This window comes from Nuphar pumila, chromosome 14 (genome assembly GCF_984573655.1).
Source record: "Nuphar pumila chromosome 14, dmNupPumi1.hap1.1, whole genome shotgun sequence".
In the NCBI taxonomy this organism is placed as follows: Eukaryota; Viridiplantae; Streptophyta; class Magnoliopsida; order Nymphaeales; family Nymphaeaceae; genus Nuphar; species Nuphar pumila.
In genome coordinates this window covers 9,821,515-9,893,603 of record NC_143262.1, presented here as the reverse complement: position 1 = coordinate 9,893,603, position 72,089 = coordinate 9,821,515, and the positions used below count along the sequence as shown (strand labels likewise).

At 38.1% G+C, this 72,089-nt stretch overlaps 3 protein-coding genes across 3 annotated transcripts; 1 reads left to right on the top strand and 2 right to left on the bottom strand.

The window, feature by feature from the left end:
- Positions 1-26,588: 26,588 nt before the first annotated feature.
- Positions 26,589-31,583, top strand: LOC149816312 (ATP-dependent Clp protease adapter protein CLPS1, chloroplastic-like). The gene is made up of 3 exons (XM_089987134.1): positions 26,589-26,655; positions 29,514-29,664; positions 31,213-31,583. Exons 1-3 carry the CDS (start codon positions 26,601-26,603, stop codon positions 31,472-31,474), a joined length of 468 nt encoding a protein of 155 aa, XP_089843260.1. The 5' UTR covers positions 26,589-26,600; the 3' UTR covers positions 31,475-31,583.
- A 2,031-nt stretch (positions 31,584-33,614) lies between these two features.
- On the bottom strand, positions 33,615-48,381 carry LOC149816311 (ras-related protein RABH1b-like). Its single transcript, XM_089987599.1, has 5 exons — positions 47,903-48,381; positions 36,006-36,076; positions 35,718-35,806; positions 34,212-34,302; positions 33,615-34,104 (listed from the first exon to the last, which is right to left on the bottom strand). Exons 1-4 carry the CDS (start codon positions 48,017-48,019, stop codon positions 34,244-34,246), a joined length of 336 nt encoding a protein of 111 aa, XP_089843725.1. The 5' UTR covers positions 48,020-48,381; the 3' UTR covers positions 33,615-34,104; positions 34,212-34,243.
- Positions 48,382-49,429: 1,048 nt separating this feature from the next.
- Positions 49,430-68,187, bottom strand: LOC149816310 (DIS3-like exonuclease 2). The gene is made up of 7 exons (XM_089987598.1): positions 67,868-68,187; positions 59,311-59,804; positions 59,161-59,214; positions 58,980-59,048; positions 51,216-53,522; positions 50,422-50,493; positions 49,430-50,338 (listed from the first exon to the last, which is right to left on the bottom strand). The coding sequence occupies exons 1-7, from the start codon at positions 68,016-68,018 to the stop codon at positions 49,913-49,915; spliced, it is 3,573 nt and encodes a 1,190-aa protein (XP_089843724.1). The 5' UTR covers positions 68,019-68,187; the 3' UTR covers positions 49,430-49,912.
- Positions 68,188-72,089: the final 3,902 nt, after the last annotated feature.

The following is a 72,089-nucleotide window of genomic DNA, read 5'->3' as shown; positions in this document are numbered from 1 at the left end:
TTGATAACTTAATATTTTTATGTGCAAAATCATTTATTTGAAGCATATTTGAAGTATTGATAACTTATCATTCATTTTCATGTGCAAACCCATTCATAACATGATACATTCATTTGAAGCATATTTTCATGATACAATTTCACATGGAAGGCATAATCAAATTGAAAATAACTGCATGCAAGCATGGATACAGTCACATCAAACATTATAATACATTCAAATCATTCATATCAAAACAATGTTAAACATGTACCTGCAGCAAACACACTTCAATATCCCGCTAACTACTACTATGACTAGCATAAAATCCGAACTCCAAAAATAAGAGCACTTCTATTTTTATACATTAAAATCATGCTCAGCATGATCTCCGAACTCCATCAAAGCAGTCCTAGATATCCACAACTAAGTGAGTATGTGAACAAAAAATTGTGGCATCTAAGAAATTAAATAACATGTGATGTGTTTGCATCACTTACTCACCACGAGTATTTACCCGATTTGCATGCTATTGCCTTTATATTTTTTAAATTTTTTTTTGCATTTCACTTTTATCCGCATGCGATGCTTAGCACTAAGCATCGCGCAATTAGCTCAGCTACGCACCTGCAAAGCACATTCATATACGACCAAGAAAAAAAAGGGGAGAGGGGGGTGCAAGGGCCAAAGGCCCCTACGGCTCTTGAAAAGGAAGACGTAGGGGCCGAAGGCACCTGTCAGACCAAGAAGAAAAAGGGGGGGGGGGGAAGCGGCCAAAGGCCCCTGTGGCTCTTGAAAAGGAGAAGACAGGGGCCGATGGCATCGACCCCTGCCGGTCCAAGAAGAAAACAAAAAACAGGGAGGGGCATAGGGGCATTCATGTGTCCTTGCGGCTTTTAAAAACAAGCGGGGGGGGGGGGGGGGTTCTGACCCCTTCCGTCGGCCCGCTGGGTGATAGAGGGCAGAACGAGAGAGAAAGATGAGGTGAAAAAGAAGGGAAGGGAGGAGACATACCTGGGGGAGGAGGTCATCGGCGTCGGCAGACGAGCAAGAGGTGCACGATATTGGAGCGCAGGGGCGTGCAAACAAGGGGTGGATTCGGGATGGGCTGCCGGCGGCAGGTAGCCGGATGCAGGGAGGGTCCGCGGAGGCAACAAGGTCATCGTCTGCTAAGGGGCCGGTCGGCGGAGGGTTAGGGTTCAAACCCGATTTGGGGGAAATCAGAGAGTGAAGAGAGAGAAAGAATGTCGCGCCTTAGAAGGGCTTATATAAAAAAATAGCGATGAATTAGCAATGGAAAAGTTCTGTGGCAAATTCGTCGCTAAGTAGCGACTTCCGTAGTGACGGAAAACTTCTGTCGCTAATCCATCGCTACGTTGTGACCGATCTTGACACAAAACTTTTTCGGCGCTAATCAGCGATGGAGTTTGAAACGAAATGTTTCTGTCGCTAAGTCCGCAGCAAATTTCTATTTTAGCAATGACTACTTTTCTCTCGCTAAGCCGTTGCAACTTTGCGACGAAAATAATCCATTGCCAATTTTCGTCGCTAATTAACATTTTTCTTATAGTGGTTGGTATAGTGGGGGTGGGGCCTTGGCTACTAAATAGGCAGTCAAGGTTCTATTCCTGTGGGTGTCACTCCTCTGCGCAAGCCAATGTGTAGCATAGGCCTCGGGGGTAAGGATCCTAGCCTTGGAGTTTTACTGGCGCACTGTCGATGACATCTTTACTGGCGAACCAATGCAAGATCCAAGGGTTGATCTCTAAAAAGTTGACAATGCTGAACACATCAACTCATTGATACCATATGCACATCTGCACCAAAGACTTGTAATTAAATGGGCCAATTATTGTAGGACATGAAGGTTGTAGAGATGCTCGATCGACCTACAAAAAGGCACAAATACTTTTTCTGATATAACAATGTTGGTGACACTAGTACTGTAAAGCAATCTCAGCCCATCTCAGCCATGCAAGTAGCTACCATACAAGTGCACAACTAAGCTTTTTATTAATGAGGCCCCTCCCAATAATTTTATGATCACCTACTGGCCGTTGGATCAACATAAATAAAAGATTACTAGTGGTGTAGGTACCCATATTAACTGGCATTTGTGATACTTTATGGCAAATCTGACCATGTAGATATGTTCTGCATAGTCTACTTTGTTAGAAATTGATATTTGAATCACGTTTTTTCAATGAAAATATGATTTTTTTAGCCTTGAAATTGTGAAAGTTGGTTCACAAGTACACTCTACTGTCACTGATATCTACTTTTACCATTGTGATAGATAATCTTTTCCCACTACATAACTATTTGGAGGACTTACCCATCTCTGATCCATATATGCTTTTTGGATATTCTAATTGAATACAACTTTCTTCTACATTTACAAATGTATCATCTAAAAAGTAAGCAACTATTACTTTCCAAAGGCAACTGTTAGGCAAGTCGATATGTTTGGAGGAGTCCATCTATCTTGGTTTTGTTTCTATTTTTATCCTTTCCATATATTTGGTTTCTTTCTTAGACTTAACTCTATCTTTAGAAAGTTACCTTTCCTCATTTATTGGGAAGTTGGGAAAGAACGATTTATATATGTGTTCATCTTGTAACTCTTTGTATGTTATGTCAGCAATGAAAGGATCCCCTCCTCTCTCGTGGACGTAGGCACATTGTCGAACCACGTAATCATCTGTGTGTGTGATATGAGTCATCTTGTTGTGAGTATTCGATTCTTTATGGTATCAAAGTCAGGTTATTTCAACCTGCATTTATTGTTCACTCATGGCAGACGGATCACAAGCACAGGGAAGCAGCTCAACTGATATCAACCAGCAACATGTCAATATGGTGAAGAGCGTGAATCCAGCCTTGAAGATCACCACAGAACCTTTGAACGGCTACAACTATCTCACATGGGCTAAGTCTGCAAAATTGTTCTTGAGTGGAAAGACTAAGCTCAGACATGTTACCGGCAGCAATGTCAGGCCACAAGATGAAAACTCGAAACTTGAAGAATGGGAGTCTAATGATCATATCGTGATGTCGTGGCTTCTGAACTCCATGGACAAGAAGATCGCCCGAACATTTTATTCTCTAGAAACTGCAAAGAAAGTTTGGGATGCATCAAAGGAGATATTCAGCCATCAATATAATGTGGCGAGATGTTATCAAGTTATGCAGGAGATTAACAAACTTAAACAAGGTGAGACACCTTTCACCAAATATATTGGGGAATTGCAGGCCTTATGGAACGATTGGGAGTCATATACTCTCACTGCCACGGATGTTGTGATTCATCAAAAGAACTATGAGCATGACAAAAAAATCAATTATTGGCTGGGCTGAGACCTGAGTATGAGAACCTTTGCAGCCAGATTATCATGTCTTCAGATCTACCCAAGTTAAATGAAATATGCGTTATTATTATGCGTGAAGAATGCAGAAGGCAAGTCATGAATCCTATATTAAAGATTGATGACTCTAATGAGTCCCAAGCTGCTCTCCTCTCCAAGCAAAAAGAGGTTGTAACTCCGACTGATCCACGCGAGAAAAGGAAGTTGTTTTGCACCTATTGCAAGAAGGAGAACCATACAAGAGATAGATGATGGAAACTAAACAAAAGGCCCAATAACGGTGGTGGTGACAGACTGAAGGTCGCTCAAGCATATCAAGAAGATAAAAAAGAAACTCTGATTACTATGGAAAAGCTGAGCCAGATGTTCGAAAGTTTCACCAAACAACAACATGCTACCGTGGCATCTCGAGATAAGGTCGATACCACAAGTAACTTTAGTTTCCTTTCACAATTTAATGATAAATGTTGGATAGTTGACTCGAGAGCGTCAGACAACATGACTAGTGATGAAATGCATTATATCCAACATCAAGGCTAGTTCTGAAATCAAACCGGTTACTATTGCTGGTGGTGGTAAGGTTCGAGTTGAAGGGAAAGAGAAAGCCTCTTTTCTTGAAAATTTAAAGCCTCTTGATGTTCAATACATGCCTGGACTAACGTCTAATCTCATGTTTATTAGCCATGTGACTAGAGATTATAATTGCAATGTTATGTTTTTGCCATTTAAAGTTATTTTTCAGGATCGGAGCACAAGGGCGATGATTGGTGAAAGCTCAGAGTTTAGAGGTCTCTATTACCTGAATAACAAGAATAATGCATTAGTCACCAACTTGAATAAGAATGAAGATGGCTTGTGGCATTCCAGACTCAGTCATCCATCGAGTTATGTTTTGAGAACTTTAAAACCTGGAATGAACTTCAAATATGGTATCTGTGAGATCTGTCGTTATGCAAAATGTACTAGACCTCCCTTTCCTTTATCTGAAAATACTTCTAAAAAACCTTTTAACCTGATTCATTCAGATGTATGGGGACCAACACCTATTGATGCTTATAATGGTTTTAAATACTATTTGACATTTATTGATGATTGTTCCAAAGTCAGATGGATATATTTTCTGCGTAGCAAGGATGAAGTATTTTCAAAGTTTAAAATTTTTCATAATATGATTGTTACTCAATTTGGAAAATATATAAAAGTGTTTCGCACTGAATATTTAAATCAACAGTTTGTCAATTTCACTAATAAGTTGGGAATTGACCACCAGACTACATGTAGAGAAACACCTCAGCAGAATGGTATCTCGAAATGAAGGAATCGATATTTGCTAGAAGTTGCTAGAGCCCTGCTCTTTCAGAATCAAGTTCCTAGCCGGTTTTGGAATGAGGCCATTTCTACTGCTAATTACATCACTAATCATCTTCCAGAAAGGGAGTTTGATGGGAGGTCTTCGATAGAAGTCCTTAAAGGCAAGAAACACTCAATTAATCACTTCAAAAAATTTGGGTGTGTTGCCTATATGTGAAAATCTCCTAGGCACCGAAATAAGCTTGAGATGTGTGCGGATAAAAGTATATTTTTGGGTTATTCTCCAACCAAGAAAGGCTATTGGTGTTATGATCCGGTTACTAGACAAATGTTTGTTTCTTGTGTTGTGAAATTTGATGAGTCACACGCATATTATAAGAACCAACTTTAGGGGGAGCATCCTAGAGAGGATATTGGTGTTTTGTCTTTTCCAAATATTTCTCCTAATGATGATGTAATGATTCAAAAGTAAACTGGGGAAATCAATGATGTCAATAGAGTCACTACCAGTAAACTTGAAAATATTGAAGTTGCTCCCTTGAGGCGATCAGAGAGACTTCATCAACAATCAGTAAGATACATGGACTATGTTATGATGAGCAATGTTAAATATCCTATTGAATCTTTTGTCAAATATGATCGTTTCTCTCATGATCATGCAACTTTTCTTATGAAACTTTCAGATTACTCAGAGTCGGAGACATTTGAAGAAGCCTACAAGGATCCCCATTGGGAAAAGGCTATTAATGAAGAGTTAAATGCTCTGGTGAAAAATGATACATGGGAACTTACTCAACTATCTGCTGATAAAAAACCAATCTCTTGCAAATGGGTGTTCAAGCTGAAATTCAAAAGTGATGGTACCTTAGACAGATATAAAGCGAGACTTGTAGCCCGTGGATTCTCTCAGACAGAAGGAGTTGATTACATAGAGACCTTCGCTTCTGTAGCCAAGATGACAACTCTCTGAATGTTATTATTCATAGCCTACAACTTTGACTGGGAATTGTGTCAACTAGATGTAAAAAATGTCTTTCTTCAAGGAGACCTACAAGAAGAAGTGTACATAAAAATTCCCCAAGGTCTCACACATACAAATCAGAAGAACATGGTTTGTCGGCTAAAGAAGTCTATATATGGCCTTAAGCAATCTCCACGAGCGTGGTACTCCAAACTGAGCAGCGCCCTAATGGAGTTCGGATATAAGAAATGCAATTCTGACAACTCCCTATTCTTTCACCGATCAAAAATGGGTAAGTGTCTAACTTTGGTTTATGTAGATGACATTGTTGTGACAGGTGATGATAAAGCAATGATTGGAAAAATGAAACAATACTTAAACAAGAAGTTTGACGTCAAGGATTTGGGCAAACTGAAATATTTTTTAGGAATCGAAATAAGTCATTCAAAGAAAGGTTTATATTTATCCCAAAGAAAGTATGTTCTTGACCTTCTGAAGAGTACAAGAAAACTTGGAGCAAAGCCAGAGGCTACTCCTATTGAAGTCAACCATAAACTGGATGCCATTAGAGGTGATAGAATACAAGATATACAACAGTATCAAAAACTCAGTGGGAAGCTGATTTATCTCACAGTCACTCGGCCAGATATCACATATGTTGTAAGTGAGGTTAGTAAGTATATGCATGCTCCTCGACAGGATCATCTCAATGCAGTTAATCGAATTTTGAGGTACTTAAAGGGAACACCAAAATGTGGATTATTAATAAAGAGGAATGGACACACAAGTATAGAAGGATTTGTTGATGCCGATTGGGTAGGCAGCACCTTTGACAAAAAGTCGACCACTGGATTTTATGTTACAGTTGGAGAAAATCTTGTTTCTTGGAAGAGTAAGAAACAAAAGGTTATATCGAGGTCTAGTGTTGAGGCCGAATATAGGGCAATGGCTAATGCAGCAACATAATTGACTTGGCTCAAGACATTATTGAAGGAGATTGGGTTTGATCAAACCGATCCTATGAAGCTTCACTGCGACAATTAAGCTGCTATTCATAAAGCAGCAAATTCAGTCTTTCATGAACGCACTAAACATATAGAAATCGACAACCATTTTGTTCGTGACAAGGTTCAGAACAAGGAAATTGAGACCTCTTATGTGAAGAGTGAAGATCAATGTGTTGATATATTCACCAAAGCAGTTACCAAAGAAAAGCTATCTAAATTCATGAACAAGTTGAGAGTAGTGAACCTTCACTCCTCTCAACTTGAGGGGGAGTGTTAGGCAAGTCGATATGCTTGGAGGAGTCCCATCTGTCTTGGTTTTGTTTCTTTCTTTATCCTTTCCATATATTTTGTTTCTTTCTTGGACTTAGCTCTATCTTTAGAAAGTTACATTTCCTCATTTGTTGGGAAGTTGGGAAAGAACGATTTATATGTGTTCATCCTGTAACTCTTTGTATGTTATGACAATAATGAAAAGATCCCCTCCTCTCTCGTGGACGTAGGCACATTGCCGAACCACATAATCGTCTATGTGTGTGATTTGAGTCATCTTGCTGTGAGTATTTGATTCTTTAGCAACAGTTTCCTATTACGATGAATCAATGTTTGCAACTTTGTATGTTCTTGGAAAATTGGATCCCTCGGTCCCTCAATAAATGCCATGTTGATCATGGCAAATGTATTGAATCTCCCTAAGCATGAAAGTGGTCCAACAATGCCTCGCATTCATAATGTGGTGTTCTTTTCTGCTTTTGTTTTTTTTTAAATGGGGAGCCTAGTCCTTGGGATGGAAGAGTGCAACAACATCCTATAGTTTAATTAAAGCGTAAATGTGCCCAACTGCAATTGTATATCATAGCCAGGGTGTGCAATTGCGTGGGCGTGCTGAAGTTTTTGGCCCCCACAGAGCATAGAGTTCTAAAGATCGATCACAACGATGAAGACCAAACACACGATTTCACACAAAACACGCACACACCAAGAAACCAGATTTTACATGGTTTGGCGCACTGCCTACGTCCACGAGTCTTGCCTCTCTCTCTCAACTACACAACGTGAGAGGGTGAGCTTCACTATATTATCCAAATCAGTGACATAGAATTTGGGATCCTTCTCCAAGATTAGATCCCTTAATTTTAGGTCAAAAATTTAAGAAACTAACTTTACAAGTTTGTATTGCCTCTTTCTATGACTTTTGGTTTTAACAACTTTATCAGAAATCAAGAGTTTTTCCTTTGTGGTTAACCTTTCCATTTGGATAGTCTTTGGATCACACAATATAGAGCTAAATTAGGATATGGATTGGTAACTCCTTCAACACGCCCCCTCAAGCTAATCTCCTTGAGATTTAGCTTGTCCCTTAGATACCTTAAATTGGATCCTCCAAATGTCTTAGTGAGAATATCAGCTGACTGCTCTTGTGAGTAAATGAATTTAACTTCAATTTCTTGATTTACAACTTTTTCTCTAACAAATGAAAATTTGCCTCTATGTGTTTGGTTCTGGCATGAAACACAGTATTGGTTGTCAAATAAGTGGCATCGAGATTATCGCACAATATAACTAAACTTTTAGACTTTTGAATTTTCAATTCACTCATCAATTGTTGTAGCCATAACAATTTTGAAACTCCTTCTACCAATGCTTCAATTCTTCTTTTGTGCTGGACTTAGCAACGACTTGTTGTTTGGATGACTTCCATGACAAAAGATTTAGGCCCAGATATGTCAAATAACCATTTTGTTGATCTTCGATCATCAGGGCATCGTGCCCATTCAACATCTGTAATTAGAGAGAGCTTGTTTTCTCTAGATTTGGATATTTCAAGACACAAATTAATTATACCCTTGAGATATTTTAGGATCCGTTTCACCAGAGACCAATGGACATCTGTTGGGTCATGCATGAATTGACATGCCTTATTTACCTCCTATGAAATATCAGGCCTTGTGAATATTGTATATTGAAGAGCACTCACAATGTCATGGTATTGAGTTGGATCCTTGAGTTTTTCGCCTTTATATCTAGAAATTTGAATGTTGGATGTTGTTGGAGTGAGAAGAGGCTTACAAGTTTCCATACTTGTTCTAACAAGAAGATCATATATGTATTTTCAAATTTGGGTGAGTAAGATTTCAAAGTCATTTTGAATAACTTCTATTCTCAGAATGAAAGATAGAGCACCCGAATCCTTGATAGAAAATTTTGAGTCAAACGATTTGATAAGTTGTTGAACCATGCCCGGTGAGCTTCCTATAATAATGATATCATCTACTTAGACCAAAACATATAGAGTTACTTCATGTGCAATCTTTATGAACAAAGATGTGTCAGCCTTAAAGCTTGTAAATCCAAGTTTTTCAAGATATTGACTTAGCCTCTCAAACCAGGCTCTTGGGGCTCATTTTAAGTCGTAGATAGCATGATTTAACTTGCAAATATAGTGAGGAGTTTGATTATTTTCAAATCAAGAAGGTTGAGCAATATATACTTCTTCTTTTAGAAAACCATATAGAAATGCATTGTTAACATTCAATTGATGAATTTGCCAGTTACAACTTGCTGCAATAGCGAGAACCATTCTTATAGTTGTAGGCTTTATTGCAAGACTGTATGTTTCAAAGTAATCTATTCCTTCCATCTGCATATTTTTTTATTTTGTAAATCCACTTACACCCTACTATATTGGACATTTTATTGGGTGGCACAAGAGTCCAGGTATCGTTCTTAATGAGAGCTTCATACTCTTTCCTCATGGCCCTGACGCCATTTTGGTTCTTTAAAAGCTTGGTGAAAGTGAACAGGCTCTTCCTCATAAACCAATTGATTAAGGAGCCCAAATTCAATGTAGTAAGAGTAAGTTGATGAGTCAGTGTTCCTTGGCCTTAACGATCCATCATGTGACCTAGTTATCATAGGATAAAATGGACTTTTGGACTTATTGTTCAAATAATTCATGAGAGTCATTTTTAGGCTGATTATCATCACCATCTGTGGTAGCACGATCAACACCATTGGCATTTTGATTATCTTCATCATGACCGTGATCACCATCAACATGATCGTGTGAGGACTCAACTAGTTGATCCTCATCATCATCAATTTCTTGTGAAGCAAGAAAATGATTAGGCGGTAAACAGTAGAGTTGTAATACTACCGGTTGACAACCACCATCGGATTTCTTATGATTATCAGTTGATGCTATATTAAAATCTGCTTGAGTTTAAGACTTTTCTCTTAGCCATTTAGATACCTCTTCACTCGTAACAGGCTCTTGGGTTCTAACATACAAAAAATTTGATTCATCAAACGTCAAATGACAAGAAATAAAGACCTTAGAAACAACATCAAAACACAAGAATCCTTTATGAGATGAACCAACACCAATAAAAACACACGATTTTATCTTTGGCCTTAGTTTGAAATTATTATATGAGACCAGATATAGATAGCATGCGCTTCCAAAAATTTATATATGGTCAAAGCTAGATTTGGTTCTAAACAACAACTCATGTGGAGTTCTTTGTCTAGTATTGGGACTTGGCAGCCGATTAATCAAGTGAACAACATATCTAAAAGCATCCACCCAAAAATCGAGTTTCAAAGAGGCATAAAACAACATGCACAATCCACATTCAGTCACACATATATGTTTTCTCTCCACCACCATTTTGTTGAGGTGTATGTGGGCATCTCATCCATCTCCATATTCCATGGTGATTTAAAAATTCATCAAAGTCCCTATTGAAAAACTCACCTTCTCCATCATTATGAAAAATCTTGATAGAGTGACCCACTTGCTTTTCAACTATATTTTTAAAAATCTAGACACAATTGAAAGTATAAGACTTTTTTTTATAAAAAAACTAACCATGACAATCTTGAAAAATCATCAACTATCAAGAAGTAGTATTTATAGCCTTCTCTTGATGTGATTGGGGCCGGTCTCAATAAATCAACATGAATAATCTCTAGAGGGGTTTTAGAAGAGTGATCAACTTTACCAAAAGGAATCTTATGCATTTTACTAATCATGCAAGCAGAGCATAAACTAGTATCATTATTGTCAATAAAATTCAAATAATTGTTTTGTCTTAAAGAGGATAAAGTCTAATAACCCGGATGACCAAGCCTCGCATGCCAAAGTGATGAAGCCGCCACCTTCTCTGTTGCATAAGCCTTATTCAACTGATATGTGTTGCTCTTGTGGGTTGGCTAGATGTACATTCCTCTTTTAATCGGCCCGCTTTGAACTACTTTCCCTTTCTAATAATCCTTTACACAAAAACCATGAGGATGAAACTTAAAGAAACAGTTGTGATCTCTAGCAAATTGAGAAACTGAGATTAGAATTTTTTCAACACTATGAACATGAAATACATTTTTTAAACAAAAACTATTATTTTGTGAATATAAGAACATATTACCGACAAGTTGTTACTGTTTGCCACCATTATTCCATATGTGCCATGATAGTCCTCTTTACCAGATAAATTTGTATTATCAGTTGTGATGTGGTGAGATGCCCCACTATCGGGATACCAATTTGAGTCAATCATATTATTTATAGTCATAGTTGCAAATGCCTTTGATATATCAGAACACTGTCGAGTTGTATGGTTCTTTCTCTTACAAAACTGGTAGATAACTTGGTTATCACCATGATTTCCACCATTGAATTTATCTTGATGGTTTACTTTATTCTAAAAGTAACTTTGATTTTTCAAAACCTTGATTTTCATAACCAAAGCTTCTATTTTAGCAATGATCACGGTAAAAAATTTCATGAACTCTTCCTCTTTGACCAAAGAAGGTCATATTTGAATTTTGATCATTTGTAGGAGGCTAATTAGGGGCTAAGATCTGCAACCTCTTTTCTTGATTCAACAACGTTTTATATATATAAAAAAAAATTTGGAAGAAGCGTCATGGTCGTGACATTCATTACAAAACTCTCATATTCAAAAGATAAACCATTGATAGTATAGCTAACAAGATCATTGTCAGAAACTTGTTCATCCATCACACTTAGGGAATCCATAAGAAACTTAATTTCATTTAAATAGTCAACCATCTATTTATCATTCTTTTTCATATTTTGTAAATCTCTTTTGAGTTGCAATATGCATAGGCTCGAATGTGATGCATATGAATGCTCTAAGGCTACCCGTGCCTTGCAAGCGGTGGGTATATCAATAATTTATGAAAGTACATGTTCAGAAATCGTTACTTTAATCCAACTTAGTGCCAACTGATCTGCCCTCTTCCAAATAACAAATTCAGGATTTTGAGTTTGGGTTAGATTATCACCTTGAATGAATTGGGTTGGGGCATGACACAATCCATCTACAGACTTTATCAGATCCTGGGAGTACATCATCGATTCGATTTGTGATTTTCTCAAGTAATTATTACGATCGAGCTTGATAGAGACAAGGCTCGAAAAAAATATTCTACTGAATAGCCGACCTTCAATGAGGGATCCAAACAACATAGAGGAGAGGGACGATGCCATAAGCTCTGATACCATGTAAATATTTATCGAGCTCTAAAGATTGATTACAACAGTGTAGACCAAACACACGATTCTGCATAAAAACACATATACAAAGAAACCAGATTTTACGTGGTTTAGCGAACTGCCTATGTCCACGAGTTTCACCTCTCTCTCTCAACTACATAATGTGAGAGTGTGAGTTTCACTATATTAGCCAAATCAATTACATAGAATTTGGGATCCTTCTCTAAGATTAGATCCCTTGATTTTAGGCCAAAAATTTAAGAAACTAACTTTAAAAGTTTGCATTGCCTCTTTTCTGGGACTTTTGGTTTTAACAACTTTATCAGAAATCAAGAGTCCTTCCTTTTTGGTTAACCTTTCCATATAGATAGTCTTTAGATCACACGATTTTAGAGCCATATTAGGATCTAGATTGATAACTCCTTCAACACGCCCCCTCAAGCTAATCTCCTAGAGATTTAGCTTGTCTCTTAGATACCTGAAACTAGATCCTCCTAATGGCTTAGTGAGAATATCAATTGGCTGCTCTTGTGAGGAAATGAATTTAACTTCAATTGCTTGATTTGCAACTTTTTCTCTAACAAAATGAAAATCTGCCTCTATGTGTTTTGTTATGGCATAAAACATAGTATTGGCTGTCAAATAAGTGGCCTCGAGATTGCTGCACAATGTAACCAGACTTTTAGATTTTTAAATTTCCAATTCACTCATCAATTGTTGTAGCCATAACAATTCTAAAACTTCTGCCAATGCTTTATAATCCGCTTCTGTGCTAGACTTAGCAATGGTTTGTTGTTTGAATGACTTCCATGACAAAAGATTTAGACCCAAATATGTCAAATAACCATTTGTTGATCTTTGATCACCAGAGCACCCTGCCCAATCAACATCTCTAAATATAGAGAGATTATTTTCTCTAGATTTGGATATTTCATGACCCAAATTAATCATACCATTGATATATCTTAGGATCTGTTTCACCAGAGACCAATGGACATCTGTTGGGTCATGTATAAATCGACATGCCTTATTTACCGCATATAAAATATCAAGCCTTGTGAATATTGTATACTGAAGAGCTCTCACAATGTTGCGTTATCGAGTTAGATCCTAGAGTTTTTCTCCTTCATATCTAAAAATATGAATGTTGGTTGCTGGTAGAGTGAGAAGCGGCTTACAACTTTCTATACTTGTTCTAACGAGAAGATCATATATGTATTTCAAAGTCATTTTGAATAACTTCTATTCCCAGAAAGAAAGATAGAGCACTCATGTCCTTGATAGAAAATTCTGAGTCAAACAATTTGATAAGTTGTTGAACTATGTCCGATGAGCTTCCTGTAATAATGATATCATCTACATAAACCAAAACATATAGAGTTAGTTCATGTGCAATCTTTATGAACAAAGATGTGTCGGCCTTAGAGCTTATAAATCTAAGTTTTTCAAGATATTGATTGAGCCTCTCAAACTAGGCTCTTGGGGCTCATTTTAAGTCGTAGATAGCATGGTTTAACTTGCAAATATAGTGAGGAGTTTGATTATTTTCAAATCCAGGAGGTTGAGCAATATATACTTTTAGAAAACCATATAGAAATGCATTGTTAACATTCAATTGATGAATTTTCTAGTTACAACTTGTTGCAATAGAGAGAACAATTCTTATAGTTGTGGGCTTTATCGCGAGACTGTATGTTTCAAAGTAATATATTACTTCTTGTTGGCTATAGCCCTTAGCCACTAATCAAGCCTTATGCCATGCTATGGTTCCATCTGCATATTTTTTTATTTTGTAAATCCACTTACACCCTACTATATTGGATATTTTATTGGTTGGCACAAGAGTCCAAGTATCATTCTTTATGAGAGCCTCATACTCTTTCTTCATGGCCCTGATGCCATTTTGGTTCTTTAAGAGCTTGGTGAAAGTGAACAAGCTCTTCCTCATAAACCAATTGACAAAGGAGCCCAAATCCAACGTAGTAAGGTGATGAGTCATTGTTCCTTAGCCTTAACGATCCATCATGTGACCTAGTTATCATAGGATAAACCTGACTTTGGACTTGTTTAAATAATTCATAATGAGAGTAATTTTTAGGCTGATTATCATCACCATCTGTGGTAGCACGATCAACACCATTGACACTTTGATTATCTTCATCATAATCGTGATCACCATCACCATCAATGTGATCATCTCAGGACTCAACCGGCTGATCCACATCGTTATTAGTTTGCTCTCCGATTTCTGGTGAAGCAAGAAGATGGTTAGCTGGTACACAACAGGGTTGTAATACTACCGGTTGACAACCACCATTAGCTTTCTTATTATTATCAGCTGAAGCCATATCAAAATCTGCTTGAGTTTGAGATTTTTCTATTAGCCATTTAGACACCTCTTCACTCGTAGCGGGCTCTAGGGTTCCAGCATACAAAAAATTGATTCATTAAAATTCATATGATGAGAAATAAAGACCTTAGAAACAAGATCAAAACACAAGAATCCATTATTAGATGAGCCAACACTAATAAAAACACAATTTTATCTTTGGCCTTAGTTTGAAATTATTATATGGGACCAGATACATATAGCATATGCTTGCAAAATTTTTTACATGGTCATAGCTAGATTTGGTTCTAAACAACAACTCATATGGAGTTCTTTGTCCAGTATTGAGACATGGTAGCCGGTTAATCAAGTGAACAACATATATAAAAGCATCCACCCAAAAACTGAGTTTTAAAGAATCATAAAACAACATGCACAATGCACTTTCAGTCACACGTTTATGTTTTCTCTCCACAACACCATCTTGTTGTGGTGTATGTGGGCATGTCAACCATCTCCTTATTCCATGGTGATTTAAAAATTCATCAAAGTTTCTATTGACAAACTCATCTCCTTGATCACTATGAAAAATCTTAATAGAGTGATCCACTTGCTTTTTAACTATATTTTTTAAAATCTTCTAACAATTGAAAGTATCTAACTTTTTTTCTAAAGGAAATAACCATGAGAATCTTGAAAAATCGTCAACTATCAAGAAGTAGTATTTATAGCCTTCTCTTGATGTGACTGGGGCCGGTCCTGATAAATCAACATAAATAATTTCTAGAGGGGTTTTAGAAGAGTGACCAGCCTTACCAAAATGATTCTTGTGCATTTTACCATTCATGCAAGCAGAGCATAAACTGGTATCATTATTGTCAATAAAATTCAAATAATTGTTTTGTCTTAAAGAGGATAAAGTTTTATAACCCGGATGACCAAGCCTCGCATGCCAAAGTGATGAAGCCGTCACCTTCTCTGCTGCATAAGCCTTATTCAACTGATATGTGATGCGCTTGTGGGTTGGCTAGATGTGCATTCCTCCTTTAATCGGCCCATTTTGAACTACTTTCCCTTTCTGATAATCCTTTACACAAAAACCATGAGGATAGAACTCAAATAAACAATTGTAATCTCTAGCAAATTGAGAAATTGAGATCAAACTTTTTTCAACACTAGAAGCATGCAACACATTTTTTAAACAAAAACTATTACTTTGTGAAGGCAAGAGCACATTACCGATTCTGGAGATGGATAAGTTGTTATTGTTTGCCACCATTATTCCATTTGTGCCATGATAGTCATCTTTACCGAATAAATTTGTATCATCAGTTGTGATGTGGTGAGACACCCCACTATCGGGATACCAATTTGATTCGATCATATTATTCATAGTCATAGCTGCAAAATGCCTTTGGTATATCATAACATTGCTGGGCTGTATGGTTCTTTCTCTCACAAAACTGACATATAACTTGACTATCACCACGATGTCCACCATAGAATTTATCTTGATGGTTTACTTCATTCTGAAAGTAACTTTGATTTTTAAAACCTTAATTTTTACAACCAAAGCTTTTATTTTGGCAACAACCATGACTACGATCATGGTAAAAAAAAATTATGAACTCTTCCTCTTTGACCAAAGAAGGTCATATTTGAATTTTGATCATTTGTAGGAGGCTAATTAGGGGCTAAGATCTGCAATCTCTTTTCTTGATTCAACAATGTTTTATATATATAAAAAAAATTGGAAGAAGCGTCATGGTAGTGACAGTCATTACAAAACTCTCATATTCAAAAGATAAACCATTGATAGTATAGCTAACAAGATCATTGTCAGAAACTTGTTCATCCATCACACTTAGGGAATCTGCAAGAAACTTAATTTCATTTAAATAGTCAACCATCGATTTATCATTCTTTTTTATATTTTGTAAATCTCTTTTGAGTTGCAATATGCATAGGCTCGAATGTGCTGCATATGAATGCTCTAAGGCTACCCGTGCCTTACAAGCAGTGGGTAGATAAATAATTTGCAAAAGTACATGCTCAGAAATCGTTGCTTTAATCCAACTTAGGGCCAACTGATATGCCCTCTTCCAAATAGCAAATTCAGGATTTTGAGTTTGGGTTAGATTATCACCTTGAATGAATTATGATCCATCTACAAACTTTATCGGATCTTGGGAGTAAATCACATTTGATTTATGGTTTCCACGGTAAATAATTATTATGATCGAGCTTGATAGAGACAAGGTTCAAAAAAGCATTCCATTGAATGGCCTGACCTTCAATGAAGGATCCAGACAACATAGAGGAAGAGGACCTTGTCATAAGCTCTGATACCATGTAAATATTTATCAAGCTATAAAGATCAATTACAACGGTGAAGATCAAATACACGATTTCACACAAAAACACACACACACACCAAGAAACTAGATTTTACATGGTTTGGCACACTGCCTACGTCCACGAGTTTCACCTCTCTCTCAACTACACAACATGAGAGGGTGAGTTCCACTATATTAACCAAATCAGTTACATAGAATGTGATATCCTTTTCTAAGATTAGATCCCTTGATTTTAGGCCAAAAATTTAAGAAACTAACTTTAAAAGTTTGCATTGCCTCTTTTGTAGGACTTTTGGTTTTAACAATTTTATCTGAAATCAAGAGTCCTTACTTTCTGGTTAACCTTTCCATTTAGATAGTGTTTAAATCACACAATTTTAGAGCCAAATTAGGATCTAGATTGGTAACTCCTTCAACACATACATCATTTTTATACAGAGGGGCCTAGGCCAGTAGCTGGGTTCAAATTCCATGGGTGTCATCCCTTGCGCAAGCCGAAATGTGGCAACTCTCTGGGGGCAAGGGGTGTAAGCCCACGTAGTTTTACGCTACTAGGACTGTGATTGCAAGTACGTCATGCAAAGCCAGCTGCTCGGCTTGGTCTCTGATCCTGGGGCAATTTCTCCGTGTAAATATAAAAAATTCATAGGGTCATTTATTACTTTTTCTATAAAACATGCACACACATGCACGCATGCACACAGTTCTCGCAAGAAGTGCATACAACTTCAATAGTTTATAGTACACAAGGTGGAGAGCAGATCAGGTCATATTATATATAACCCGATTCAGCAGTTATATCCAATCCTCGGCGCACATCTCACTTGATGGAGATGTGTAAGGGCCCCACTCTTACAGTTCCCAAGTGATGCACGGTAGAGATTGAATATTACTGATGATCTCTTATGGCCTGACTTTCCCTTCAATTTTTACTTCGTGAGTCTGTGTGTTGGGGAGAATCATGTGCAATGTGATTACACACTTTAAGTTTGTTGTTGCACCTGATCAACCACCATCTGTTGTTGGAGCCACAATTGATGGGTTGTACCCCAAAGATGGTGGGTGATCAGGTGCAGCATCACACTAAAAGTAGGGGGAGGGGTTTGGGTTTGTGCCTGTACGCTTTGCTAAATGAGCTGAGTGAGCTAAACTTGCGGTGTTCAAGCTTGGTTCTTTTTAACTCAGCCTAAATTAAGCTCACTATGAGCCGAGTTGAGGTCAAGCACCTCATGAACCTGAGCCAGACAAGAGGGTCTCAAGCTAGCTCATTCAAAAAGAGGTATTTTTAATGCTGAAAAAAAACTATATAATTTGCAATAAACGTGTGTAATGAGCCTACAATCCGAGCAGAGCCGAGCACCCCTCGTTTGCACTTGCTCAGTGAACATTGCAAGAAGCTAGTGGCTTGCCTCACTGAGACCATGGTAGTCCCTATTGCTAATGTCACCCACAGTTTTATATGATCCACATTTGTTTGGGAGCCTTGAATTGGAGGCTTGTTGCGGTTTCCACCATTGCTCTCATGCTCTCTCTTGTTTGCGAGCAAAGGTGTTGTTAAAAGAGGATGTTAATACCATATTTTGACAAAAGTAGAAGTGGTGTCTCCATTTCAATGCAAGGCTCCCAAACAGGGACTAAAGTAACTTGTGTAATTCTTTGAAAAGACCAACCTAGTTAACTTATTGAATAAGCTGGATGTTTATAGTCAAAATAGTCACGAGTCTTCATATATAACCTTGTTTAGAAAACCATTATCTATTAAATTCTTGAAATTCTTCTTTTTTTTTTGGATAATGGACAACCATCACTTTCAAAAGTAAAATAATATGCCAATGTTTAGTTTTTTATTTTTGATCACCAAGAACTGGGTCACTTAATGGGTCTGGTTGAGAGCACAACCACCCAACCCTATTTACCCCAACCATGATAAAGCAACAGTAGCTTTAATGTGTCAGTGGGATTGATCTTGGGCTTTCAGCTTGACACAGGACCCCACTGACCACCTGGGTAGGGATAGTAGTGGATTGGGGCGGGGAACAAGGTCTCCACCCTCACCCCGTCTCAAAATCCTACCCTTCATCCCCGCACGGGTTTTGATTTTAACCTCCATCTCGTTTCATGTCCTCCATCCCCGCGGTGAGGCAGGGCGGGGCCCCGTTTTCCCTCGATCCACTACCATCTCTAAAAAAGGATTGGGGACAGGGGCGAGGCAAGATGGGGATTGAGGACAAGGGCGGGGCCCCGTTTCCCCTCGATCCACTGCCATCTCTAAAGAAGGATCAGAGGCGAGGCAAGGCGGGGAAAAGCATAAGTTCTTTACCACCTATATCCCTGCATGGGTTTTGATTTTAACCTCCATCCCTGCCTCAGTTCCTGTTTCTTGTCCTCCATCTCCTGTCTTATAAACCGGGTGCAAATTTGGTAAAAATTGGATGAAACAAGGACTATATACGTAGAGAAAAGTGACTTCCAGTGGGAACACATCCGGACTCCGTGCAGATCTGACTCAAATACTTGACCTGAGTTCCATTTGAATCCACCCGACAGTCCCAAACTGAGAATGCTAATGGACCTATTATTTTGTTGATATCTGAAAAATATTGGTACTTGATTGTTATCAAACTAACAGTGCTTTGTTCGCGAGTATCCTACGCTGGAAAATGGCGCTGAACCATTGACTTGGGCTGATATCATGACTATAGCGATTACTAGCTTAAAGTTTATTACTTTTAGCGTTTCTTGTGATAGCGATTACTTACTATATCGATTACTCAGTATAACGATTATGAAGATACCATTATTTGTACTTACGTTTGCTAAATCGTATAGCGATTACTGGTTTAGGGTTTATTATTTATAGCATTTCGTGTGATAGCGATTACTTAGTTTAGCGATTAATAGGTATAGCGATTATGTAGTTACCACGATTTGTACTTCCTGTGATAGCGATTACTAATTTTGAGTTTATTATGTATAGTGATTACTAGTTTTGAGTTGCAAGAAACGCCGCATAACATTAGTATATGGTTTAGGATCTGACACGCTACTGATGCTATGCTACGTGCCATTTATTTATACGTACTAACATTGTGTCGATGATACTAGCAAATGAAATGATGTCTTTTAATTAATGCGCAATTTGTTGCGTGATTTTTGAAAATTGGTGGGTTGTGAAACGACGTGAACAATAAATGAATGAATCGTCGTGTTTCGCAAGGCACACAAGACGTTTCCTTTAATATCATGGAACATGCGACGATTCATTTAAAGAAGAAAAGGAGCCTTTCCTATAACCTGCTTCATGAGCAACAAGCAGAAAAATCGATGTTTCCTCTAACCTCCTTCTAAGCACAAGTTGTATCGATGTCGAAGAAGGACGCTATGATTCAGTCGAACGTTCACAAAAAAGGGTACCTTCAATTTCTATAACATGCTTCGGCCTTTTTACATCATTTACAGTTCGTTTACTAAATATAATGCTATAGTTATTTTACTGAATATTCAGCTAATTTTAGTACAGTATCTACAAAACAAGGTGCCAGAAAACTCAGCAAAGTGCTCGAAGAGAACATCGACCAGATGCGAGATGAATTTGCAGAAGGACACACTATCAATAATTTTGTACGTATGAAACCACTCTCAGTTATACATTAACGTATGCCATGGGTATGTATATTGACAAATGCACATTTGTTCTAAACAGACTATACACAATTTCGTCATGTATATTCAAAGCAAGGGAAGAACCATGTCGGTCTGCGTCATCACCCCTTATTTTATGGTATATTAGTTATCTGATATGTTTATTTTATTATTTTATTTACTAATGTACCTTTATGTTTTAAACTTACTATTATTATTATTCCGTTCAACAGAGTATTATCTGCCAAATGCCATATGCGGCTGGATTTCTAGACGGAATACAATACTGGGGTGATGCTGACCAAATGGCAGACTTTTTTTCAAGTGAAAAGGTTTGTGACCATATCGATTTATAAGATGTTAAATCTATTTAAGATCTTGTTTTGATTCTTAATATCGATTTTAAGATATCAATAAAAATTTGCATATCGATTTAAGATATTGTTTTGATTCTTAATATCGATTTCTATGCTGATTCTAAATATCGATTTTTAAGGTATTATTTAGATTCTTAATATCGATTTCTTTGTTGATTCTTAATATCGATTTAGGATATTATTTTGATTCTCAATATCGATTTAAAATATTGCTCTGAATCTTAATATTGATTTCTATGTTGATTCTTAATATCGATTTAAGATATTGTTTTGATTCTTAATATCTATTTCTCTGATGATTCTTAATATCTATTTTTAAGCTATCAATAAGAATTTCCATAGCGATTTAAGATGTTGTTTTGATTCAATGTTGATTCCTAATATCGATTTAAGATATTGGTTTGATTCTTAATATTGATTTATATGTTGATTCTTAACGTCGCTTTTTATGGTATTAGTATGCATTTTCATATCCATTTTTTAAGATATTTTATAATCGATTTGCAGATATTGATTTCTACATTGTGGCAATCGGAAAAGCATTGGGTCTTATACGTGTTGGATATGCGAGAACAAAAATTATGGTTATACAACTCCTTGGACTATGACATTGGTGTAGACTGTGACATTGTGCATTTGGTAAGTTTCTATCTTTAAGATTATCGTATCTTTTATCGTGACCCAGAATTTACTTGCTTTTGCATAAACCACAGGTTGGATTTTTCAAAGACATGTTGGGTGTCAACATTGGCCCATGGAGGCTTCACGTCGTAGAGGATGCTCCTTTACAAAACAATGGCGTCGATTGTGGCGTCTTTGTAATGAAATATATTGAAGCAATATACTATGGACGAGTTAAACGATAATTTTGTGTGTGATTTTCACCTACGTTGTTCGATCCCGTTTTCTTAGATTGGTCTTCACGAGCTGCAACGAACTCATGGTAAATTAACTGTACTTTTTCAAGTAATTCCCTTGACACGTTTCTCATACATACATAGGTTTTTTCGCTTTTTGATGCCAAATATGCAATATGCATAAGTGACCTACATATTTGTTGGTAACAGGAGGCTATCTGGCACTTCTCATCAACACTAGATGGATTGACATTGTTTGTCTCTAGCAGTTCAATCTCTGCTTGTCTCGTCCATCTTCGCATTATATATGACTCAGGTATTTCTTGTATCTTCTCTTGATTATGATGACATAAAATACATTTAAATTCAAACATTTTGCACATGCATTCAATTGTTCTGTTGTCAACATTGTACGTAACATGTGCTTCTTGCCTTTTTGGATACTCTTTGTCATCCCATACAATATGGTATTTGTGCGCATTCTCATATTGCATACGTCCTTCTATGATGCAATTCATGACTTGTATAACCTTCTTCTTAGTCCATTCAAATACAATTAGTATATACAGATCTGCAGGTCGCGTCAATATTTTTATGCCCAAAGTTACAGGGCGGGTGTTGAAGCATTTTACATCTTGTTCAAGCTCATTCTGTTTAAGACCGTCTACAAATAATTTATATTGTTCCATGAAACGAAACATTGTTAAACATGAATACAATATTTTTTTCGGTGTGGCATGCATAGATTCAACTCTTTGTGTACTTATCATATTTGCACAAAAGTATTGTCTTCCATATGCCAATGCTCATTTCTCTTTATCTGCATATAAATGTTGTAACCACACATAGTCTTCAAGGTCGTACATCTGAATCATTTGCTCCCAATCAGATATAAAGGTGACATCGTCTATGCTCTCAAGTACACATTGTCTAAACTTTTTATCAACCTTGTCTTCTGATTAAAAATGTGTCTTATGTTCTTTGCTGTATTTTGAAAGATATGCCATAAACATAGACGATGATGTGCATATGGTCATACATGAGACACTGCAGTTACAATTGCATGATCACCATCTGTAAGTACAACTCTAGGGTGCTTCACATTCATTGCCTGTGTAAATACTCTGAACAACCACTCAAAGGTTTCCTTGGTCTAGTCATATAAAAAAGTGTCGCCTAATATGCAACTCTGTGAGTGATGGTTCACTCTGACAAACTGCGCAAATTGCCATTGTTCCGTATTAATCTTCACAGTCGTATAAAAAACAAGCACATCATTGAAGCAATCATAATCCATTTCTGACTTTGAATCTGGACAAAACATATTCACAACATACCCATCTTCATTCAGTTGCATTGCACTAAAGAAACCAGGGTCAATGTTTGATTTTTTCTGTAGGTAATCAACCAAAGAACATATTCCTCCATTCTTCATGTTTTTTGAAATCTTCCTTCTCAAGTGGTTTCTTAGATCCATAGGTGTGAATGGTACATTCTGGCGACCACCATTTACGTGCACACAAAAATTGTATGTCTTTCTTGATGCAATGCCGGCGATATCAGCAATTGCAGCAAGCGCTGCAGTTACTTTATGATGTGACCTTAACATAGGAGTCATAAATGAAGTGGCTAATTCATGGTTATGATCATTGATTAAACTATGAACTACATATTTCTCATTCAGAAGTCTTCTTAACACCATTCTCGTTGGACAGCCGCATCTTGAATCTGGCTTGCTCCTTGTTGGATTTTCACTTGACTTCTTCCAACCTTGCTTTGAACAAACATATGCCTTTCTCACCATGACACCCTGTGCATTTTTTGCCCAAAAATACCTTCTAACACTGAAGCCAATTTTTAAGGCATAACCATTGTAAAATTTGTATGCAGCTTCCTCATTATTAAACTGCATTCCCTCTACGGGAACAGAGTTAAGTGTACTATCATGTAGACTTGAGGTGCATGCACCTTTGTCAAGTGCACTGTCATGATCATCTACCTCATTATCGAATTACAATTCGTCTGCTGGAATATTCAAGTCAAGATTGAATCCAATGCATGCACCCTTCTTATCATGTGCATCATTAGTGCACATATTCAATTTTTCAGGTGCGTCGATAGTACGGATGTCCGTTGCTCCATGACTTTCCAATGATTGAGATACGTCATCTTCACTGCAACTAGTTGATATGCTCAACACTGTCATGTGCAAAATATCAATTTGTGTTAGCTAGCGCATACTTTTACTATGATTTATTCAAGATGCATATAACAACGGCTACCGATTAGTTAAGCATAATAGCTTACAAATCAATATTAACAAAAAACACCATATCTAACAAATCGATACTCGAAAACACATAATATCTTACAAATTGATATATGACAATTCAACATAATATATTACAATCGATAGTAACAAACAAAACAATATCTCACAAATCCACAATAGAAAATACATAATATCTTATAAATCGATATACGTCAATTCAACATAATATATTATAAATCGATATTAAAAAAACAAAACAATACCTGCCAAATCGACAATAGAAAATACATAATATCTTACAAATTGATATACGACATTTCAGTATAATATATTACAAATCGATATTAACAAACAAAATAATATCTCACAAATCGTTACTAGAAGGCACATAATAGCTTATAAATCGATATATGACAATTCAGCATAATATTACAAATCGATATCAACAAACAAAATAATATTTCACAAATCGACACTCGAAAATACATAATATCTTACAAATCGATATACGACAATTCAGCATAATATATTACAAATAAAATAATATCTCACAAATTGATATACATGTTACTATAACCGTAATTTGTGTTACATTGCATATATTGAGTGAATGAACGATATCGGATACGTTCTTCAACAATAGCACGATGACATGGAAAGATACTCACGACGCTTTAATGGCACTTGTTGAAATGTTTGTGCTTCATTGCTTTTTTTCATACTGCCTAACGAAAACGTAGAAGAAGAGAAGACTGCAAAAAGAGATGGTCGACAAATCCCCCTTGATGCCCACCAATGATCAAACCAGTCGTTTGATTTATAGTTATCTCCACGAGGCAGGAACGAACCAGGAAAAGTTTTCTATCTAACAAGTGTCTTTCTTTGCTTCTCCCTCTCCTCCTCCTTCTTTTGCCTTTGTTTTTAGCTTGTGCTACAACAAAGGCGGAACGTGCAAATGTATATACCGAGGACATTTTCATCCAATGCATATCTATCTTACGGGAGAACATTTTCGTCAAAAGCATATCTACCTTTTTTATATGTTATTTTATTATAAAGTCATTGTGGGCAACATTGGCATATGAATTATCACGGGTCCCAAGATATTCCTCCATACACACAGGAACACGCGAATTTGTGTTTCAGGGAGAACACACAACACCCTCCCCCAAGAATAAACCCTCCATCACCGATAGCACATTGGTTGTTTGGTTGGTAAAACCCTTGAGGTCGGTCCTGCCCATCAAAGAGTAGGGATGGCAGTAGACTCGAGGGAAAAGTCTCTATCCTTGCCCCGTCTCAAAATTTTGTCATCCATCCCTGCTTCTATCCTCATACGGGTTTTGATTTTGACCTCCATCCTCAGTTCATTATTTGTTTCATGTCCTTCATCTCCAGTCCAAATGAGGTGAAGTGGAGCGGGGTTTTGTTTCTTTGATCCTTTCGCCGCTGCTGCTTTTCACCATTAAAAAAAAAAGAGAAGAGAAATGAAGGCTCACACTACTCGTTAAAAGGAGAGAAATGAGAGAGGAGAGATTAAAAAAAAAGGTTTTATGTTAGAATTAGAAATATATATAAGATTTTATAATATGTATAAAGGCATAATAGTAATTTTTTAACAAGGATCGAGACAGGGCAGGGCGAGAGCAAAAGCAAGTCCATCCCCACCTCCATCTCTGCACGAGTTTTGATTTTAACCTCTTCCTTCCATTCTTCATTTCATATCCTCCATCTCCAATCCAAACCAGGCGGGTCTCATTTCCCCCGGTCCACTACCATCCTTACCAAAAAGTATACCAACTTTTGACCTTGTAGCAAAGAACACCCTAGGGTTTTAGCAGTTGTGTCTTATAAAGAAACTTATGTCACTAACTAGGGCTATGCTTGTCTGGCAGGAGCACATGTCACCTTGTGTTGCAACAATGCAACTTCGAATCCCAATGGTATGTTTGTATAATTGGTAGGGTATGCCACAGTGACATACATTCCTTTTTTTTGGCAAAATCTTGTTTTTAAAAAACTTGCTAGAAATTAAAATTTTTTCATAAATCTCACTTTTTTTTGGCAAAATCTCAGTAATAAAAAAATTAATTAAAAATTATAAAATTTGTTTTTTATAAGAAAATATTAATAAAAATATTCTAAAATAAAAATACATGGTTTTTTTCACAATAAATAGCCGTTTAAAACATAAATATCGCATTTAAATCGTGGTATTTATGTTTTTTCTTAAATATCGCGAGATTTATGAAAATCTCTCAAGAAATTGTCGTTTTAAACTTTAACCCAATTTCTTGCCAGATTTTCATAAATCTCGCGATATTTGTCACTATAGGGGTATGTCTAACCCCAGCTTTCTCTGTCAAAAAAAAAAACTTACCTTATGTCATCTTATAATCTTTGTTAAACAACAAAAGACAAATCTGGATAAGCTTAGGATTAAGCAATGCGTTTGAAATATAAGGATAGCGTTGTAATAACTATAATCTTGTGCTTCTTTCTGTAAATATTTATAAGTTAGGCTGCTTACAGTAAAATAATGAAATCTCTCTCTCTCTCTCTCTCTCGTATACACAAAAGTTTGGCCCCTCTCATAAACCTTTGGTGGCCAAAACGAGTGGAGGGATGGAGAGTGCGATTTGCGGGAGAATCTCCCTCTCACCCTTCAACACGAAATCTGGTACCAAGCTCTCTCTCCCTCTCATATTTCGAAAGATGGTGTGTGTTTCAGATTGGTTTATTATTCTTTTTTTGTTTGCCACCAATATTTATGAAATTCCCGATTACTCTTTCTGGGGGTTGTTCTATTGTGACATCCATGGTGAATTTTTTGCACTTTTCTCGTTTAGATAGTTTTTTTTTTGTTCTTTTTGTTGATGGGTTTTGGGGTTATTTGGCGTAGAAATCTGTGGAAGGTGATTCGGGCATATTATGTGGAGAACTGAAGCGGCTCTAGTGTGAAGGAGTAGGTAAAAGGGATACCAATTAAGGCTTTCAATCACGAGGACAATATTTTGGGATAGGAGAGATTTGTGGTTAAACTCAGTGTTTGATGTTAGATAGGATTAGACGCGGGTGTAGGAATTGCAAGCACTATGTAATATGGGAGAAGACGTGGCTATTATGATGGTGGTGGTTTTGAATTACAATATGGTTTTCCGCCCTGATAACGATGTTGATGATGGTGGTGTTGATGATAGTTTCTTGTTGAGATTAGGTTTGGAATGTGTTTATAGAAGTTCATGGGAAGCATAGAGCTTCGTGCTAAGTTTACCGGTTTTAGATCTACTCTTTGAAATTGGGAGGTAGGTTTGAGGGTTGAGAACCATCGATACTTTCTTTTCCTCTTATGATTTTGGAGATGGGTTAGCCTTGTCTTAGGACCATCTTGAATCATCTCTCATTAGAGTTGCTTTTGGGGCGTCTAATTTTATGGCCTGTTAAGTTGGGGGTCTGAAAGTTGTTAGCATTAAGATGCCAATTATGAATCAGCATGAAAACTCATAGTCCTTTAGAGCGCGTTTGAAACAGCATCCCGCTGCTCACATGGGACGCTGCGGATGCGCGTCCTCAGGACACCATGGAGGGGATTTTTCTGTAAACCCCACCCCCCAATGTTGGGGACGGGACACTTTTTAAAAAGTTAAATAAAAAAGGTGTCAAGGACAGACTGGACAGTGTGTTCTACAACTGTTCTGTCTGTCCTTGGACAAGCACTCAAACACGCCCTTAGTTCACTTTATTGGTTTGGTTTTCCATCTTTCCAATTATTCTGTAGATGCTATATAATGCTGATGGTATGGAAGTTTAAAGCAATGTTGTCAGTATCAGTATTGGCCCTGAATTGATTTTCAAAACGATTTGGGGAATTGGCCAATTCCGACTCTGACCTGAATAGATGTGAATCGGCCAGTTTTCAACCACGGGATGACAAATATTTAATGACTTTTAATCCTTTTTGAAAAATAAGCCGAATTAGCCTTGTTTCCTATCGATTTTGGGCCAATAGGATACAAATCTGCCTATTCAGGCCTTTGTCACAGGGACTCGCCAAAGAACCCGCAACACCCGCGTTGACGTGACGCTACGCAGGTGCGGAAAAATTCATGTTTTGCCGCACCGGATGCAGTCAACCCGTACTCAGGGTTATATGTATCCAAAATGGACTTTTTTTCTTCTTCTTCCTTCTCTGCCTCCTCGTCGTCCTCTCTTTCTTCTTCTTCCTTCTCCTCCTGTCTTTTTTCTTCTTCCTTCTCTTCCTTCCTCTGCCGCCGCCTCCTCCTTCCCCCGTTGGGGCAAGGTCCGAACCCAGCAAACCTAGGTTCAGCAGAACCGAACCCAGGCCTGATGGGTTTGATTCTGGTGAACCCAAGCTTGTTGGGTTCGGCTCTAGTGAACCCAGGCCTACTGGGTTCTGTTCTAAGTTCGGCCAGTTTTTTATGAATTTTATTTTAATAGAAATTTTATTTTTTTTGTTTTAAGGACTAAAACGGTGAATTATGATGAATGGTAGATTGTTAACTTGATTTATTGCATGAATTTATGCGTGATGAATTGTTGATATGATAATTGTTTTTATTCCATTAGTGTTAACTTAAAACCATTAAAATATATATATCCTCCCCGCTCCCCCGCACCCAAGTTTTTAATGTACCGCATCGATGCACCTGGACCTCTGTGACATAGATTCAGGCCAATTGACAACGATATTGACAACATTGGTTTAAAAAATTCTTCACATCCAGTCTGCCGCTCTCAGTTTTCTTATCCCATAAACTGGTGATGACTTTTCATTGATGCGTCCTTGTACTGTTTGTATGGCAAATTGGCAACTTGTTCACCAAATTTGGGAAGCCTCTAGTAAAATACATTATTTTTATGTGCATCATGGTTCATCTTGCCTAGCAAAATGAATGAAAATGATGTCATAATTAGATAATTGAAGCACTAAACACAAATTGGTCAAGTGATTATACTTGGAATGGTGGTAACACTGATCATTGCACCTCAACTCATCTTTTATCTGAACATTTTGCATTTTCAGAAAACTTCCAGGTGTTTTCCATTGCTAAGAGTACTTTGGCATTGACCTCCAGTGGATAAAACTTTTCTTTCTTTACGATGTTTCCAGAAATTTATGTTTTCCTGTCTGCCTCAACTTAGTCAAGTGATTTACTGCTTTGATTGGGAGTTAATGGTGCACAGCCTTCTCTATTCATAAATCTATGCTATGTTTCCTTGCCAAACAAGCTCCTTTTCTAGCCTTGCTGTCATGGATGGTTTTTTACCTGTAAACACAATGTGAACTCCATTCTACTGTATTAAAAGCCAAGTCTTCTGTATCTCATAGAAGGGAAGCCCAAAAGCTGCTTTTGTTTTTTCAGCTACTTCAAATTTATCATTTGTCTGTAGTTTCGATTTGTCAAAAGCCACTAATGGAAACTCTGGTAATTGAAATTTTTGGGAGTATAATGTTTATGATCTTTCTTTTTAGACATTACTAATTGGGCTTTATTTGATTATATGCTCTTAATGTAGGGGATAAGCTGCCTTCTTTTAGAGGAACATCTCCAAGTCGGGGCACTTTTGTGATAGTATCAGCCACAGGACCAGGTAAAGGAGGTGGGCTGCTGGAAAGGCCAACGATAGAAAAGACCACCCCTGGGCGTGAATCCGAGTTTGACTTACGGTACAGATGCTATCTTGTGCTGATGTGCACTTTTCAGGAAACTGCCAAGTGCCTTGCCTTTTACACTGATGAAGTTGCTTTACTTGTTCCATTTGCAGAAAGCAATATTGTTACTTCACTGTTTGCTTTTTTGTTATCTTTGTTTTGTTTCCTTGTTTCCATTTATGAATCGAGTGCTGGCTCATTTCATAATTCCAGTTCTTGTTTTCTCCTCTCAAAAGTGGTTTATGATGCTGATCTCCTAGCAGTTGGGGAAATGATATCATAAATGATGGTTGGAATCTATTACCAAATACTTTGTTATATCATGATATTTTCATCAACACGATTATTTCCATATAATTCCAAGACTTGGGAAAATCTAAATTTTTTGTTTTCCTATAATTTTTCTTTTCCTTATATTTATGAGAAATGGTGGAGCTATTTAATGATACTAAGAAACATGAAGAAGGAAATAGCTTCTGCTGCTGCAAACTCAATCAGGGCAGAAGCACAATGTTTTAGTGATTTCAAATAGTTAAATCCTTAGCTCATGAAGGACCTAATTTCATCATAAAGAACATGAAAAAATCTTTACAACAATTTCTCCTTAGATTACTAGTTTAACTAATAGTGAGTAATTTCTCAATCCTGCTAGCTAGTTGTCTGTTGCAAAATTAGTTTTTCAATCAATAGCTTTTTGCTGTACTAGCCTGATACATGGATATGAATGGGGGAGCGGGATATGATGCGGATACGCTTGGTACTATATGATCATTTTCAAAAATTAGGACACAGGGACACAGCTGGAGACATATAGATGTGTGTGTGTGTGAAATAACACTTCTAAAACACTATAATTAGGAACAACAAATAATGAAACTAAATTGAAATGTAATGTAATTGATGACAAATTTTAAAAGAAAAAGAACTCGAGTGGATATGAAATAATCATAAAAAGAATAGATAAAGTTAATGACACAATGTTGGCTGTGCATGAAACTGGTTTGACTGTGTCTATGAAGTTTTGTATTATATCTATGAAGTGTTTGAGTGTCCTTTCATATCGACATGGGACATGCATGCTAAGTGAGGTACCCTTGTGACATAGGTCCTAGCTTGTTTCTGGAAGGGGAAAAAAAAAGAAAGAGAAAGGAAAGGAAAAGCTTTTTGTCCACATTTATGTGATTGCTAAATTACTACGAGCTGATGGGCTTTCTGCTTCGCATGGATGCTGTAAATCATTCCTCTTGCTTACATTCCCCATGTTACTTCTCTTTTTGCTTCCCTCCTAGCATCTATGGTTCAGAACCATTCATCATGGGGAAAGAGGAGTATTAAACTTTATATTTTTTCTATGTAAGGTGTTTTTGTCCTATTGAGTTCAAACTATAAAGGGTGTTTTGGTTCAGTTGTAAATTATTAAGTTCATGAGTGCGTGCATGTCTCTGTGACTTTGCATTCATGTGTGCATGCTGAATGCGTGTGCGTGTGTGATCCATGGTGGCTGTATTGGTTTTCCCTTCTTGTTTGCTTGGCTACTTACTCCTAGTGATTTCTCTATTTCAGGAAGTCGAGGAAAATTGCACCCCCATATCGTGTATTGTTACATAACGACAACTATAGTAAGAGGGAGTATGTAGTGCAAGTGCTTATGAAGGTTATTCCCGGGATGACGCTGGATAATGCTGTCAATATTATGCAAGAAGCTCACTATAATGGGCTTGCTGTCGTAATTATTTGTGCTCAAGTAGATGCTGAGGAGCACTGTATGCAGCTAAGGAGCAATAATCTTTTGAGTTCAATTGAACCAGCTAGTGGTGGATGCTGATGTATCTCTTGCGCTGTTGGGTTAGTGATTGTATCTGTTAGGAGTTGATTATTTGTATATAACTTTGAAATATCCACATAAATGATAAACCTGAGTACCTGTTACAAGTATTACCAAATTATCACATTGGGAACATTTGTTGCATTGGATAGTTTTTAAATTAAAATTTATGCTATCAAACAGAGAGAGAAAGAAGCTAAGAAAAGAGAGAGAGAGAGAGAGTGTGTGAAATTATGTGCCTTTTAAGAGGGTAGGCTACAAGTGTGGGAATACTGCACTCACTATAGGATGTCTATACCCGCTGCTTAGCTTTGTGCTTGGTCAAAGACCGGTGGGCTCTTGAATCAAATCTCCTTCAAGTAAGGTGTACGTTTTTAACTTGAGGAGTGTCTGGAACCTCTTGTGAATTCAAGGGGTGCTATTGGTAAGTGGTGTTCACAGAAAAAACTATCGAGCTTTTCTAATCTTCTTTAGAGAGCCTTCTTGCGATCTGCAAAACAATTTATAGGTAGTGTGGAGATTCTGTTTTTGTATACCTGCACTTGTAACTAAGGCAGCGTTTGGCGCCCCTTTTTAAGGCCTGGAAGGCCTTTCAAGTGTGGCTCCTAAGTATATTCCAAATGGGGGGAAGGTGTTTGAATGGCTAACTTTAAGGCTCCTTTCCATCTGGAGACTCATGATTAAATTATTAAAATAAGAAGGAAAAAAAAAAAGCACCTTCTCATGGAAAGGAGCCGTTCTTCATGGTTGGGATGGAGCGGGGAAGGAGCGAGCAGACTTGTACGTTGCAACGTGGACACCGACACCCTTGCAATACCGACTAAATTACAACCTGCCGTCTATATAAACAAAACGTTAGGGTTTTCTTCGTCTTCTCCGCTAGTGCAAGACGCTCTCCCTCTCTCTCGACTGCGATTCACCATCGCTGAAGCTCCATTCGTCTGACGTCGCTCAGGTATTCTCTCTGGTACCATTTGTTCATTCTCTCTCTGCTTTTCCCCCAAACCTCCATTTATTTATTTTTACAAATCGACCCACTCTCTCTCTGCTTTCCCCTAAACCTCCATCTGTTTTTTTTTTTTTTTTGCAAATCGACCCACTCTCTCTCGCTCTCCATGGTTATCCCCCAAAGCATAGTCTGTTTTTTTTTTGCAAATCGACCCACCCTCTCTCTCTATGGTTTTCCCCCAAGGCTGAGGGTAAATTGGTCTTTTTCTACAAAAACAGTGTTTAGAATCACTTCTTCGACTAATGCGCCAAACACACCATTTATGTTTAAAAGTCCTTTCAAGTTACAGTTTCCAAATAACTTCTTTATCCTGCAGATGAACTTCTAAACTATGTCATCTCCAGAACTGACTTCTACAGAAGTTCATCCACAATATGTGCCGTCAAATGTGACCTAAGAGCTTCATTTCAGATAGGGCGGTTAGCAAATCCAGATTATTGATTTCCAAGGTAAAAAGCATATCTGCAGCGTGGTTAGCAAATCCATGCATCTCTGGTGCTCATATCTCAAATCCAAGATTCAAATCTTTGCATTCGAATGCACATTCGTGTCTCCATTAAAATGCTTATGGTATGCTTTCTAATTAGGAGAGAGGAATACACAAATTCGTGAAGAATTTCGAATAGCGGTTATAACATATGTTCCTGTTTGAGTTGCTGTTGAATTATTTACATTCACAAGTTTTAGATGTGTTTCGTTTTATAGCACCATGTAATAATAATGATGCCATATTTGCGGTCTATCCAAAAATAAGAATGAACAGTGATCTGGTGGTCACGCGATATGGGAAAAGTATCATATAAAAACCATGAAACTAGAGAATGCTGGGGCAGATAAGTTGGGCTGCTTTTTGTTAAACTATTCGATACTAATATTACTGTTATAATTTTTGTTATTGCTATTAACATTTTGCATGAATCTTCAGGATTGACAGCTAAAATAAAAGTATTCAATTTTTCAACATCGTGGAGATTTTGGTGCACACTGAGAACTATAGATGATTTTTCAGTTGCACTCAGAAGTCATGTCAAATCCAGGGTCTCAGTCTGCTTCCTGTACATACCACAAAATGATCAAATATATCTTGGTGGTTATGTCCCAGCCACCCCTGGTGAATACCTTCATGAAAACTGAATGAAATATGCGAATTATGCATAGATATAGAACAATCTGATACAGCTGAAATCTTACAAAAATTTCAATAAGCCTCACTTTCCAATAGAAGTAACCCAAAACAGGAAAGGAATAAGCAAGGGATCTTGCAAATTCCAAAAAGAAAACTCAGAAAGAATAGTTAACATTGTCTTTAGTACAAATCAATGCTATGGAGCAGAGCCCTAGAGATCTTATTGTCAAGTGACGAAGCTACAATCCCATTTCCCATTTCCAGCCATCAGAATCCTCATGATCTCTGGGCACCTTCAATTAATTAGGATGTCTCCATGCAGACCTCAAAACTTATCTATTTGATGGCAAATCAGCAAGAACAGCCACCAGCTTGCTGCTCGGTTTGAGAAGCATTTACAGATGGCTTCAGATTCACATCAACCATGTCTTCTTGCTTCCTTGAAGACAGTGTCTCCATGCCCGGCAATGCAGCAGCAATCTTCTGAAATAGTGGCTAAAATTGTTTTTTTGACATTTATCGTTTAGACAATATTGTAAAAAGGAAAGCATCAAAATGTCTACCTATTAAAAGAACACAAAATGAAGACAAACAATGTGCACCTTGATATTGAAACCAGCTTTTGCACTGGTTTCTATGAACATGACTCCCAAATCACGAGATTTTTTATCTCCTTCCTCGATTGAAATTTGCCTGTTACATTCAGAAGAAAATTTCCTAAGGTTTTCACATTCAGATGAAAGATAATGACTACCATTAAACCAAATTCGACTCCTTGATGTTGAAACTATTTGCAACTTTGGTTTTCAAGGAAACATGTTTCAAAATAAGCATGCATTGCAAATGAAGAAATCTCAAGCATGGTACGGGGTACACATAAAACTTGTACAAATTTATTTGGTCTATGGCCAAGCAAACAAGAAATACATGAAGAAAGAATATTTAACAGTTAACTCATTGACTAGAAAATTGAACAACAAAATCATAGTTTTGTCTAACAAGAAAAGAAAAAGACAAGAAGTCCAAATGGCAAGAAGAAAACCAATAGTTAATATCAAGATTGATTCAGATGACTAGAATGTTGGGTAAAGTTTTTCATGAACAAAGATCTCATCAACCATTGATGATTTAAAATAGAGAGAGAGAGAGAGACCAAAATGAAGATGCTATAGAAGTTGATTTCTTCAATAGTCTTCACAAACATGACTTGACTGAAAAACTGCTTCAACAATCACTATTTTTTCACATTCCAATCCTGGTTCAATTCCATGTAGATATTTCCTTCTGGTGCTCAAAAATTTTAAATATGAAAATATAAACATCAGAAATAAAAGGTCCCTAAAGTTGAACCAAGCCTGTGGATGAAAGGTAGCAAGTGAAACAGACAGCTTGGAGGTAAACCCTTGTTGTACTAATCAATCAAGTAATCAACTCATCCAAATGATTCAAATTTCACAATGGGTCCAAATGGCCATGCCATAGTCATTTTAACTTCACCACTCAGAGGACATTTTGGTCATGGACAGTGGTGATGCCATACTGTGAATGGATAGCACATCACATGATCCAAGCTGAAAACTTTTAGGGTGTTCTACAAGAAAATCATTACCTCTTCTCGATTCGTCCTCGCGTCGTATGATGCCAAGGTTTACTGCTTTCTGCAATTTTTGACTAATGCACTTTCGATTATGCATTTACTTACGCCATCGCGTTGAATGACGCCAAGACTTCTGCTTTTTGCAAATATATATGTAGAATATTTCGTTCAGTTACACATTCTGGACACTAAATATATGTATTTTCTTTACGCAGCCATTGTATAAGGCACAGGCTTCTGCTTATATTAAATATATGACGCGTAAGTAAGCGTTCAAATGGAGATCAAACTTCAAATCGTCAATGCGATTCCCTTGTCACTTGACGATCTGTGATGGATAAAATAACAGGCGAAAAAGTCACTATGGTGCTTTAAACACAAAAAGCAAAGTATAATAAATGACAAATACCAAGCCTCCATAATTGGAGGCAAACAACATTTTAATGTGTAGGTGGCAATGCACGAAGGCAAGAAGACTAACAAATGTGTATCCACCACCAAAGATGCTTACTTGCCACATCATATGCTATAACTGCCACAGAAGAGTCCCGTATGTAACTGGGAATGAGACTTCTAAATCTTTCCTGGCCAGCAGTATCCCTGTCCAAATGAATGTATTAGCTAGGTAACAGTAAGTTCATTTCTGTGATCTCTTTAAATTGTTCCTCGCTGGTAATGTAGCAACTAATACCATAAGCAGACAGTAGCATATGTTTTAACAATAAATTGGCTCCACATAAGCAGGTAAATTACCAAGCCTAGGAATTAATGAACATCAGTATATATGCCAAATACCTACCAAAGCTGTAGACTAACTCTTCTGTCTTCTAGGTACATTGTCTTCGACAAAAAATCAATTCCAATGGTAGCCTGCCATCCAGTACAAAAAAGACGAGATTAGCAGCAGTAGGAGCATATGTAGGTGATCAACTTAAAAGAAAATAAAAGAAGCTGAGAACAGCTTCCAGTAAAAAAAATGGTAATCACCATGCACCAAATATATAAATAGAGAGAGAGAGAGAGATTGTGATGGCCAACCCACTCAAATTACTACAGGGGCATTGCCTAAACTACCTCCAACTTCCAATGACATAACAAGAGCGGGGACTTTGTTCCCGCGGTAAATGGGGGTTGAGCAAGGAAACAAATGGGGGGGAGGCCTTTCCAGGGTTCTTCAGATTAAGATGGCCACATACATGTAGGCCTCAAGGGGGTACCTTTTTCATGACACACAGACACCCCCTAAGAGGGAAAAGGGCATGTATTGGATTCAGGTATTGGATCCTAAGTATGGATCTGGGTATTGGACTAAGTATGTCCATATGGGTCTCACCAGAGAATCCACTGAACCACTTAGTTAGTGGACTCTTTATGTGCAGTTAAAGTAGGGATGGTTATTGGATAGTGGGGCATGGTGATAGAGTAAGTTATTTTGGGCTCTAGGCAACCCAGTGTTCTACCAAAGGTCCAATGTATATACCTTTAGCCCTCCTGAAGCAAGCTCCCTATTCATCACACTCTCTCTGTCTCGTTCTCTTTAGTTCTACAATCTTATTTTCATCTATCTTACTGGGCCATCAATGGTATCATAGCCACGTTTTGTTGAACACCCAAATCACAAAATACATGTATTTTTTTATCATTTGTGTTTGCAGCCTCTATGAGGCATTTAAGCAAACACTTGATGTGCAGAGACTTTTCTGCACACGTCTCTCACGTTTCACAGCATGATACATATGTATACTTCATGTATTGGATGCATGAAAACTTGAGCACATACATCATCAAGCATATGTTCAGGTTCAGATGCACATACATGATGCATGTGAAACAAGAATGACACATAAGGCATACATGGTTAAGGCGCACAAGCATGTCACACATAAATGACATGATATTATGACTATGAAAGATCAAATGCATGCATCATTGACATGTTTAGATTCATAAATGATATGCTATGTCACATGGGTGCGGGTGCGGCGCAATTTCAAAAATTTTGGACACGGAGACTTGGCTATATATATATATATAATAAGTCGGTTATAGCCCATTAGGGGAATGCTGGATACGTTAACTGTAGACTAACATAACCCATTAGGAGACTTCAAGTGTGCACATCTGTATAACAGTTGCACAAATTGTGCAATGCAATGACTGTGCAGTTGCACAGTCTGGTTATATATTTTTTAATATATATATATATATATATATATATATATAATTTTTTGTTTTTTGCCCTAAAAATGAATGTTTTTGGACTCGGTCAAAGTTGACCAAGTCCGACTCGGCGTTAACCGAGTCCGGGCCGTGTTCGAAGCCGCACCCGTGTCGGGGCGTGTCGACTCGGGTGCGGTGCCTCCCTAGCCGAGTCCGTGTGACATAGAAGATATGATATTATGACTGTATGAAAGATCAAATGCATGCATCATTGACATGTTTAGATGCATATATATAAATAGACACACATCTATACAGTGCACAGTTTCATAAAAAAAAATCAAGTTTTTGTTTTCATAGCATGCCTAAATCACATGTACGTGGATCATATGAATCTAACATGCAGTTTTGCCATAGACATACAGAATCACATGTAAATGAATATGATCAAACAATAACAATAAAATAAATAAATAAATAAAGGAAGGGATTTATAGTTTCTGAAACAGATCATGTTGTTATTTTGCACAGACACAACCTAATGAGAGGATTAAAAAAAAAAGGGGGGGGGGAGTTGGTTTTCTACAAACCTCGTGCAAATTTAATTTAAAAAAATATATAAAAAAGTGTTTTTGTTGTGGGTTTGTGCTTGTTTTGCGCAATGCGGTTTCCCGTTTTTCCTATTTTATGAATCCATGTAATTATAAAAATTCATAGTACTCTACTAGTGTGCATGAGAATTTGTGCAAGGTTATTAGGATATGATGATGTCCTATGACATGGTTATAGAAGAGTAATATGAACCCCGTGACTATCTAAGAAAATGACTTTCATGATGTCAAATGTGCAAAATATATTTACCATGGTTTGCTCATGAACCATAGACGGGATCCGGTAGAGGTGAAAATGAAAATAAATTTTGCACGTGGTATTGCACATTAAGAGTTATGATTTAAATTTTTGACATGATGTGAAGCTCATATAATTATGTGAAATGAGTGCATGAAATGATCATGATAGAAAATCAACCTATTATGTAGATAGCCTCATGAAAAAGATATATCATGAAGGAAAAGTCCAGCTAGTGTACGTAAAACCTCATGATGTCATGGTTAAACCCATGGTTGCCAGTTGAAGAAGCGGGAGCGGGAAGCGATACGGGAAGCGGGAAGCGAGGCACTTTCAAAATTTTAGGAAGCGGGAAGCGTGGAATCACTTAGGACCGATTCGGGAAGTGTCTCGGAAGCGACCTAGGAAGCGTCTCGGAAGAGACTTAGGAAGTGTCTCGGAAGCGAAAAAAATAAAAATAAAAAATAAAAAATTTTTTTGAAAAAAACAGAGGAAGCGAGGGGGAAGCGAGGAGGAAGCGAGGGGGAAGCGTGATGGGAAGCGCGCTTCCCATTAAAGGGAAGTGTGTCCCCCATTAAAGGGAAACACGTCCCCCATTAAAGGGAAATGCGCTTCCCAAAAAAGGGGGACGCTTCCCCCCACGCTTCGGAAGCGCGACGTTTCGCGCTTCCGAAGCGCGCTCTGGGGAAGCGCGCTTCCCCTTTTAGCTAGGCGCTTCCGGTAACCCTGGTTAAACCCATATTATATGTGAAAAAGAATCATGATTCATATGATGATAGAAAAAAACCATATGTCTATGTGAGAAATAACTCATAACATTGTAAAGAAAACATCATAATTAGATATTGATATACTCTTTGGAATTGTGCAAGGTCACTTGATGCATGTTTTGCCATAAATTATATTGTACCAATTGTGATATAATATGTTTGTTTGTCCCTATGCCAAGTAGGAGATGTTGGATCCGAATATAACTATTGAGTCTCACTGTGGAATCCAATAACCACCAAAGTAGCGGACCCTTGGAGTGCAGTGATAGTGGGGTGGTTATTAGAGAGTGGGGTAAGTTATCCACAATTTGTAGTAACTCCCCTACATTTTTTGGTCAGATGGCAACACAAAGGGTGGTAATTTATAAGGTAATTTATAAGGGCTCAGGGGTCTCTTCTAGAGACACTATTGTAACAACAAAGTAGAACCCCCACTTGAAGCAAACCATCGATCCCCTCATCCTCTCTCTATCTATCTTTCTCTCTGCCTGTGAATCCACTGCAGGTATTCAATATGGGCCAACAGTAGTATAGCATCTAACTCTACAACACATATGTGCATGTCTGAACATGATCACGTTACACCATTTATGATGCACCAAAACATGAGATGAGTTTCATACAAGAATAGCATCTAACTCTCATTCTACACCCCTGGGTCACCCTGTTAATAAGAAAAAAAACTGTCTGAATCTTCTACTGGCAGTATATCCTGTTTATGCATATATAATTTCATAATCTACCCCTCTGCTGTTCTTAAGCTTGTAGATCGATCAATTCAACAACCTATGCTGAATTAGTTTCACCATGTCATTCACTTAAACTCAACAAAAAGGAGACCAATGTACTTCATTTCAATTTTCAAGAAACAATTAAGCCTAAATGATACAGCAATGATGATTTCACAAAATCAAGGGCAGTAAAACTCCGTTTCAAACAACACCCTGTGAAATCACATCAGTAAAAATACTAAAAAATCATCCAAAGAAGAAAATTCATTCCATACCAACATCTCGGATCAAGAACCAACTCAATTAACAGATACTTAAACGTTAATCTGTAGATCCCACTATTGGGCGATACCCTGTGAAAACAAGATGACAGGGAGCGTACCTGGATTCGCCATTGATCGTGTAGGAGGTTCGGCGTTCTCCTCAGCCGGTCGACCCCCACAATGAGCCCAGGCCTTATGTCGACGGTGAGTAGGACCCTATTCTGCTTAAGCAGAATTGAATTTGGGCAGGGATGTGTTACGAATACTCATCAACTTCGTAACCCCTAAGCCCTTTATATAATGGAGGAATTGGGCAGTTACGTGAATGTGGTCTCTCCACATTCACGTAACTCCCACCCACTATCTCCATTATTCAGCCACTTACGTGACCCACTAAGAGGGTGTTAAACCGGGTCAGACTGTGGGTTGGACCCGTAACCCAAAATGTCCAACATTCTCCCACTTGACCCATTGACACCAAAAGTGTACTAAATCGAGGTGTATACCGTTATCTCGATTTAATTCTTTATGTGGGTTCACATGCCACCCTTTATCACAAGGATGAATCGTATGAGTCAAGGATATGAACACCCCTTTATGAAATGTCATATTTCCTTATACTACACTACAATTCACCTTCAGTGCTTAGGCATGTAAAGAAATTACCTTTATGAATAGGTTGGTCTCTCATCTATTCTATTGATCCTTTAATATTGTTATTCTGTTATTCTCTCTAACCCATATGAGAGATTCTTTATGCAAAATCAGCAATAACTCAAAACCTTAGAGAATCAAAACATAAACACAAATGTGATTACATAATGTATTGTCATACATCAGAAGGAATCAAAAAGACCCATCCCCTTTACATGTTGAGAATACAATCCCGGTGCTAGCTCTTTAGTAAGGGGATCCGCAGTCATTTCCTTCGTCCCAATTGTATCAATACATACCAGATGATTCTCAGTCTTTTCTTTAACAACAAAATATTTTAACTCCATGTGTCGACACGATGTTGAGCTCTTGTTGTTATTTGAAAATGACACAGCTGCTTCATTATCACAAAAGATCTTTAGTGGTCTCTCAATAGAGTCCACTATACCAAGACCCATAATGAAGTTCCTTATCCAAATGGCCTGTGACGTAGTCTCGTATAGAGCAATAAATTCTGCCTCCATGGTATGAGCAGCAGTGGTAGACTGATTTCCGCTTCTCCATGAGACAGCACCACCCGCTAGAAGGAAAATGTATCTAGTAGTGGATTTTCTACTGTCAATACACCCTCCTAAGTCCGCATCAGAGTATCCAACGACCTCTAGGTGATTCGCTTTCCTGTAGGTCAACATATAGTCTTTCGTTCCTTGTAAATAGCGCATGACCTTCTTTGTTGTCTTCCAGTGCGCAATGCCTGGATTTGACTGATATCTACCAAGCATTCTCACAGCAAATGTTATATCAGGTCGAGTGCAAGTCTGCGTGTACTGTAAAATCTCAACTGCTGAAGCATATGGGACAACATCCATCTGAGCCTTCGCAATATCATCCTGAGGACAGTCCTTCAAGCTCAATTTATCCCCTTTCACTATAGGTGCCGAACTGGGAGAACAATTCTCCATCCCATATCTTTTAAGAACCTTAAGGATATAGGATTTCTGAGATAGGCCAAGGACACCCTTAGTTCTGTTACGACGGATCTCGATTCCAAGGACATAAGTGGCTTCACTCATGTCTTTCATATTGAAATGAGAGGAAAGAAAGTATTTTGTTTCATGTAAAAGACTCAAATCATTAGTTGCAAGAAGAATATCGTCAACATATAAAACCAAAATTATGAACTTACTCCCACTAGTCTTAATGTAAATACACTGATCAACAATGTTTTCAGTGAATCCAAAGTTCATTATTACCTGATTGAACTTCTTATACCACTGGCGGGAGGCCTGTTTAAGTCCATAAATTGACTTATTCAATTTGCAAACTAAGTTATTCGAGTCATCTATACTGAAACCAGGAGGTTGTTGCATGTATACCTCCTCATCCAGATCCCCATTCAAGAAGGCGGTTTTCACATCCATCTGATGCAGCTCTAAATCAAAATGAGCTACGAGGGTCATGATTATTCTCAATGATTCTTTAGTTGAGACAGGAGAAAAAGTCTCATTATAATCAATGCCCTCTATTTGTGTGAAACTTTTTGCGACAAGCCTAGCCTTGTACCTCTCCACATGACCTTTAGAGTCTGTTTTGGTTTTATAAACCCATTTACAACCAACAGGTCTAATTCCATCAGGTCGAGGTACAAGATCACATATTTGGTTCTTTGCCATAGAGTCAAGCTCTTCTTTCATGGCATTGATCCAATGTGTTGATCTTTCACTTTCAATGGCTTCTGCAAATGTGAAGGGATCTTCATCAATGTCTATGAAATCATTTGACTCTTATAAATACACCACATAGTCCGGATGGATAGCAGATTTCCTAATTCTGGTGGACCTCCATACAGGTGGTTCAAAATGAGCCTCTGTATCCTGTTGTTGTTGTATATCCTCATCAACAACCGGATCTAGTTGGGATTGATGTCCATTGACAGGACTTTCTCTTACATTACTCGAAGGAACAATGATAGAGAAAATTTGGTCATTATCCTCAACATGTGTAAAACCTGAATCCTGCATTTCCTCAAAATCAATATTTTGAGATGCATCTATCCCAACAGAACCATTTTCAAGAAATCTTGCTTTATCTGTTTCCACTATCTGTGGTATATGAGATGGACAATAAAACCTAAAGCCTTTCGATCTTTCTGGATAACCAATGAAGAAACCACTAGTTGTCCTAAGATCAAAAGTTTTTATATGTGGGTTATACAATTTAGCTTCTGCTGGACATCCCCATATGTGCATATATGACAAAGAAGGTTTTCTACCTGTCCATAACTCGTAAGGAGTCTTTTGAACAGCCTTCGTAGGAACCTTATTCAGAATATACACTGCAGTCCTAAGAGCTTCACCCCACAAGGTCAAAGGAAGGTTTGAGTGATTCAACATCGCTCGAACTATTTCTTTAAGCGTACGGTTTCTTCTTTCAGCTACACCATTCTGGTAAGCACTACCAGGCATGGTATACTGAGGTACAATGCCTTCCTCTTTTAGAAACCGCGCTAATGGACCTTCCTTTTGTCCCATCTCAGTAAAACGACCATAATATTCGCCACCTCTATCTGACCTAACAACCTTAATAACTTCACCGGTTTGTTTTTCTACTTCTTTCTTGAAGTCCTTAAAAACTTGAAAGACTTCAGATTTTTCAGATAATAAGTAGAGATACATATACCGTGAGTAATCGTCTATAAAGGTGACAAAATACTTTTCACCCGTATAACACGGTGAAAAAGGGTCGCAGACATCCGTATGCACTATTTCTAACTTTCCATTGCTGCGTTTGACATCTTTCTTATATGTGTTAGACTGCTTAGCCTTTATGCAGTCAACACATGGCTCTATATTCGTAAAATCAAGAGATCCAAGGATTCCCTCTTTCACGAGTCTTTGGACTCTCTCTTTCGAGATATGTCCTAATCTTCGATGTCAAAGCAAATAGGATTGATCATCCTTTAGACCATGTTTATTGTCAATCATTGTATTCTCAATAGAGTGAGATTCCAGAATTTGGAGTTTGGTTCTTAATCGATACAAACCATCACACATATATGCAGAACCTATATTCATTGAATTTTTCATAATAATAAGTTCAGATTTTTCAAATTTAAAAGCAAAACCAAACTTGTCAAGTCTTGAAATTGAAATTAGGTTCCGACTATCAGATGGAACATAAAATGTATCGACCAAATCCAACATGAATCCCGACTCCAACACAATTCTGCAGGTCCCAACGCTCTTGACATGCGAACGCATCTTATTTCCTGAGAAGATGCTTCTTTCATGCTCTGTTGGTTCCCTTTTGTTCAGAAATGCCTGTAAAGAGTTGGCAATGTGCACCGTGGCACCAGAATCAATCCACCAACTATGCAATGGAACATGAATTAGATTGCACTCATGAGAAACGAACGACTTATTACCTTTATTTTCGAGTCATTTCTTGAACTTCAAACAGTCCACCTTCTTATGCCCCTTCTTTTTGCAGAAGAAACACTTTATAGAAGGGCCACCAAACTGGGATTTGGCTTTCGCCTGAGAGTTTGAACTCTCCCCAGTGGCTCTCTTCTGATTCTTCTTTTTGAAGGAGCTTTTCTTTGGCCTCAACCTCTGTTTATCCTTATGAGAGGCCATATGTGCACTTGGCACCCTCTCACCCTTCAATCTCTCATCTTCCTCAACACACTTACTCAAGAGGTCATTAAAAGACCACTCATCATTATGTGTGTTGTAGGAGATTTTAAAGGGTCCATACTCAGTAGGTAACGAGGTTAAGATCAGATGGACTAAAAAGGAGTCAGAGATGGCGAACTTCATGTCATTCAGTTGAGTCGCAATATTCCTCATTTCCAAAATGTGCTGTCGAATGTGACTGTCACCAGCATATTTCATAGACACTAATTTGGACATGAGAGTACTGGCCCTTGCCTTATTAGAAGTAACGAATTGAGCCTCAATGGCTCCCAGAAATTCCTTCACAGTCCTACAATGAGGAATTGCGCCTCGAATGTTCTTAGCCACCCGAGATTGCAAAAGCAACAAGCTAAGTTTGTTCGAGCGCTCCCACTTCTCAGAGGCAGCCTTCTGATCGGCTGTACTCTGCTCTGTAAGAGCGGGAGGTTCGTCAATTCTAAGGGCCAGATCTAAATCCATATAGCCCAAAGTGAATAACAAGATTTCTTTCCAATCAGAAAAATTTGATCCGTCTAAGATAGGGATACTACTTGAACCGTCGATATGGAAGGAACATGATAAATCAAGGAACAAAAAATGGAAAGACATTACTATTATTGCTCAAACGAGACTCGTGTTGAAAAGGTAAAAGTGAGACCCTTTATTTTCACCTTTTCTGAGACAAGCATAGTTGAGCCATTATCGTTTCACTTTGGTGAAAACGACAATACTCATAATTGCTCTGTCTCTTCAATTTTCAAGGAATTGACTTCAGTTGGTGAAACTAGTAGATCATGAATCCAGAGGCAATTCAGCACTGTACCTTTGGGTACGAACATGCTTCATGGGCTGGAATTCACATCTACTATCACACCCTGTGTAAATTTGGAACACAACGACCTACCTTTGGGTAGAATCGATGTTTCATAAATTCACACACAATCATAATTACGAATCTTAATACGGTCCAAAGAATCCTTAATTAACACGACTCAGACCACTTTGGTGATTACATGAATCAGTTAATCAAAATCTTTTACCGAAAAAACTTATTCGTATTATGGAGCACGCCCATGCACACATTTTAATGCACGTATATTTATTATTTAATATCAGTTCATACTTCAACAAATATGCATAAACTAATTTTCATAAATTTAGTTACAATTCATGCTTAAAATTATCATGCATAACTTAACCAACGCTAAATACATAAATTAAGCATAAGTCATGCATTATTCAAAATAAATACTTTATAAAGCATGAAAAATAACAAAAGCATGCTCATGTGGGTAAAACTCAGGGTCCTCATGTAGGAACCGGTCTAAAAACACTTTGAATCGGTCTGAAACTGCCCCGAACCGGTCATATAAGGGTCTGAACCGGTTCTGAACCTTATAAATCGATACTTAATATGAACAAAAGTTCATAAAACCCTATAACCGTATGCCAAAATCCCTGTATTTCTTTATATTTATGAAAACAGGGTCTCAACATCTCGGAACTGGTGAAAAACTGGAAAGAACCGGTCAAAAACGGCTCCGAACCGGTTTCAGAAGGGGTCAGATCAGGTTCCTGATCCGATTTAGTCTCAATAGTGTTTGGATCCTGTTTTTATGGATCCAACCCAGTTTTAAATGGGATCCGGGTCTGACCCGACCCATACTTAATACGGGTCAGACTCGGCCCGAACTAAAACCCGGGTTAGACCCGGTCCAAAACTGACCTGGGTCGGACCCGATCCATAACAGAACTGGGTAAGACCCGGTTCTTAATGGATCTGGGTTCGACCCGGTCCAAACTGGATCCCGGGTTCGACCCGGTCCAAACCGGACCCGGGTATGACCCGATCCTTAATGGTCCCGGATCAGACCCGATCCAAAATCAGACCCGATCCAAAATGGACCCGGGTCAAACCCGATCCAATAGAAAGACCCGATCCTTTCCGGATCAGACCCAGACCCGGTACCTTTATGGGTCCGGGTCAGATCCAAAAAGTAAAAGAGCAGACCCGATCCACCCAAAAGGGTTTGGATCGGGTCTCCTCGTCGGACCCAATACGGTCCTCTTTTAAAACCTAAACAGAAACCCGATGGTTTCTGTTTCAGTTTTAGGAAAACCGAAAAAGGGGGTTTTCACCCTTTTCGGTTCCACGACGACTCACGTCGCCGTAACAGCGACCGGCGCAGCTGCCGGCGACCTGCGTCACCCCACGGTGACGCCAGTCCGGCGACCACCACCCGTCAGAAGACGTCACCCCACGGCGACGATGGTGGCTGCCATTTCCGGATGCCCTAAAATCCGCCGGCAACATCCTAGCGGCGCCAGCAAAACCATCGGCGACTGAAGGCAACCGACGGTGGCAAGCTATTGCCGGCACCGGCTACTTGCTGGAAACGACTGCATACGCCCCGGCGACGGCAACTCCATGGCGGCCTGAAGGAACTCCGGGCAGTGAAAAGGGGGGTTTTGAGGCCCCAGACGCCGGGCATCCGGCGTTCAACCCCGGCAACACCTCCGGCATATGCCGACCACCCTGCAACCCGACGGTGCAGGGGATTACAGGTGACGGCTCCGACGATGATCCCGACGACAGCAAATCCTCCCTGCAGCCCAACGGCCACAGGTATAAAACGCTCATTTTTTTTTATTTTTAGGTTTGCCTGAACCGGGAATATAATGTCGCCCTTTACGGTGACATTTGCCGGTGAAGACTGTCGCCCCATGGCGACAGTCTGCTGCTAATCGGTGGTTGTCGCCCCACGGCGACTCCACCGACGCCAAATCGCCGAAATGGCCTACACAGCCACACGCAGCGGGAATGCGTGGTAGCAGTGGGCCCATAACCCAATGTTGAGCGATACACTGTGAAAACAAGATGACAGGGAGCGTATCTGGATTCGCCATTGATCGTGTAGGAGGTTCGGCGTTCTCCTCAGCCGGTCGACGCCCACAATGAGCCCAGGCCTTATGTCGACGGTGAGCAGGACCCTATTCTGCTTAAGCCTGAATGCAAAATTGAATTTGGGCAGGGATGTGTTACGAATACTCATCAACTTCGTAACCCCTAAGCCCTTTATATAATGGAGGAATTGGGCAGTTACTTGAATGTGGTCTCTTCACATTCACGTAACTCCCACCCACTATCTTCATTATTCAGCCACAAAGAGGGTGTCAAACCGGGTCATACTGTGGGTTGGACCCATAACCCAAAATGTCCAACACCCACCACTTTGCAATAAATTATACCCACAAGTAGAATTAACCATTTAATTAAGAGAAAAAGAAAAAAAAGATCCTCATAATTCACTCTTTCCCGCAGAATAAAAGGAGAAATTCTACGCAATCTGAATCAGAATTGTAACCCATTCCGTTGAATCTCCGAGCTACACCTCTACATATCGTATCAATTCAGGATACTCGATTCCCGTTTCACTAAATCATACAAAGACCCTCAAATTCTCAATGAATTCCGGCGATTCCGATCCGGAAACAATCTCAAGAGGCCCCCAAATCAATCCAGAGAAACCAAGATTACAATCTGATCTCCCCAACCACCCAAAATCAAACAGAAAAAGAAGCTTGCAGGGATTACCTGGTAGGTGTTGTCGAACTTATCGTACATGAATCTGGTGATGATACTCGTCTTCCCCACCGACTGATCCCCAAGAAACACCAGCTTGTACTTCGCCAGTGCGGACACCGTCGCCATTATTCACACACACCTCCACTTCTCTCTCTCTCTAAAAGAAGAATCAAGGAAAATGGGATCTCGGAAATCTGGAGAATACGGAGGAAAACGAGATCATCCTGCTGCTTCATTTCTTCACGTATTTGTAGGAGAGAGAAGGGCGACGCGGAGGCGGAGCAGATAGAGGGAGCGCGCGCCGAGCACGACGGGCGAACACGCTGTCAATTCCTTCAGACTTCGGTGTTTTCCTCTTCTCCGCCTCCCCACTCGGCCTTAAACGAAAGGACAGCGGACCCCTACCAGAACAACAGCCGCCCCATCAGAGGGAATCGATTCTGGGCCTTCAGCTTGACACAGGACCCAGCTTACCACATGGGTAGCCATCTATTACAAATTTGGCATAAAAAGAGAGTAGGGATCCTATCATTTGATATAGGATGAGTTTTATCTTACATTTAATCCTAACGGACAAATCAACAGCTAAGATTGATCTACATTTTCACCTGGATGTAGATTGATCTTAGCTATTCAGATGCTTCAGCTTGACGGATACTTAGCTGGATAGCTGGATAGGTTTCATAGCAAGGCATAGGTCAGCTGAAGATGAGCAGGGTTCCAAAGAGCGGCTAAGTGCCATGGCTATTTGACACAGCCAATCACATGACAGCATTTCACGTGGGGCCTGCGTTATTTAGCTGTGAGTAGCTAGTGTCAGATAGCTACGGATCTCAACTCGCTCAAAAGTGTTCTTCTGTTAGACTATGCCTTCTTGTTGAGTCTTGACTTTGGCCGAACCAGTTTCTGGATGACCGCTCCAACAATGGTCCACAGCCCGACCATCCCAAGTATTATTTTTTTTTAAGGTGTCCAGTATGTCATGTCCTCTCCTGTTTTAGGAGGAAGAACAGAACTCCCCCAGACACCAAGCGAGTCCCAAAGGGATATGCAGGACGTAGTACCCTAGGTGTCCGCACATCCAGCGTTTGTGTGGGCACATGGCCCCACGTGATAGGTATCCCACAGACACCACATCCTAGCGCATTCGGCTGGCCCCCAAAAGAAATCAACCAAGCTATGAACATGAAGGCCCGTGAAGATGTCAAATGTCATACAAGCTGTCAATTGAAGCAGGATAAATTCAAAGCAGCATCAGTTACTGCAGATTGCAGGATGGGTGGAACGGTCACTATAATTGAAACAAACATAAAAAAGTCCACACAAATATGCTATGAAGGGTAAAATAGTTTTAAAAAGTTGAGATACAATGATTTTGGACATGCAAAGATTTTGACATATTTGTTGTTTTTTATTTTTAAAAGACAGTACAGTAATTTTCCTTCAGTTACATGCCAAGCAGGCATAGGAGCAAGCATTCACAGTGCACATGACAAATTGATCAGGCACCTCATTAGATCCTTCAACACAAACTGCAAATCACCAAGTTTCATCCAGGAATAATAACCAGAGAAAGCTGTCATATTTTACTTTACATAATTGAACCGTACAAGAACTCAGGCCCATTCTACCCGAAAAAAATAAGTGGGTGTTTGTCTTATCTTTAAACATAAAATGGAAGAGACCTATCAAAAACCTCAGGTCAATTCCATGAAAAGGAAAACAGCTACATGAAAGGATAAAACCTTAAAAACTACTCTTCTGCTAAAAGTTGGACATGGCGACTGAATGCATGTCTTCAGGCCGCCAGACCAAGATTGACCACCTAATTTAGACCAGGAGAGAAACCAATTTGACAAATCTAACTATACAAAAGCTAAATATGTACACCATAAATCTTTCAGCCCCTTTAAATAAAACTTTCGAACCTAGCCCTGAACTCCGAAAACCCCAATTCCCTTAGGTACGGATCTTCAGCCCAAAGCTACTGTATGTGTTTTCAAGCTTATATATTCAAGCCTACTTAAAATATGAGCTTAAATATAATTTCACTGCTATCTCAGGGGGGGCGTTATCTCCACCAATTGCATGAATTGATACAGGAACCCATGACAGAAGACACAATCTGAGAGGCAATACAGCAGGCTCTGGCTTACTCGAATTGGATCTTAAATTTTCAGAGACAGGTGTGTTTCCTTCTACCGTATCACTACTAACAACTTCCTTAACATTAACCTCATCAATCATTTCAGCCAGCACGTCTTCGTAGTCTAGCTCACAGGGGTTGACTAACGAAGCAACATCTTCGAGTACCCGAGACTTTCCAGGGCAACCTTTTCTCTGGCTGTGTTTAGGTTTACGTATGTCCAGAACCAGTGTAGATGTTGTCTCAAGCCAATCAACGATCAAGCCTTCAACGTCATCGTAATATATCCGACGCTCCATCTACAATCACATTGACATACCCATAAGATGGAGATTAAAAAAAACATGTTGAACTTGCAACATAAAGGAAGAGCTCCACTTACAGCAAGCTTGTTGATGTAAACAGACATAAATTTTGGCCCCAGACCCAAAACTCGAGCATCTGAAATTAGTGCCTGCAAAGATAAAGATAGCACAAGATGTTTGAAAATTTCAAGCACTGGATGCAACTTAAGACAATTTTCCTAGCCTAAAATTATAAATATGATCTATATCCCTTAAATTTTCAAAGAATATCTGCCAGAGTTCACTAACGAGCAACATCAGAAATCCATGTTTCCAAGTAAACATTATAAAACTAAAGTACACTACTATGAAAGCAATAAATGGGAAGAACATTCAACAAACTGAAAAGTTGATGGAGAAAATACTACTTTTTTTCATTCCTTTCAGCTTTCCCCTAACCCAGAGACTAAAAGTCTTTTTTTCTCCCCCCATTTTCTTGCCTGTTTTGCCTGTTCTGAAAGCATCCTTTCTTAAGCTATTAAAAGAAAAAAAATTCTAGATAACATCATCTGGTGTGTCTGCTATTAACACGCCATTTTCAGTTTACTTTTTAGCCTTACATCTTTCCTTTTCTTTTTAATACTAAAATGCTTTAAAATTCGTACTAGGGTTTCTTACCTTTTATTTGCTTTTTTTTTTACTTTCCTTTTTCTAACCCATTAAAAGCAATTTTAAATCTCAGTTTTTTCCTAGTAACATACTGCAATTTTTAACATTGGTTATCAAATACTTGCTCCGTACATAGAAAAAATGAGTTGCGTTTATGGAAACCCAAAAAGACAAGATGAAAAATGTATCGTTAATGAAACACATGATACAGTAAATTTCTTACCTCTTTTCTCTTAAGAAGAGCCCAGAGGTAAACTTTCTGGCTCGCCTCCTGAGCTTGTCTGCTTGCTAGTTTTCTCTCATTACAATGAGCAGCAAGTTCCGCAAGTTCTGCTGTACAAGGAAATCTGTGTCTCAAAGCAGCTGCTGTTAATGCCTGCTTGCCTGCTTTTGAATCTGCAGCTTCTTGATCAAAATGAAGTCCACTGAAACATTTTGATACCATTTCACTGGTAAAAGGCGCTGACTGTCCTTGCTTGTCTGATTTCATAAGTTTCTTTTGTAGATCAGCATACATCTCCTCAGCTTCAAGAACTGCAGTCAATGTCCGGTGAACTATAATGTCTGGGTACCTTCGTAAAGGCGATGTAAAATGCGTATAAAAAGGAACAGATAATGAATAATGTGTCCACTCATTCTCCCTGTCCCTTGACTGCCCTGTGCAAAAATATGCAGCTAACTGCATCGGTTTGGAGGCATGGTTGACAAGGATATCAAACAACACAGGGTCATTCTCAAGTTCTTTTCGTATCTTCTGCAATGATATGTGCAGCCGACCAGACGATGAAGCATCTAATTCAAAGCCATGCCGTCTGCAAAATGCTTCGAACTCTTTTAGTTTCCGTGAGTTAGGTTTTGGATGCCTCCGCAATAAGGCATAATCAGGAAAAGCCTTATATATGACTTTCGCAGTTGTCATATTAGCCAGAAGCATCAATTCTTCAACAAGAAAATTGGAATCAGTACTCTCACAAAGCTTACTATCATATGGAAATCCGCATTCATCAAACAAGAGAACAAGCTTGGGGTTATCCAACCACAAGGCCCCATCTTTGAATCTACTTTCCTTTAGGCTCTTAGAAATTTCATTCAGCATCCTTATGGAATCAATGACATCCTCCCATTCAAACTTTCCATGCAATTCAGGCAAGCCACTGATACAGTTCCCAAGATTCTTGGTGTCCAATTTCCCATCAATAATATCCTGTGCATGTTGATATGACAACTTGCAACAAGAGCGGATTACCGTGCGGCCAATCCATTGATCAAGTATGTCACCTGCAGAGTTAATGTCCCAGGTGATAGAAAAAGCAAGTTTATCAACCCCAGGGTTAAGAGAACCCAAGTCTTCAGATAGCCCTGGAGGCAGCATTGGTACTTTATGATGCAATAAGTAGACACTTGTAGAACGAATTTGAGCTTCTTTATCTAAAGCCGTATCAGGCATCACAAAATAAGATACATCTGCAATGTGGACTCCAACTCTGACAATATCACTAGACAGCTTTTCAACAGATAAAGCATCATCAAGATCAGTTGCAGTTAAAGGATCGATAGTAAAAATACAAAGGTCACGAAGATCTTTTCTTTTCTCCAATTCCACTAATGGAATCCTCCAAGGCACTGTTGGAAGACAGGCAAGTGACTGTGGAGAAAAATTCACATGATGAATTGCATGCTCGAATAAAATGGCAGCAATTTGTGCTTCAATATCTCCACCTTGTCCCAAACTACTCATGACATAGGCTTGTGGAAAGAAGCTTTCTTCCTTCCAGTCTTCAATTTGTGCAGCTACCAATTCCATGTCAACAGTTACATCTGCTTTCTGCAACCTTTCCTTAATGCCGTATGGCAAACTCTTCACAGGGACCATCATTTTTGGGAGTTTCCCGTCCATGGGTGTCAACTGGATGTATTCTCTTGGCATAAAAGACATTTTAGTGTTCTTGGATGATGCCCCAACTGCCTCCTTTTTATTTCCTTCCTTGTATGAAATCCATTGCCTAACACCGAGAAAACCAATGATGGCATCACGCCGAGGAGACCTATCAATAATAGCAACCACCCTACCAGTAGGTCTTTTGAATGGAAATGCCCTTACTGTGGCTGCAAGCTTCTGCAGTGCAGCTGCAGCCTTATCCAGCTGATCCATATGATTTAAATCAATCGAAATGGTAGAAGAGCTCTGTGCAAGATGCCCAAGGGTGGAACCCATAAACGTGTTATCAGTTTCAGACTGCCTGGAGCTTGGGAAAGATGTGACGCAGAGCCCCATTTGACCAGCAAAACCATTTCCTAAATAATTAGAACTCATATCTTTAAGAAGGGGGCTACTTTGATCAGTGGAAAATTGGTCAGCTCCATTAACATCATCTTTCCCCTGTAAACCCTCATCAACTGATTCCATGGCTTCACTTACAGTATTAGGATCATCTTTAATGGAAGAATTACCTAAACAACCAGGTGATCCTTTCAATCTGGGCCAGGAGGTTATCGGATCTATAACAATCGCTACAACGTCTCCTTCTATCTGTAACATGATGATATTAGACATGTCAGATATTTGTGGAAGTAATCAAGACGAGAATTCATATGACTAGACCATGTGTTCTGAATGTAGAGAAGAAACACCAATTATATGAATTCAACAAGGCTGACATTTCCTTGATTTAAAAGTTCATGCAAGGTAGACGGTTTCAAAGTACAGGATATAAGCAACATGTGTAACTCCTGACTATGATTGAACAGTTAGTGTTAATATCAAAAACTAGTTTATAATCCCATTCCATAAGAAATGAGACATTAATTAAAAGAAAAAATAACATAATTGTTTATCTATATTCTACACACTTTCACTACAAAAAGAACAAGCATGATTTCAAACTGATGTTCAATAAATGAAAATGGTATAAATTAAGGTGATCAGATAGTGGGAGAAGAAAGCATGTTTATGTTTGTGACATTCAATCCTAGTCCCAGGGTCACAGAATGCATAGACAGATAAGTAGCTTCCAGGTGACTATGACCCACAGGGGCAGAAACCATCTGGCCATAAATCCTGAAGACTGGTTTTCAAGTCATGAGCTGTAGTCCAAATAAAGAAACCTAATAACTACAACTCAATCAGAAAAGAGCTGTCATTGTAAAACTAAAACACGCAAGAAATGACCTTAGGAAATAATTCTCTTTTTTTTTTTAATGTTTCCATCTTGGACTCCTTTCTGAATATGATGTGGAAAATTTGACACATGCTCCTGCTCTATGTGATGTGCACCAGGTTAGTTTACATGTTAAATGCCTGCATGATGGGATCACTAGCAACTCTCGTCGGTTCCAGATAAGTAGGATAGTTAATTTAGAACCATGTTACAACTAATATCCGCAAAGTCCCCAGTGCCTTATTCAGTTACAGATACAAAACCTGTAGCAGGTAAAAGGAAAAAGGACACTCACCACCCAAATTCTATATACGAAAAAAAAGACTCAGCTCTCTGATGAATGCCTGGTTCAATGACAAGTTGATGACACTAGCAACTCACAGATGAACGCTATTGCATTTTGTAAATGTCTATCAATTTATTCTAATACTTCAGGTTTTGAAACTTCTATCTGTAAAAGATGCCAATTGACACATTATTTGGCAGGAAAAAGGAAAAAACATGTACATGCTAAAACATATCCAGAAGTATGGAACTCCAGTGTCTGTGTGAGACTCGATTTTCACAAATGTGGATGTGGATTACATGTGAATCCATTTTAAGCTTCTTTTTTTTATGTTTCCTTTTCTTTACATTATTTGATACTTGTAGTCCATCAAGATTATCCTGAGAAAAAATTTATTAAGATATATAAATATATTGCCTTCTCAAGAATATTTAGGAAACAGTACTTGTGAAATCGATAGGAACACGTGGAAGAAAACCATGATACCGTGACTCCTGAATCTTCCCCTTGATAGAAACTTAAGTTTTAAAAGTAGCATTACCAAAGAAGTTATACCCAAATACACACACACATTGATTCATGCTTACAGTGTTGTTAGAAGAATATTGCACAGTAACAAAAGGTATAGCTTTATGCCTTGACTTTCTCAAGGATAACCCACTTATATTCCATACATGTGAGCATAACAAATGTAACCAATGTTGTAAAAAGCATATCAAAACCTGTATCGGAGGGTCCAGGGATACAGGTGTATATGTATCTTATTGCATCATATTGGAAGATGAAGGGGGAAAATAACTCGTGTACAATTTGCAAAAAAAAAAATCCAAAAATTAGGAAAAATCATAAAATGCAATAAAATATCAAATATAAGCATTATGATCAATTAAACATAGATATGCACTACTAAAACATGTGAAACGAAGATACAGCGTGATAGACAACCATATCACACGATACAGGCTGATACGGCCCAATAACCATAATCTACCGATATTGTATGCAGTATCCTATTGGTCTAAAGGTGGATACTGTGATACAGCATATTGTATCATATGATAAAATATGAAAGTGATAACATTGGTACAAACACACTCTAGCAGGTGCTAGAAAAGTAGGTGCTAAAGCAATAAGTTGTTGAAAGTGGTTTCCTGTTAAGAGTGATTAAAAGCAGTCACCAATATCTTTCTTGCCAATTTTTTGGCAAGGTTTTTCTAGCAGGTTTTTTTTCACTCGGAAAACTCTCAGGAGAATATAGGAAGTTTTAAATTTGGAAACATATAAAGAATAATAAAAAAGACAAGACATAATAGGTTTTATAGTATTTTTCTTGCAAAAATATAAAGAAACAATTGGAAAAGTTTTTAAAATATAAACAAACAATTGGAAAAGTTTTCAAAATATAAAAGAAACAGAAAAATATACTTAAAATATATATACACATGTTTTTGAAAATGTCGGGAAAATATCATGATATTTTATGTTCTAGAAGCACTTTGAAAGTCTCAGGAAAATATCAGTTGACCTTGAAATACCAATAATATCGTGATATTTTCAAAATATCGGCAATATCAGTGACTATGATTAAAAGTATGCCCAAGAATAGGACCCTAAATTTGGCTGGTTCGGATTGCCTACAATAGGGCTGTTCTACTCTACTCTTGCCCTGCTTTAATGTGCTAGAGTGATCTCTCAACACCCTTCTTTTTCGCCTCTTAATGGCTTTATCTCTTCTCAAAATAGGATGCCCTTAAACTGTGTTAAGCGATGGTAAGGCTTGATCCTTACCAGAACAATTTTGGAAGCATTCATGCTGAAAAAGAAAAGCATGAATAAACACAAAAACATCTAAGATCTTTCACCAGCGAGGGCTCCGCTTGTCTGGTAGGAGAAGCTAGTGCACGTCACCTTGTGTTGGGATGTTGCAGGTTCAAAACCCAATGGTATAGTTGTATAACAGGTAGGGGTCTGCCTAACCCCAGCTTGCCTTCCAAAAAAAACATGTAAGATCTTTCCTTTGGCAATCCCATTTTGTGGTTGGAAACAAGACCATGTACTCTAGAATACAATGCTATGAAAAGACTTTCACTTTAATAAAGACAATTTTTTGCTTCCATTATCAAACAGTATTATTCTTACAGTAGAACTAAATTAGGCCTTCCCAATATGAAACTGTGATTCATTTTGAATTTTCATCTAAGAAACTCTAGTTATACAGGAATGATCCATAAAACCACAAATTCTTGGGCCAAAAATGGAATTTATTAAAGCCAAACCTCATACATCATAAACTACTTCAAATGACAAATATGATAATAAGCAACAGAGTTGCTTCAATACGCATCATATTTTGGATAAGATTTCAAGGTTGTGATATAGAACCCCAAAAAGGGAAAGGCAGAAAGAGATTACCACATTTAGGATTCCTCAAGGAATTGACAAATAACGATTTTTTACAGCAAAATTGGAATTCATAACATGGAATAAAGAAGAAAGAAAAATATATCAAGCGCTGTTACCAGCAACTGGAATGGATGAGTAGCCATCAACAATGTGAACCATCATTTTCTTGGAAAGACATGGATGCAGAAAACAAGTTTCTGTACCAGAAATGCTATCCATGCTACCAATTGCCTCTGTGATAAAAGATGGGCATGGCAAAAGAATGGCAGAATATCTGATGCAGTAGCACCCACTTATCTTAAACACCTGTTATCTCTTTACAAAGACATAACGTTCCATGCTAAGTTTTTAACCTCAACATGCATAAACATATCTAACTGCTGCATTGACTTAGGTTGCAAGATATATCAGTGCTAGCTGGTTCCATGCATGCATTTTACATATCCCCAGCTTCACCAGTTATGAAGGTGCAAGAATCCCCAAATAATGCCTCATGACCAAGCTCTACATAGGTGTTACTGAAACAGCCTGATATTCTGCCAAAACTTTCAGTGGAAATAATTCTGACATGCATAATATAGTTCATGACAGTATGTTGAAACAAAAATAGGAAGGCATTTGTAGACACCCAATTTTTTCCAAGGCCCACATGGTGCTTTCAGGTTTTAGAGTGAAAACCTGGAAGAAAAGGAATTCACTTGGGACGGCAAACCAGTCTGCCTTCCTGCTTTGGGATGGCAAACCAGTCTGCAACAAGTTTGCCGTCCAGACAGGGGACAGCATTCACCTTTGTCGTCCCGCTTTTGGATGGCATTCCATCGTGTCGTCCGACCCGTGATAAGCCTCCGAAGAGGCGTATCTCAATCCAATCAGAGCTCTCCCTGTGCATTTTCGTGTGGGACTCTTCAGGGATGAGCCTTATCCCCCATGGGAATAAGAACGGAGACATTTGGGTTGAATTTGGATCCTAAAAACCTTTGATTTGTATCTCATCCAAGATTCAAATAAATAGGAGGCTATGTCACACGGACTCGGCAAGGGAGGCGCCGCACCCGAGTCGACACGCCCCGACACGGGTGCGGCTTCGGACACGGCCCGGACTCGGTCAACGCCGAGTCGAACTCGGTCAACGAGTCGAGGCCGAGTCCGTCCTTGTTTTGGACTCGATCAACATTGACCGAGTCCAAAAATGTTCATTTATAGGGTAAAAAAACTAAAAAAAAATGATTTTTTTACATTTTTTATTTAAAAAAATATAAAAAAAAAGGTTGTGTCACAGTGCACAGTCTGTGACTGTGATGTGTCTTTGCACTTTTTTTTTAAATATATATATATATATATATATATATATATAGCCGAGTCCCCGTGTTCAAAAATTTTAAAATCGCGTCGCACCCGTGTCGCACCCATGTGACATAGATAGGAGGTGATTCCTGGATTATGGAAGATCTAGAAATCCCATGTCTGAGTGTTGGCCCTAGAGAGAACACCTACCCTAACCCTGCCTTCACTCTGACCCTCTCTTGGCTCGATCCCTAAAGTGTCATACCTACAAGAAGATGTTGCCGAAGTCATTGCAACAAATCATGCTTACGAAGAGATGCTGCTAGACCGAAGAAGAGCCTAAAAGATAAACGGACCCCAGAGTCCAAAAAAGGTGATATCGTTAGATTGATTTGATAGTTTGTTCTTCTGTTTTAGTGTTTTTTACGTTCTTTTCTATTATTCCCTGCAATAAGTGCTTATACACATTTGGTTTCAATTGCATATCTCGTTTTGTGGGGAGTCGGAATCCAGAATCCAAGTTTTTTCGATGATAAACTTTGAGCTACGGAGGTCGAAACTTGCTTAGGCTTTACCTTCTCATGGCCGAGGCTTGAAACGAGCGTCCCACATCTTTTAAACGAATTTTGAAAAAGGGTTTTGCAAAATCCAGGTGAGTCAAAAAAAATGTTAACATTAAACATGAAGTATCCAACAAAAACCATGCAGTAAGCAATCAACGCTGGCAGTCAACACCAGATTGCCATCTTTGACATAAACAGTACATTCCTACATATGTAATAAATACATGCATATATGTGTTGTATGTATGTATATAAAAGTGATAGTGTACAATGAGAAGATATTTTAAGCATACCGCTCTATTTTGAGCAGCACCCCCACTGATAAGAACATCGACAGGCACCCCATCTATTTTACAGTAAGCCTGAAAGTCCAACACAGAAAAATTGGGATAATTTACTGTCACAATATGTAGAAAGGTGAACAACTTGGCATACAAAGGAGTGGAAGAGAGAGCATGCTATGTTAGTCCATACCTCGAGCCGACAATAAGCATTTACTCTAAATGGTGCCCTGAATGCATCACCTTTCTGCAAATGAAATTAAATAAGTGAAAAATCCCTTCACAAACTTCATAATGCAAAATAAAAGGAGAAACTGATTTCAAGCCCAAATGGAAAAACAACCTCCAATGCTTTATTAACAGCCGGCATTGACCAGTGAGGCACGAAACACTTTCTTCCAGCTTCAGTTTTCTGATACAGCAGGAATCCATTATCTGGAGATGCTGGATTACTTTTTTCCAACAATATTGGTGATGGACATGATCTAGAATTTTCTCTATTAAAGTTTCCTGCTATACCAGATGGAGAAATGTTTTGGTGCAGTGCACTTCCATAATTTGCATCAGTTTCTCTCTTTTCATTTATATGCATAGAGGGCAAAGATGTAAAAGCAACATCAGATGCTTTGGCTTTTTCATGATGCAACTTCTTGAGATTTAAGAACTGATCAGAGAGCTCTAAGGATGAATAAAAACCACCCTGAACATTTAATGGCTGGATATCCTCCAATGTGATTTTACAGGGAAAAGATGAATCCAATGTTACTGTTGCCACGCTGGAAGGTTCAACACATTCTGACTCTCCTAATGCCTGGCCACAGGTTACTCCATTGCCATCTAAAACAAGAACACCATGGACACACCAAAACTAAATCAGAACTTTCCTGATCTTGTTGAAAACGGCAACCACATATAAGATAACAATCAAAGGTTAAGAAGAAAAAAAAGGTAATATTTTATGTTTCAAGCCCCTATAGGCATAAATTGCTACATGTTAAAACATCACATTCGCAAAACAAAAAGAAAAAGAAATATATTTAAAGCAGTGTCTCAGACTACTAATCTACATAAAAGGGAAGTTCAAATGACGGACTTGTTTACACTAAAGAAAAAGATAAAGATGATTCATTTCCCGTTAGTCTTGCCTAATGCCAACTAGGTTGGCAATCATAGCTCAAGGAGGTCAACCATGGAATACTGCAGATTCACATGCAACAAATTCTTTCATGAAACAATAGAACGCAATGAACCATAACAAAATAAAGTTCATCAACTAGGCATGAAGCAATGGCAGCTACCACGATGTACATGCTATCATGCTGCACAATTAGATGAATTAAAAGAACTTCTATGACAAGGAGAGCTATGATGCGAAAAGCCGACGCCTCGGGAAAGAGAAAGGAATTGATTATGTTGCCTCCCCATAAGTGGGCCTCGGTGAATAAATCAATATGCATGGTAAATTGGTATTCAGCATATAAGTTAAATCAATTGGCATGGTACATACGAACTATTTGAAGAGTTTTGCAACCATTGCATAAGTATTTGTCATTACATTAATTTGCTGTATGAGGGGTCCCTTCATAGATATCTACATGAAAAAAGGGAAATTTTAAAAAACACTTAAAATTTTAGCAATGATAAAAAGCACAACTAAGATTTTGGTATTGTTAAAAATACACCTAAATTTATGCTCCATTAATTAAAAACATTTCCGTCAACTTAACTTGTGTTATCATTAATCCAAGTTGAGTTAATAGGATTAAGTTACTGATTTACCCTCAAAACAACAATTTTTTTGGGAAACATTATTAAAAACATACCTAATATTTTGGTGATAATAAAAAAACAAGCCTAAGTTTTGGTAATTACAGTATACATATAATGGCAACTTTGACGGAAGTAAACCCTAGGTTTTTCAGTTAACCATGAAAAATTTTAAGTGTGTTTTTAACCATATTGAAAACTTAGTTGTGTTTTTTGTTATCACCCAAAGTTTAGGTGTGTGTTTTGTTATCACCCAAAGTTTAGGTGTGTTTTTTGAAAATTTCCATAAAAAATACATAAAATAAAATCCATATATTACAGGAATCAAAGGTTACTATGGCTCTTAGAAAGAAAAATCAACATGCTAGTTTTTATTGCAATAAGGGATATGCATATGACAAGAAATCAATTCCCAGAATAGGAACAAACACATCCACACTGCTTCAGAATTTATTCATAAAATTTTGTAGCATTAAATAAAAAAAATTGAGTTGATATAATTCTCACCAAACCCCCCTAAAAAATTAGTATGTATGGTTAACAAGCAAGATGCCCATGATGTACATCAATGCACCATTTGAAGGGTAGAACAAAGAAGATGCCCATGATGTACATCAATGAACCATTTGAAGGGGATAACAAAAAAGACAGACTTGACAATATTCATAATTCATTTCAGCATACTAATGTCACCTCTAAACCAGATTCAATCCGGCTGGGTTTAGATCTCTTCCACACTAGTTTAACTATTGGGGTAACTTTAAAACACCTATCAAACTTTATACCAAAATTAATGCCTACCATAATTTTCACACTTTCAAACACCTATCATTACCTACGTGAAGGCCAATGTTGGTTCAGACCTATTGAGCATCCGATCGGTCTCCAAAATCGATTTCCAATTTCATGGATCGATCCAAGTATGGATTGGATCGGTCATAAGCATGGTTCAGTGAGAAACTGAGCATCTACGCTATACATGCATGTGTGTATATATATATATATAGTTGTTGAGTTGTTCAAAAATAAAATATGCTTTGATGGTGTGCTATGAAGCTTAGTCAGGCATTTCAAGCATGGCCGTTTTGTTAAAATCGGTCGTGAGAGGGATCAAGAACGGATAAACTTGTGGATCAGTTCTAACCGAACTTAGGAACAAACCTTACCAGACCTTAGTGGGTTGGGTCGGTTCGGTTCCTAGCAAAAATAAAATAAAATAATAACAATATAAGGCATATTTATATATATAATATTAGTTTTTGAAAAACAAAATAAACGCATAAAGTTTGGGTTTAGGGTGACGGTTTGGTCTCGATTAAAGGAACTGAACCACTTATGGATCAGTTCTGAATTGCTCCTTGAAACCAGCCAGACCAGTCATTCAGTGGACTGGGTCTGCTCAGTTTCACCCAACCCAGTGAGAGAAAAAAATACCGTGCGGTTTAGGCATACGGGTATGCCTATGTATGGGTATGAGTGTGTGCATGCATACATAAGTGGTGTTGTAAATAAAAATCGGAATGCATGCTATTTCTTTATTTATGTGTGAATGAATCTTATGGGATGCTTGTTATGTTTTTGTTAGATATTTTCTGTTTACGCGAGAGTATGCGGTGATGTATCTATGTTTCGCCTTAAATAGTTCTTGATGAAATAAATCGGTGCATGTGACTTATTAATAGTTTTGGATTTGTTAGATCCTTTAAAACTTGTCACATGGGTGCGGGTGCGGGTGCGGGTGCAACACGGGTGCGGCGCAATTTTAAAAATTTTGGACACAGAGACTCGGCTATATATATATATATATATATATATATATATATATATATATATCATGTGTGCATATATGTCGATATTGTCCTCTAAAGTTTGGCACCAGCATGAGTGTTTTTATAAACTTTGCAAATTGTACTTTTGCCCTTGCAGAAAGGGGGGTCCGGGGGCTCCCCTATATAAAAGATCATTTTTTTGTTTTTTACCCTAAAAATGGACATTTTTTGTCTCAGTCAACGTTGATCGAGTCCAAAACAAGAACGGACTCGATCTCGACTCGTTGACCGAGTCTGGGCCGTGTCCGAAGACGCACCTGTGTCGGGGCGTGTCGACTCGGGTGCAGCGCCTCCCTAGCTGAGTTCGTGTGACAGTTTAAAACAAAATATAGAGAGAGACATGCATTTAAAATTGACAGGTAGAGCAAACCGGCTGAGGTTTTCCAAACGGCGAGGCATCCACTCCTTGTGGTCGCAGACTATACCGGTTCTGACCAACACAGCAAACCGAGTTGTTGTGTTGGTCAACAAGTAGACCCAATTGCACCTGTTATAGTGCAACAGAATAGGGTCAGTCAGATCCCAGCCCGCCGGCTAACCCGAGTGGCCAGCAAGATGCGACCTTGTTGGTTCACTCTAGTCGAACTGCAGCAAGTGTAGGACTGCCCTATGCTTGTCGCAGTTCAGCAGTGGTCCCGACCCTAAGAAAAAATTATTCAATATATATATATAGAGAGAGAGAGAGAGATCATGGATGGTTTTTATGTCTGCAAAAAAAATGACATGTATTAGCAGTTTCACCCGAGTTATGTTATTCTTGTCTATAGGTGTAAGATCAGACCTTAGTCCGGTAAATCATTCGCATCTCCCTCGTCCGAAAGAGTTTTTACGAACGGTTTGCGGTGTTGAAAAGCTGACGAAATTTCGCATTCTGTAGAAATTTGAGCTCTCTTCTCAGTCTGTGCACAGAGCAATGATTGTCGGAACAGCAGAGCAGATATGGGCCTAAATGGGTCTCGAATCAGTGATGGATCGGTTAATCAATGCATATAATGAATGTCTGATCTGAATCTATGTTTTAAAATGCTAAATTTACATGTAGATGTAACATGTGATGTTGTGTATATGCATGTTCTAAGTGCCCAATGAGCATGACACCGAAAAAACTTATTATCGCATGCTTATGATTGAATGCACATAATTATCAAATTTCACATATTATGCATTATGTTGATTCATGTGGTTATGTTTTATATGTAGTTAATCATGATCAATGCCTATAAGTGAATGCATAAATGAGTTTGATGTATTACAAATTGTATATGTGGCAAGATGGCATCCTTGGCATTGAATCCTGCATCCATGTGCCCCCAAACAGGAGGCTCGAATCTTAGATTAGATTTAGTTTGTATGTGAATGGATAAATAATAAAATTAATGCATTAAAAAAACAATCATGTGAACATTAATTCTATTGGGCTTACAATGAGAGGGTAAGTGGTACTTCAGGCTTCATGAAATAAGTCTTTGAGCACGGAAGGTTGCTCCTCCCCAACTACAAAGATAGGAGAAGCCTCCACACTAGCAGCGGAGTGGTAGGTCACGAAACTCATGAGTAAAGTCTGATACATCATGATGGTGGTGTTGAGAGCTCTCTCTCGACTAGGTCATCCCTCACTTGGTATTCGTCAAAAGTGCTCAGCTAGGGTTAGAAGAGAAATTATTTTAAAGCACTCTCCTGAGTTGTGGTCCTGATTCAGGTTAAGCCTATATAATACCCACAGCTAAAAAGTGAAAATCATAATTGTTTATGCATTTACTTAGGCATGGCATGCATCACGTAAAAAGAAAAGTAAATAAAAAAACACAAGTCGCTCATGCATGAAAATGTTATTTATTCTGCATCGGTGAGTGCATACATTAAATTACTTGCTCATGCATAAGATTGTAATTGTTTATGAATGATATTATTTTTATGCACTGAAATGTTATGCATGCTTGATATGGATAATTTCTTTAATGATTGTGTGAATTTATTGGAATGTGTTCATGTATATTGACTTTGATTTACCTATGTTGAATAGTAGTTCCAACTGGGGATTCAGTGAGTCTGACGGGACGTTGCAGCGGGACCAGAGCCAAGTCTTTCCCTTCTTGCAAAATTTTGAAATTAAATTTTTATTGATATTTAAACACTTATGACTCTGATGTTATTTTCAAACTATGGGACTGAATTCAATTAATTATGTGACTGTTAAATTCAATTTAATACGATGGATGGTTTGATAGATATGTAACCCGCCCAATCTCTTTATTCAATTTTACTATAAATGATTTCCGCTGTGATTTCTAAACTATTAAAAAAAATTGTGACTTTCAGGAAAAAAAATTGGGGTGTTACAACCAAAGTCACATTAACCGCACCGGGTACCGCACCCATACCCTCGTAGCTGCGTCGACCCGGGTGCGGCGGCCTCTATGCCGAGTCCCTATGACATAGCCATTCAATTGTTTGGTAGACCAAAATAGGAAATATCGATTAAGTTACTCTAACGTTGTAACCCACTATTTACCAAATGCAGCTGCTTTAGGAAATAAACTAAATTTAAACTGAAAACTACAGGATGTTAAAATGCTTACTTTTCAATTAGTGGTGAATCCGGTAAAGCTAGATGCACATAATTGAAATAGGTTGGAAATATGCTTCAAAGTGTTTCTTAGTCAAGGTTTTAAAGCCAAGCTAAACTCATGTGACAAATCTAAAGATTCTAAACAAAACCTAGGTAGGAATAGGCTAGGTACATGATGATTCAAATTGAACTCACACCACCCAAAAGCATTGATCTCCAAGACAATCTAGCTAGCACCAAAGTGACACGCAAGATGAATCCAAGCCAAACCCATTTCTTGATCCTAGATTCAATGTGGGTTTAGGTCAAACTGCCTAAATTGATGAAATAAGCCAACAAATATGTTTTGCTAGTAAAATGAAACCAAAAAAAATGAAAACATGACACCTACATCTCACTTTTGACAATCATGTTCCCAAAAAATTATGATGTTTGCTGGTGTGTGTGCCATGTAGAGCATGCACTATTAGATGGTGCCAAATGTGGGGCAACAAGAAGAGAGTTCATATAATTGAGATGCATATGCTAAAGTGGATGTCCAAACTGCAACAAATAAGTAAATCCAAAGATGAATAAGTGACGCACTAATAAATGGAAATTTTACAAATTGTTCTCTAAGAGTGTGTATACATATTACAAGCAGTCTTTAAAAAACATCAGTTCGAAAGGGATATCATTTGGGTGTTGCAGGAATCAGAAGTGGCAATCTAGACAATACTTGGAGGGCCCTGACAAATAGAGACATGAAAAACTATGGCATGTTTTGTATCTTAGCTTTAATTAGCAAAGAATTTTGGAAGCAGAACAAGAAGCCTACCTCATCTTAGATGAGATAAGGCGCGATAATGACAATGGTAAGATGATAATGATGATATATAGGGTACTAATAAAAATTGTAGCATAAATCTGCAAGAAAATCCCATACTTGATTATTTAGAGAATGAGTTTACTTGTCCAAGCGTGAAGCTCTAGAAAAATGTAAAAAGTTAAATGAGCATATACACAAGGTTCAAAGTTTTCGTTATCCTTTTTTTTTTCCTTCTTGAGCAGCAAACCTGGAGGGCAGGCCCCTGCAGCATTCGAAGTGAATATCCCTAGGCCAAGGAAGAACTTTATTATCCAGCCATCACAACAGTTCAAACATTTTAGCTGATTAAGATATCACCGTCACAAAGAAAAAAATGACCTAAAGCCAGAAAAGTTTAAGGCGAAACCATCAAGAATTATCATGTATTTAACCAAGTTGACTCCAAAAGAGCTTCTATCAAGAACTACTCTTTAAAAGTACTTAATTAATCTCATTGGCATTTTTCACTTGGATCCTAGTAAAAGGTCCAACTCCACTAATTTTTTTTCTTCTCTACTAGTTGATGTTTCAAAACTGGATGAAGCAGGAGGGCTGCTGCAGGTGGCCACTGATAGTGACTATGAAATTCCTAATAAAAGTTCTCAATGCTATGATTTATGCAATCCAACCAGGTTGAAATCCAGCTCATGTCAATGTTTAAATTATCTCGTTGAACTACACCAAAGTATGATATGCTATAAGTTGTATGCCTCCGGTTATCTTTTTCATACATGGTATATGCAATAGAAGTACCGACTAATCTCTAGAGAGGAGGTCTGCACATTGTGGTAAGCAATCTACACATTATAGTCCACAGTGGTTTTTCATCTTTCCTAATTCGATCTTTTGTGAGGCATCCTTGTGCGTCTGTCATAAACGCCAATAGTGACTTGCAGCATTTTCTTAATAATTCGTCGCTTGTTTCTTATGCATTCTTTATTAACGAAAAGAAAGCAGAAAAGGGGCAAAAGAGGTCTTTCAAATTATTAGAAAAAAATATATTCTAACATAGAAACCCAACCATATAGTCAACATCATCTTAAATTTGCAAACACTCATAAAGCAACATATCTAAACAAATTTATGAGGAAATTGCTAAAAAGGAATATAAAAGTTCCAACCAAATGTGCACATTGAATTTCTGCACAAATACCTACATTTACTTCATTAACCAAGACAAACTGAAACTTGTCATATCAGTCTTTATTCAGTAGGGATTCAAATATTACAAGCAGCACCCATGACAAATCCATCCAACTTCAATGACAAGATATCATCAATCCAAATCTCAACAAGATGAATCACAAAGCATATTTTAAAAGACAATACACGGCCAAACACCAATAGAATAGCGTACATCTATAACAAAAGACCAACGTTTTGGAAGATACAAGGCAGGGCGATAATATTCTTTTAATCTAATCAATTACGATCCAAGAATTCACTGGCAACCGGATTGAGTGTAACACAAATAGCAGCTATGTTATAACATCGCCCAATTGTTTTCATGAGCGCCCTAGACCTAAATAATAGCGCCCAGAACTACTCTCATCACCCAATTCTCTCCGTTAGAGCCGTAGACATAAAAATAGTGCACAGAACTACTCCCTTGTTGTTCCCAAAGGCGTCCACTCGAACTGTCGAACACCACGTGCATTGATTCAAAGAGTACTGATACAGCCAACAACAACCCCAATGATCTATCATCAACGAATCTTCTGTTCAAGATTTTCTCCCACGACGAATCAAAATATTAATCTAATTCAAAAGATTTTCTCCCACAACGAATCAAATTATCAATTTAATTCAAGAAACGGTCCGAAATCGAAAATCATCCCACGGAAACAAACAAGGAAACCCCCCCCCCCCCAAAAAAAAAAAAAATCACCTGAATTCCTCACGGGAGAAACCAAACTCCCTTGATTCTGCCGATTCCGCCGAGTCCTCCGGCGGCTCTTCTTCTTCTCCTTCTCGCTTTCTTCGGCCTTATCGGCGACTTGCTCCGCGAAAACCCCATTGCTCCCTCCGACCCCCTTCATAATCCCCCAACGAATCCACCGAAAACAGCAAAAAAGAAGAAAGGAAACAAAAAATACAGAAATAGCAATTTTTTTCTTCAATCTAAAGAAGCAAAGAATCGAGGAAACGGAAACCCTAATCTTCGAATCCCTCACACGCTCCGATCGGTCTCATCCAAACAAAAAAAAACGCAGACGAACCCGAAGCGAAGATGCTTCCTCTCTCTCTCGGCGTCGCCCCGGGAACTGAATGAACGGTTCCTGGGAATTGTCCGAAGGAGTCGAGCGCGGTGTGAAAATATTTTGAGGGAACGGAAGGGGAGGGGAATTTTGTATAAGCGTGGGGGGGAAGAAGGAATAATGAGGGAAAGAAAAGAATACGTGTGGGAGAAGACGACACATTTGGTCGGTAAAGCATCACCGACGAATCTACGCCCTTCCTACACGTGACCGAGGAATAATTTCATAAGCGAACCTACTCTTTGCAAATAATTCTAAATCAGTGCGTACTACTTTTTGACAATCTCGAACTAGCCCTACTTTTTTTTCCTTTTGAGTAAGTCGGTGAAAGAGGATACTTAGCACCTCAGGGTATGATTCATCGCTCGTCCAGGGTTCGACAAAATGAAAAAAAAAGAACTACCGAAACATTGGTTATGTTTGTTCCCTAACAACTGTTCCAAGTTCAATGTTTGTTTAGATCGTATCCAAATGTCCTTTGATGATGTTGTACGGACAACTTGGATGGGTTGAATTACTTCATTTTGAATCGTATGACTCGATTCGTCCACCATTATTATGATGGTATTCAACATAGTTGATTTGATAGGAATCAAGATTTGGATCATGTTTTTTTGGACAATAAGACTTTTTAAGTCACAAATTTTTGATGCATTGCTAGCCGTTGATTTTTAAGTTGTGGCATGAAAAATTATGCCTCCTCTAAGTTGTCATTGAAAAAAAATCAGGCACTTGGATTTCTTTTTGGGGTATGTTTGAAAGTGAGAAAGATGTATGCAAAAAAAAGTTTTACTGATTTTTTAAGAGAGTTTTTTCTAAAAAGTACATTATTTTATGAGAGAGGATGGAAAAATGTTTCATACCAAAAAAAATATTTATTTTTACGCTCCCCACCGCTTATCTCACCACCATCCACCACCTTTCTCCTCTCTCATTTTTTCACATTTATCCAGTCTATTTTTTCGACGCTACACAAATAATCAAAAAAACTTTCTTTTGAAAAACTTCTCGTATCAAAAACTCTCGTAGGCAAAACTTTCTTTTTTTATAAGAGTTTTTCTCTCTTCCAAAAGTGCCTAAAAAGATGCACCATAACAAAAGGCAAAACTGTAATGAAACAAGATAAATTGGTCATGTTGTATTTTATAGGTAAATTGGTCATGATTAATTGATTATCATATTTTATAGTCTGTGGCCATATGTCACATTGTGCTTCATTGTCCACTAACTTAATTGGGAATCAGTCTATATGTAGAATGCCCTAACTTATTGCATTTATATAAATAGGTGTTTATAAAGGTGGATATTAGCGACATATTGACTTTGCTACATTGCTGCGTCGCTCATTTGCGTCAATTGGTCTTATTATGCTCGTTTGGGAGTGTTTGATTGACTTGGATTTGAGATCCAAGGGTCTGATTTGGTGTGGGGTCCATGTTAGATCGTTAGGGTGAGTTTGGTGACCTTGGATCTAGTATCAAATGGACCTCTAGTATGAAGGGTCTCAAGCCAAAGATTCACCCATTAGAGATCTTATACCATCTCCAATCCAATATGGATCGGAGGCAATCAAATGTCTTATTGGTGTTGAAAAACATCTAACTTCACTAATATGTATATATATATATAGAGAGAGAGAGAGACACTAGAATATGAAAACTAGAAATATGAGATCTAATGTGTGAACTGTAATTTTCATAGATTTTTTGTTTTTTTTTTCTTGATTATAACCATACGGATGCCATCTACATGCTTGGTTTTATAAGAACCCACTCTTGAATAATTTTATTTTGATGCATAAAGGAGATTTTTTTAAAGCTTTAAAATCAATGACTCATAATCTTCATAAATATTTAAGCATTCAAAAATCATATTTTTTCGCCAAAAAATACAAGATCCGGTTGATCCCTAACAAAATCATCATGCCAAACACATCCACACAGTTAGATTTGTAAAAAAATTGTTGAAAATGCTCATATTTCAGTTATCATATTCTAGTGACTATATATAGAGAGAGGAAGAGAGAGAGGATAATTGCACATGACCTTAAGTCCAAAGTGATCTAATATGATATAATTTGATTTGTGATTGCATTTTATTTAAGGGATCCATTTTATTTAAGGGATGTAGAAAGCTCATATCCTCAAATCTGAGATGGCTTGGGGACTGGTTGGTGGTGTGGACCCCATAACAAGATCTTAGCCGTTTCAAACAAAGGATCAAAGGGAGGGGAAGAGAGATCCAGGATCTCTCATCCATTAGGGAGAGGTTATGATATCTCGGAGTCAATGGTCCCATTAGCATATGAGATCCTTTGTTTGCAAAATCAGGATTTAGTGTGGGGCCATGCTGGATCTGACCCTTAATTTTCAGATCCTTGGCGATCAAATGCACTTTTAATGTATACCTGCTCAGGTTGGCAGTGGGCTTGGAGAAGGTGCTGACCACTTTGTCCCAGGTTCGACTCTCACTAGGTGTGCAGTTGCCTTTAACTAAAACTTTGGGCATTGGAACCCACTGGGGGTTCACCTTGCAAGGAGGCAAGCCCATTAAGTGACTCGTTTGTTGGTGAGGTTTCCTTATTATATAAAAAAAGAATAAAATGATGATTTTCAGATTTTTTGGTAAATAATGCCCAAAGATTTGAGATTCATGAATGTATGGCCCCACCTTTTTTTTTTAAATTTATAACCCGAAGAAACCGCACCTGACACGAAGACCTGGTTGCGCTGGCTCAGCCTGCCATACCTAAGGTGGTCGGCAGGCAGCATAAAACTCGGAGACTAGGATCCAGTTCAGGTTGGATTCAAGATTTGTGTATTCGTTAAAAATTGAATCTCATATCCTCAAAAGTGAGGAATCGAGATCCAGCATTTGAATCGTTTGGATATTTGCATCTCAAAATGCAGGAATTTGAGCATACTAACTCTATGTCTCTTTGCGACGGTTTTGATAAAAGTACGTAGGAATTTCAAACAAACATAGACAGCTTTTGTGTTTTTCAAATAAAAGTGAGGACTTATATGTAAATACTCCCATCTTTAAGTTTTCGCTTTACTACTTTTCCCGCTTTTACGTTTTCCTTTTCAACGTCGCCCGGGTGCAAGCTGGTCCGATTTAGATCCGATCCGACGTAATCCGAACCATACTATCAGATGTGAGCAGTTCATATCCTATACAGGATCCACATCCTGGTCTCATCTGATCCATATATCCAGAAATGGTAAACATGTTGGATCGGGCTCAGAATAATCCGACTCGTTTTGCTTTTGTTTAAAAAAAAATTGTTCATTTCAAGGGATCTATTTCAGATAAAATCCTGATCCCGAACATATTCTGAAACTCAAGTTGGAACTGGATCAGGTTTTTGTATAGGTGTATTATCAAATATAATCCAACTGGATCTAATATATATAGTGGAACCCAGGCTCAAATTAAGAGCTGAGGATGGGAGATGATGCCGACATATGAATCCAAGTGCCGCTTTTTTTTTATAATAACGAGCAGACGCCACTGTTATGTGTGGACGCAAACGAACCGGATCCAGTATGAAACTTTTATGATTAATTGTTGTTCTATCCGGATCTGAATCTAACTTTCCTATGTATTTAACTGATCCGGATCCGATCCATTTGCATCCCTACGGTTATGGTTCAGATGTCCTATCACAGTCGAGAGGTGCCAGACGATCGCCTTATTTTAGTGATCGCAGTGTAAAACTCCACAAGTATAGATATAAAAAATACCAAAAACATGTTTTTAATATTATTTTAAAATTATTTTAATAATTTAACACATGGCACGTTATGATTGACATATAATATTTTTTTGTTATTTTTGGTATGAGCCGAT

Bases quoted from the DNA above. Each gene is read 5' to 3' on its own strand.
- LOC149816312 (XM_089987134.1), top strand. From the start codon at position 26,601: ATGGAGAGTGCGATTTGCGGGAGAATCTCCCTCTCACCCTTCAACACG. The intron at 26,656-29,513 runs GTACCAAGCTCT...CTCTTAATGTAG, and splicing joins ACCCTTCAACACGAAATCTG to GGGATAAGCTGCCTTCTTTT. The intron at 29,665-31,212 runs GTACAGATGCTA...TCTCTATTTCAG, and splicing joins GAATCCGAGTTTGACTTACG to GAAGTCGAGGAAAATTGCAC.
- LOC149816311 (XM_089987599.1), bottom strand. From the start codon at position 48,019: ATGGCGACGGTGTCCGCACTGGCGAAGTACAAGCTGGTGTTTCTTGGG. The intron at 35,807-36,005 runs GTAGGTATTTGG...TCATTTGGACAG, and splicing joins AGAGTTAGTCTACAGCTTTG to GGATACTGCTGGCCAGGAAA. The intron at 34,303-35,717 runs GTAAGCATCTTT...TGAATGTAACAG, and splicing joins TATAGCATATGATGTGGCAA to GCAAATTTCAATCGAGGAAG.
- LOC149816310 (XM_089987598.1), bottom strand. From the start codon at position 68,018: ATGAAGGGGGTCGGAGGGAGCAATGGGGTTTTCGCGGAGCAAGTCGCC. The intron at 59,215-59,310 runs GTTGTTTTTCCA...TTTCATTTGCAG, and splicing joins CTGTTAATAAAGCATTGGAG to AAAGGTGATGCATTCAGGGC. The intron at 50,494-51,215 runs GTAAGAAATTTA...TTATCTTTGCAG, and splicing joins CTCTTCTTAAGAGAAAAGAG to GCACTAATTTCAGATGCTCG.